Raw genomic sequence first — 72089 nt, forward strand, 5'->3', positions numbered from 1 at the left:
ATTTTTTTCCTCCTATACTTTATATTCACATTTCAGCTGATGTAAAGTGTTTGCACAGGTGTCATCAAATTCATTATATAAGAATTTACCTGAATTTAAGAATGTGTAGAACTGCTGTTTAGAACATGTGCTTTTTTCTGAGAGTATCTTTTTCCATACTATTTCCTCTGTCATGATAGGTGGAGGTCATCACAGCAAGAGGTTCTCTGGTTCAATCCTCGGCTCGGGTGCCTTCTGTGGGGAGTCTGCATGTCCTCCCTGTGGTCGTGTGGGTTTCCTCCGGGTGCTCCGGTTTCCTCCCACATCCCAAAGACATGCTGTAGGTGGATTGGACACTCTAAATTGACCCTAGGCGTGAGTGTGTGCATGTGTGTGTCTTATGTGGAAGGTTGGGCACTGGGCTGGCAACTCGACTCAGTAAAACTCCACTGCCAATCATGTGTGGACAGGTGATCCAGTGTGGTGACCTCTAACCAGGAAAAACAGAAAGAAGAAGAAGAATCATGCACATATTTGAATCTTGCTGAATTAACAGAGAGTCAAAACATAAAAAAAATGTTTTCTTTGTACTCCGTGATAAGCTGCTGGCACGAATGTTAAACATGCTACAATACTGTTTGACAGAGCAAAAATAGAATAAAATGAAAATATTTAAGTAGAAGAAAAAAGGCTGATAATATGAGTCACCTACAAAGACAAGATTCTCCAACAGGCTTTTACTGTTCACTTTTCCAGCAACAACTGTTCTCCGAAAGTCTTAGGAAAAGTCTCTAAGAACTGTGCCAGCCTGTTAGAATATGAAATTCCAAAGGTTATTTCTACCAAAGTAAAAAATATGCTAGTTTACAAACCTTAACCTTTGGATAGTTGAACAAGCTGAATAAACTGACAATCTACCTACTTTGTTGCTCTTGATAGTGTAGTCACCATTTAAACTGGAGTACTACTAGTTTAATTCTTTTTGCAACTTCACTGATTTATTAAATCTGTTTCTGTGCAAAATATGACTTAGTTAATCAGCTATGTGTTGCATTTCTTGTGTTCTGAATATAGAATAGAATAGAAATGAAATCTGCATTTATTTACTCAGAAATTAGTCAGGAAGCAAAACATCTAAATAATGACCTTTTCATTTTCAGCACTCACCGTTTACACAGACCAATAGGAGGGCACTTTTAAACCAGGGCAATCAATAAAGCATGATGATCAATAGAAGATGTGAGAAGAAACTCTATATCATTTGGTTGTTCAGATTTATGACTGGGACATGCAACCTCATTGCGAGAAGAGAGGTTCAGTATCTCAGTCTCTACTGAAACATTCATTTTAACTGAAGAAGCCAGGGTCGACGGCCTCTCAAATTAAACAGATAAGGCAACACAGGGTTCTTGTCAGAAACAAATGTTAAGCCTGTCCCTACTGAAAAGCATAAAGATGTTATCAGCAAAAGCCTAGCTGGGCAAAAAATGAGTCCCTGAGAAGTAAAATTAACCTGGCCCATGGCAGATCATTTATTTATCTCAAGCTAAATTCAATAAAATGGGCTGTATATAAGTGAGGGAAAATAATGCAGCTGCTAGTAATTTATCACTGGATAGAAAGTCATTGTTATCCTTATCTCACCAATGATGTTCTATTTCCAACTAGTAATGAATTATGGCTCTTGTCTTCTCAGCTGTGTGACAGGTCATTTCTACCCCATGGGTACTAGTCAGTATTTATACAATCAATAATAGGCTCACTAAGGAAATATTTCAGCTATTCTATGCAAATAGATTTCTGCTGGCTAGACTCAGTGCAAATGTTGACGGTGGTCAATTGTTAAGAATAAACTGCACCAGTTCTCTAGTAAGATCAGGTGTGTGTGTGTGTGTGTGTGTGTGTGTGTGTGTGTGTGTGTGTGTGTGTGTGTGTGTGTGTGTGTGTGTGTGGGTGGGTGTGTGTGTGTATGTGTGTGTAAAACCTGACATACGTTTAGATTTTTCTTCTGGATGACACATAAAAAGCAACAGAAGATAGTTGTATTACTTTAACAAAGTGTACATATTATAGCACCAATATCATTATTAACAGGTACATTGTTAATACAACAAATATTAATGTCATGATGATATGGTTATCTTCTTTTATATATATATGTGTGTGTGTGTGTAGTTTTGTGTGTGTGTGTGTGTGAGTGTGTGTGTGTGTGTGTGTGCGTGCGCACGCGCTTGCATGTGCATGTGTATTAAATGTGCAGACACATTTCTTCTAGGATGTTTCATGACTGCAGATGACATTAAAGGATGAAACACAAAAACACAGCAACACAGATAATAATTACAGGTGACAACAAATTCCCTTCAGACTGTCAGTGTCACTGTCCTGTTAATTTCTGGAACTCTCTTTTCAGTAAGTCCAGATAGATCAAGGGGTGGACCAGCTTCTCAAGTCAGAAATGTCTCTGTTATAACATGATTAACAAGGAATGAAAGAATGCTGAATCAATTGCAATTGAAAAGCCTCTAGTCTCCCTTCAGCCTTTGTGAAGTTCAATAAATCATTAAATGAGTTAAAAACTTGTTATATTATACATACTCAGCAATCTACTTTGCTGCTTGTTGACCTACAGCTAACACCTTCTCCGTCTGGCAATCCTTGCAAGCACCACATCTTTTTCCATTGTTTAAAAAAAGAGAGTAGGAGTGAGCTTATATGTAGCTTTATATCACAGCCTGTTTCTCAGTTCATGTCATCAAAGACCTTGCGCTTAAGGCACAACATTAAATCATTCATAGAAAAGGTGTGGTGAGTATCAATTTCTCCAGGTTACTTACTCACGTTGCTCTCAGTTCAAGCACCACCCTCTCTCTCTCTCTCTCTCTCCATCTCAACTTCATCATGGCTTATACCAAATGCACAGAGGTTTATTTATAGACTTAGTAAAGTGGTAAGCAATATGGAGAACCTTGCCTTTTTAAATAAACTGTAAACACATTTGCTTTAATTAACCATAAGTTTATGATGATAAGGGTTAATGTCTTGCTATTATTTAAGCTTTGTGTATTTAGGAGCATTTACCTCATAAACCCTTGGCTTCATGGCAGCATGTATTGGTGATACAAGACATACTCCCAGAACCTATAGTTCAGTATGAATTTCTTTACTAAACAGAGTAACCTCATCAATCATGTGACAAAAAGCCAACATAAAAAAACAAAAACAAAAAACAAAAAAACAGATTGCTCAAAACTGCAAGGACACACAAAACATAGTCAGTATCATAATTTATAACATTCCAAAATACCGCCATGTAGGAAACATTTCCTATACTTCCTAAACCTAGCACTGTTTCTAGCCCTGACCAAACCATGTCTAACCCTAAAGTCACTGCCTTCTTCACATATTACAGAAATGTACCAACCCTTTGATTCTTTCATTCAGAGCTCCATTTGATTAAATGAAATCTGACAAACAGTCTTTATGAGAATTCTTATATCATTGTTTTCCTGGGTTTACACAAGGTGTTCCAGTTTCTTCCATATTCTGAAGATATGCATTTACATTAATTATTACTTCTTTAATCTGCATAGGCAGTGTAGGAATAAGTGTGTGAACGGTGTCAATGTGTGTGCCCTGGAGTGAATATAGTGAGTACTACAGAATAAAAAAAGCATCCTTAGTCAGATGTCTTACTATATGACTGTTCGATTATTTCTATTCAGCATGGTCTGCTTGTTTTGTAGATTTTTAATATGAGCACAACAGAGCATCATATAGAAGGCTTGTCACCAGTACAACTTAAACACTTCTCCAGAAAATGCCAAGGAATATCAACTTGTTTTTTGTTTCATAAAGATTTCTGCCACATACATCAGTCATCTTTACCTCATCAAGGTAATCCTGTAGTGATACGGGCAGCCTTTATATCTAAATGCCTGCTGGGTGATTGCTTATCTTTATCCCATTTTTTTTTCACATGCTATTTCCCCCCTTACCTTTTACCTGTTGATTGGTAGACACTAAGGTGCATAAGCCATGCTCTGTATTCTAGTGCTGCCTTTTGTAAAGCATTGGAAGGGGCTACATTGACCTGTTACAGTACAGAAGCTTCTTTTGCAAAACCGTGTGCCGTTATTTCTATTCTCTTCTCTAAGAATCATTGCCCAAGGGAGTCACAAAAAGTCAGAGTCTCCATGTTGATGCATAAAATGCCATGGTCTGGTTTATCCTGACTGTAGTTATCATAACTGCATTATAAAGACATGTGTCTGGAACGTTTTTCTTTGAGCCTCCACTGAAAATTGGCTTGTTCCAAGTCGGACTTTCCCGGTAAACAAATGTTAAATAAATAAATAAATAATGCTTATGCCCCAGTTTACAGTCTAATTGTCCATCTGCTTGCTTGAACTATAACTCTGCCTAACCCTTGAGAGAAAGACACTGACAGCATTGTAGAAGGAAAGCTACAATGTACAGGCAGTATATTTTTCATCAGAGTGCACTGGGCCTGCATTCTCATGGACACTCTCTCCTTATTTTGTGACATCATTTCCAATGTTAGAGTTGATACCGTACATGAAATGATAATGCAGGCTATGACTTGTAATGATGCCCTGTACTTCACCAGTAGCTGAAGAAAATGACCACTAGTACTTCACCTTTTACTTCCAAGAATATCTGATATGAGACACCAGATAATTGCCTGTCTTATATCCTTAATTATCAACCCTGTCATGTGCCAAATACTACTAATAACCACCAGTAATACTCATTCAATTCCAGTAATCTTTAAAACTTTGAAACACTGCCAGAGACCCACACAAACTAGATGATGCAAAAATGCACTTTTTGATGAACTGCAAACTAATCGTTATTACTAATTGTTGGACTTTTTCTCCTGGGGTCATCAGATGACTATGAAACTCTGTGGGCTCATATTCCTTCTGTCTTCAGAACTTACATATTCAATGTTCTACAATTTTTTTTTTTTTTGCTAAATATGGTAGAATAGCTTGCAGTCTGCTATTTGGCGCTACTATGATTTTGTTTACATACCACAATTTTGCTTTCCTGCCACAAATATCAGTAAAACAATTAATCTGCCAATTCTCAGTTTGTTTAACCTTTTTAAATATTTCTGAAATCTGCCATTCTATGTTACAGTACTTAAAATTATTTACAAGTTTAAACAGGCTATCTTAAATATATTACTGTATGCACCTTTTATAATAAAGCTTTTAATACTGCATACCTATATCAGGAAAAATAAGCAATTGTGACAACATTAAGAAAAGACTGACTAGTGGGGGTCTAAGAAAAGTCCTAGTAAGAACCTACAGCTCATACATCAGTTGTCGATCCACATTGCATCAGTTAAGAATAGTATAACTGCAGCTTCTTTAGATAAATGGGAAACAGATCTTCATAGATATTGGAAGCTCAAGATTAATATCTGCAAAGTACACTTATTTATTTATTTATATGTCCTTTGTTGATATGGTTAGTAGCCTCTTTTTTAGCAGAGACCCATGGTGGTATTTATACTACTAAAGGAAATTTGTCCAGGGCATCAAGGGATTTCCTCTGCTCTTTTCGCAAAAAAAAAATCAAAGTTCAATTCAGGACTGAAGTAGATAAAGAGACTTTAAAAGGACATTTATTAAAATTATGTAAAAAATGTACTAGATGTGTCAAAAGTGTATGACAATAGAGGTTTATGAACTGGGGCATGGGATCAGGGTTGTCAACCATCCAGAATTTTTCCGGACTGTCCAGAATTAAGGGACACTGTCCGGAAACCGGAGACTGCACTATATTGTCCGGAAAAAATCTTTTATTTTAATTAAAAAAAAAAAAAAAAAAAACTTTTTTTTTAAAAGGCGTTCTTCTTTAAGAATGCCCTTTGCGTCTGGTCGCACAGACTGTGCTGTGTGACCAGATGCAACAGATGCAGAAGCCCAAGATTGTTTACTTCTTTGTGTTCCGCATGGGTGAATTTGAATTCCAGAAGACGTTTGGACTGCTTAGCGGCTGCAGACCACCAAACAGTCAGACAAGTGAGAGGTATGTGTGTGTCTCTGTTTGGGTGCATGTGTGTGTGTGGTCCTGAATTGGACTGCAGCTATAATTTCTATAATTTCTGAGAAATTATATAAGGGGAAATGGCCCAGTGATTGCTATATGCTGCAAGTTCATCACATAGCCCCAAATTGTGACTTTAACTGGATTGTAGGAAAACGGCAACACTTAGACTACACAAAAATTAAAATTTTGACACTGCAGACTTTTGCTTGAATTTCTAACATTCAAGGTTCAAGTTTCTCTGAAGTCAAGCACAGAACTACTACATTTGGCACAGTCAGTGGCTTTTAAATAAAATTTTTACATGGTCTGCTTTGTGATCAAACTCATCTGAAGTGGCTTATTTCCTTGCCTCCACAAGGAGCCTATTCCAGATAATAGATGCATGGTTCTGAACAAAAATATTTCTTTCATTTGTGTAGTAAAACTTTAGGCTATTAAGTAAATATTATTTCTGATATTTACTAGGTGACTACTGAATAATAATCTGTAAAAGATTAAGTCAAGCATTGTGCAAATATATGAATTTTTTGGTCAGATCACTTTCGATAAAGCTGTGGTAAACAGACAGTATTTAAGCTCTTGTAGTCTGTCAGGGTAACAGGTTTCTGACTGTTAATTTTTTACCGAATGATTTCTGAATCCATTTAAGTTTAAGTATATCCTGATTATTACACCAACATAATAAAGCATAATAACACCTTTTGCTTAATTTATTACCTCAACATTTATTTAAAGGAAAGCTTGTTGTCACTAAAGGCACCAAGAACTCAGAAGTAATAAATGGTTTCCAATTTGTTGTGATCAATGGCATAAGGATGCATTTTAATCCTTGTTCCAAAGTGCATGACACAGCACTTTTAGGTATTAAGAGATAGTAGAGAAGTTTCTCCCTAAATTTTAAGCCGCTCCATCTACATATTTTCTATATCATATATAATAAAGATGCCTTTAAAACACTAACTGACCCTCAATGGATACCTTTCAGAAACATAGTTTTTAATTCTGGATGCCATACTTATATTTGAAGGTCAAAGACTATACACTATGTATAGAATATTCTGCAGTGTTTGTCAATAAAATTATTTGTTCAAAACAGAGGTAGGAGTCCCACACATGGGTTGGGAATGTAGCTGCGGGAGTTCATGTTGAGAGCTTAGCTGCTATCAAGCGGCCTTGCTAGCATTCAAGGGACAGGATCATAAGGAAGGGAGGTTGGACAGATGTAATGTGCTGCGCAATGTCCAACAGGAGTCTGAATGGCCCACTAAGAACACGTTTTACTTTGTTTCAGCATATGGCCAAGCAAGCGGGGGAACAAGGAGTGAATCATATTAGCATGGCTTGGTGGCTAGTGGAAAGGACATGAGGAGTCAGAGGGAGAGCCTAGTGTTCAACTAGGGCCAAAATGGATCCAGGACATGTAAGTGGTCATTCAACATTACAACAAACAACGGGAGGGGAAGGATCTTGAAGGGCAGGCCAGGCACACTGGTGGGCCTCAGTTCTAATGGGGAGGTCAAAGAAGAGGGAAAACGTCATGCATTCGATATGGGTTACAGGATGCCAGCCTAAAGGGGATCTATATAGTAACAGATGAAGTGCATTGATGAGCCAATTGAATTCCCTTCTGGATGAAATGGGAAGGGAGGATGACAGGATGCCAACTCTGTGTATGTGGAATGTACTGGGCTCACTGTTTTTTATGTGACATTTTCCTGGTAGTTTGAGAGATTGGATGGTAGCAGCTGAGCTTCAGACAGTGTGAGGTCTACTTCCAGATTTGACAGTGCGGTTTTCACAGTTTCCAGTAGTGCTCATACTTGTTTTGGTTTATTCACATAAGACAATTTATTTCTGATAAATAAAGATGCATGATGAGAAGTCATGGCAGCTGCAGCATTATCTTTGTCTACTTCTGTGTTTATATGCTTTGCCAAGTGACTAAGGGAGTGTCAACATCATGGCTTAGCATGAAACCCATGATGATAATGGGACTGAAAGTGATTGTGCTCCAGGTAATTTAGAAGCTGTCTATAATTATTTAGTCAGACACCTAGAGAGTGCTGAAACAAGAAAAAAAGATCAGTACATAGAATGTTAGTTGAAAAAAAAATATATATATATATATAGATAGATATAGATAGATATAGATACATGTATACACACAGACATACCACACACACACACACACACACACACACACACACACACACACACACACACACACACACACACACACACACACACACCTGGGTTCCCTGCAGAATGCTGAGTCTGGGTTTCGGCAACAGCTGTTTATTCAACTGTATATGATTGACTAAGTAGCTGGTAGACAGATGTGTGAAATCACAGATGAAGGGCAGATTATCAGTTTACCATTTTTTATTGTAAATAGGCAATTTATTCTTCAAGGGCATCAGGCAATTAATGTGTAGATGAAACACTGAAATATAAAGTTGTTTGCTAACAGCAACCTTTTCATTAGTTACTGAATTCTTTAATGTGAAATTATTCAGATGACTTTTACTTATGCAAAGATTGTGCATATTGACTGATATTGGTGGATTGTAATGACAGAAGTTTGAGTGGCCTTTTATAGTTCAAATTTACCAAACTGGGCAGTTTTGTCATTAATGGTTCATACGTTTTGTTGCGTTGCTTACTAGAAAAATGTTCAAATCTATAAACTTAAAACATGCTTTAATAAGTGGTGCTGTATTATACAAAGCATATCATTTAATTATCATATAATTTAATACAATCAGGAAGGTGAATCAAAGAACTTTTGCATAGTCCTAAAAATATGTGCAATGGGATGTGATATGAAAACAGCCCAAAGGTAAATTTAATCCGCCAGTGACCAGATTCATTTTCTTTGAATATGGGTTTCAATGCTGATTCAGTGAATGTGAGTTTCAAAGGCAGAGAGGACAGAAGTTTTAATGCTAAGTCTGTTTTCATTGGGAGACAGTATGTTGCTTTGTTTAGCAAATGTCTATCAGTGTTTGTGCTATAAAATTTGAAATAAAAGTTTTAAATTAATTCCAAATATTTGTAATCATTGTAGAAGCAAAGCACAAGATAATATGCACACTGAGAGGTTTGAACAGTGTTTATGGTAAATGGGAAGAAATAGAGAAATAGCCATGTAATGGGACACTGGAATGCCTGTGTGTGTGGGGGGTTATCAAAATAACATGCTTTATGCTTTCACGACATGTCCAGAATTTTTGACATGGAAAGTTGGCAACCCTACATGGGATTATAACATATTCTGAAAATTGAAAATGAGAGTGTTGTACATTTACTGAGTGTTATAATTGTTGATGGAAATAGGGGTACTGTAAAATATTGGTGTAAGCCCAAACATGTTTTTTGTGTGTAACAAAGATCATTTAACTGGTAATTATAAAAAAAGATGTTTTTCATGTGGGAAAATTGGACATGATGCAAGAGATTGTGAAGTGAGATGTTACAAATGTAATAAAAAGGGTCATTTACATAGGGAGAAATGTGAAGAAAAGGGGGAAAAGAGAGGTACTGATGTAGTGAAGGTATTAACAGAGGAACAGCAAAAGGCTGTAGATCTGCAAAAAGACATAGACGTAACAGGAATACAAACAGGGACTATGAATAATGAAATAGTCATACAAAAACTGGGTATTCAGGAAGAATGTAATATGGGAAAATGGAAGAGAAAGAATCAGGTTTGAGTGATAGTGACAATATATTAAAGGGCGTATAGTAAAGCAAAAAATAAATTCAATGGTAAAATATTACACAAGAGGAAAAAGGAAAAATATAGAAGGATTTAAACAAGAAAGAAAGAAAAGGAAAGGCTGAAAAGATATTATTTAGAGTTAAATCACATGTTAAGTTTTAGCAGTAAATATAAATATGAATAGTTTTAAAAAGCTGGAGAGGAGAATATGTATTTTAGAGAGGACATTAAATTTCTGTCTCCGACAGAAAGATATCAAACTGAATTGCTGTATGCTGCATCTTTCGGCTTTTCCCGGTTAGGGGTCGCCACAGTGGAATGCCGGTCCGCTAATGATTGGCAATAGATTTTTACGTACCGACTTGCCAGGCCTGACGCACAACCTTCAATGAAGGTACGCCCATTCATGCATGTCTCCACACAGAAGATGCTTTAGCTGAGAATCGAACAGGACAACGTCTTACTGTGAGGCGACAACGCTACCGCAGCACCACCACCACAGTATCAAACTGTATTGTGGTGGAGAAAAAATGTGAAATGGAATTTTGGTAGTGAAACTTGTTTGGGAATACTCATTTATATAAAGACACAATTAAAAGTATTAGATATTATATTGGTTATGACAGGGAGAGTTACTGTTATTGATATAAGATGGATGAACCATGTTATTAGAATTATTGGAATATGTATGCATATGTAAAAAAAGGAGAAAGAAGAGATGTTTAAAAATAGAATTCAATATGTGACAGTTAATATGGAGATTATTGTTGCAGGGGACTTTAATTGTATCTTAAGACTGCAGGAAAAAAAAAGGCTTATGATGTTAGATTGGTATGGGAAATTATAAAATATGGACAGTTAAACAATTTGGAATTCAAAGACTTGGCCATATAGAAGAGGCAATAAAACAACTGAAGTAAACTATTTTTTAGTGTCAGAATGTTTACCAGTAGTAAAAAAGGATTTTCAGATCATAAAACAATTTGGATTATCATAAAAGAAAATGCTGACTGTATAAGAAAAGGAAAAGGTTTAAAAAGAATAAACAAAATGAAGTGGGATATTACAGGGAGAGAAGAGGTTATGAGAATAAGGAAAGAACATGTAGAGATGAGAAAATGTTATAAAGATTGGTCAGAATGGTGGTTAAATTTTAAACTGAAATATAAAAAGTGCTATGTGACATGGGAGAAAATATATATGACCAAAACAAAGTATAAGAAGTTGAGTAAAAACACAATTGATTAGAGAAGAATGATGGACATTTCTTTATCCAGGAACAGGAAATATATGAATTGAATAAAAAGAAAATAGAGCATTTATTGTATAAATAAAGATATTTTCTGCAAGGGAAAAAAAGAAGAAATTGCATCATATTTAAGTAAAATAGTTAAATAAAATAATAGTGTAATGAGAAAAGAAAAATTCATCAGATGTAATGCATAATACACAGGAGAAGATTATGAATATAGCAAAAGAACATATTAGGACATTATTTAAAGAGCAGAGGGTAAAGACACAGAAAGAATGGAAGGTAAGTGCATTGTTGAACAAGGACAATCAGGATTTAGAAAATAAACTAAAATTAGATGAATTAGAACGGGTGTTAAAAGTAATGAATTTAGATTTGGCTGCAGGATTGACTGGATTAGAATATAGGATGTATAAAAAATTGACCATTGAGCAATAATAAAATGGTTTCTAAAGGTATTAAATGAATGGTTAAATAAAGGTTTTATGTAAAATGAGTTATGTAGGGGTATTATTAGATTTATATGGAAAAAATGGTGAGAAATCAGATATAAAGAATGGGAGACCTCCTCTTTTCTTCTTTCATTAGGGGTCCCCAAAGTATATCATCAGTCTGCAGAACAATTGGCAGTGGAAGTTTTATGGTGTTGAGTTGCCAGGCTGGCATCCAACCTTCACAGAAGGCACACACATGCACACACTCACACCTAGGTCCAATTTGAGAAAGTCCAATTCATCTACCACATGTGTTTGGAATGTGGGAGGAAACCAGAGCACCTGTAGGAAGTACATGCTGACTCTGCATAGAAGGTATCCCAGCAGAGATTCGAACCTGAGAACCTCTTGCTGTGAGGTGACAATGCTAACCACTGCACCACCACGGTCACTCATATAAAAAATTGGAGATCAAGTGTGTTAAATAATACAGATTATAAGATTTTTATGAAAATTATAAAAAAAAGAAAGAAAAAGTGGGTAAGGTTGTAAATGAAAATGTGTTTGGTATCAAAGGTAATAGGGTTCAAGATTTATTATTAATAATTAAAAAGTCAGTGGAAGATATACCCTGGGATTCAGCAAACTTCTGTGCAAGAATAGGTTATTCTTGCATGGAAGGGACTTTTCCTGTGCAGCACAGCAGTACGCCATGCATATGTATGAAGGTGCACTGCCGTGCTCTAAAATGGGCATGGTTCTGTGAAAGAGTGCAGGGGGTGTGTCTGAGAGCTCGGGTCTCAAAATACACATACCCCCTGCACTCCAGAATTGCTGTACGGCAATTCAGAAGCAGCGAGAGTTATGTATCTGTGGACACTACTGTTAATCCATGGAGCAAACCTCGCATTTAGTTTTGTAATGTATCAATCCATTTGTTTTCTGGGAAGGTCTACTGGGCTGGATCAAAATTGAATGCAAAAGCATTATTGTATCTACTTTCTAAGTTAGTAAGAACAATATTTAAAATCTGTCCCTATTTGTCACCCCCTCAGTCAAGGCTTTCCCCAGATCATTGCTGCAGAAAGCAATGTGCATACCCCTACAGTAAAAAAATTAAACACATCTATTTAATTTTTTTTTCTGTCTGCAATAAAATTTAAGTGTAGCTGAGTGTGTGTGTGCCTGCTGCACAGCTATGCTTAGCCTAGCTACACATCACAAGAAGCTAAATAGGAATATACTCCAAAAATTAACAATGTGGAAATAACGAAGTGGTTAGAGCATTGACTTTGCAAGTAGTTGTTCCTGGTTCGATCCCCACAGAAGCCAATTTACATTTTACAAATGAAAGCAGTACATATATTTTTTTTATAATTAGGTAGTAAGTAACATATATTTGTCAACCAGAGTAGTGTAGTAGGTCCAGATGTGAGATGTCAGTGTAATAAATCATTGAAACCCTCATATAAACACAAGTGTCCCATACAGTATAGTCACACAAAATATAATGTTATGGAAACACATAGCGGGATGTTTTAGAAGGTCAACATATATTAGATAACCTGACATTAATGAGGAATGAAGTCCACAATCATGATAGTGCATAAAATGAATGGTGAACAATGCTAAGTTGTGCTCAGCTAAGCTGAGCCAGTGTAAGCATTGCTTAAATGTAAATGCTAAGCAAGAATTAGCATGGCTAAGAGAATTTGCACATTGGTAAGCAGTGCTTAGCATCTATCCCTTTAAGCAATGCTCACCTTAGCTTAGCGGGTTTGCCTGTAGCTTGGCTTAGCTTAGCATTTCCAAAATTGTCCAGTCATGGCAAATTGTGGGAAATCTGCCTTATTTGAAACTCATAGGTGGGAATACAGCACATAACCTGTTGTAGCTCATCACTACAGGCACAATGGCTGGAGTAGGAGAGGGATCACGCTTTCGGGTGCAATGCTGGGGCATCCAGGAGTCCAGGGTCATGGTCGGACTCCTTGTGAAAAACTATGAAAGGAGATTGCTGCAGGGCCACTACCAGAGCTCTCAGTACAAAGCGGAGGCCTGGAACTGTCTTGCGCATGACCTCACTAGTGCTACTGGTACTCTTCAGACTGGTGAGCAGGTCTGGCACCATTACACTGACCTGAAGTGTAGGAAGGGGGATACATTGGAACAGTGGATCCAATGATCCCGGCAAGAGGATGTTCCAGATGTGTGTAAGTATCAATATCAATTACTATTTAAGATAGTCTAGTCTGTGTATGTAATGGATAGTTATGCATAAATGTTTCTCTGTTCCCTGTACAGCTGCAGATGAGAGAACTGTGAACATGGAAGCACATGCTAGTAGACTGCAAAGGCTGCATCACGAGGCTGGTGAATACAAATTGAGCCTGCAGTATTCAGGGCTAATAACAGAAAGGAGCAGAATGTCACCTTTCGGTACTGAAATATGTGTATTGTTTATACTGAATAAATGACAATGTAGCAGAGTAATAGTTATGTACTGGGTACATAGAAATAAAAGTGTGATTACCTGTAAATAAAACAATAAACCCCAGACTGTTGTATTTCATTTGCTGTGTTATTAAGATTCTGAATTTGTACAGATTTTGAACAGTAACCATGGCTCTGATAGCAGTAAATAACTGAGGCTCATCTGGCCAAGATTCTGAAGTTGTAAAATGTGTAGAAACAGTCTGGTAGTGTTAACATGCATTCCCTCCACAGGTTTGACAGGTAAGGAAAGCTGTATATTAGCTGTATGACTTCTGTACTTATACACTGTATCCAACACCCACTGCCCAACCCCAAGGCTGCAAATGACAGCAAAATAAGTATGTAAACCAAGTAGTGTCCCCCAAGTGTTTTGCTGTCACTGCTGGAAACATCCATGGTGAGTGATGGAAATTCAGGTGGACTATGACAGTAGTACACACACACGCACTATGAGTGCATGTATATAAAGTTGACTTCTCTGAATATGTGCAGACACAGTCAGGTAGTATTAATAGACATTTCCTCCACAGGTTTGCCAGGTAAGGAAAGCTGTATATTAGCTGTATGAAGTCTGTACTTAGACACTGTTCCAACACCCATTGCCTAACCCCAAGGCCATAGGTAGGTATGTGAGGTCTTATCTACAGAGTAGTGGTTAGACTAATTATCAGAACACTTGTGAGCAATGTACTAATAGATAGTTGTTAATTTATCTCTCTCTCCTCCACCTGATTTTCAACAATAATATAACTGCATCAATGAACTGGTAATCTCCTTCCCATAACTACTGTTGGGACATGTTCCCTATTGTTGTAAAACTAATTAAACATTTGAATGTGAATTTACCCTGATTACATGATGTGATTGGTGGCCTGTTGCTATCAATGTAACCTGCATGTTGTTATAATATCCACTGTTATTATATATCTGCATGTGTTTTGTTTGCTATACAACCGGTTGAAATAGTTTTACGGGGTCTATTTGAAAACCCATGCATGCGGTTATAACTAATCCTGGCATCTGGTTATGCATGACTAACCAACATATGTTGTAAAATATCCACACCATAGCACATTTGGGAAGGCCGATCTCAGCGGATCCACCTCTCCCACCAGATCTGGCCATGACACTGGCCCCCAGCACATCTGGGACCCACCCTGGATCTGCCTTATCCACTGGTCCTACACCATCCTTGGGTGAAACTGCCTCAGGGGATGGGGCTCGTTCCCCATGGGAGCAGGTGCAGACAGGAGCCTGTCAGTCATGCTCAGGTCTGAGGTGTGCTGTGTATCGAGCTCCAAAAGGAGTTTGGAAATCAGCTACACCAGCTTGAGGGCCGTGTGGTGCATCTTGAGGGTCAGCCTGCCCCTCCTGCTCAGCCCCCAGCACAGCCACCTTTGGGGCCGTGAAGGTGCTGTGGTGATTGCCCATGGGTGGAGACTTCAGATCCCACTGTATCCATATGAGGGCTCATGTGCTTCCGATTCCCAATCACCCTCCTCTTCCAAGGTGTTTACCCCCCCACATGTGTCATACACCACCTCTATCTGCTGTCTTGTCTGTCTTCCTACCCAATTTACCTCCCCAAATATACTTACTCTCCTTCCCCAACATCCCACTCTCACCTTAAAAAAAAGGACAATCTGTTCCCCCCAAAAAAATGACTCCCCATACATAGCTGTCCATTTCACACACGTGTCCACTGGACACATGTAATATGGTCCAGTTGGCTTGGCAACACATTACTGTTGTCCTCATCCCTCTCTCAGGGGTTTGAATATCCAGATTTGCAACCAAATCTTGTAAAAGTGCACAGCTGTTGCAGTAGAAGAAATGGACAGTTATGGACCTTCCCAACTCCCGTCCTGCACATCCATAGCCATCTCTCATCTTGTTTTTCCCTCTGCGTGCCCTTTTTTCACCACTTTCCTCTCACCCCTTTTTCTTTTCTTTCAAAGAAATTAGCTCAGGGGTAAGCAGAATAAGCACCGCTAAGCGAAGCAAAAACAGAGAAACCATATTTTAGCAGCCCTTAACTTCACGCATACCTGCGGAAACCCATTTAAAGCCGCTTTAAAGTGCCTTGATCACCCTGTCTCCATCAGCCCTTGTTCTGCCCAGCAACAAAATAAATAGCCATTGCAGGTTTGAACACAGTTCCCTGTACACTGTACTCACAGCACATAACCACTAAGCCATCTGAGCTGTAAGAATATCTGTTGCTTTTTCAAATATATCATTCAGCACATGTACTGAATAGTAGTGAAAAACTGCTTTGAGTACTGCAATTTTTTACTACTTGCTAGTGAAAACACTGTGGAATCAGTCATGTTTCTATATCTAAATATAAACATATCAGATAAATATGGTGCGATACATCTGAGAAGGAATATACAACATTCATATTTACACATAAAAATGATATATATATATATATATATATATATATATATATATATATATATATATTATATATACATATACACACACACACATACATATATGTTTATATATATATATATATATATATATATATATATATATATATATATAAATATATATATATATATATATATATATATATATATATATATAATATGCCCATAACATGTAGTGGAGTCATACCTCAGCACCATAACTCTCAACCTCTTAGTGCAAGGGGACGTAATGTAAGTATTGCAGTTATACATGTAGAATGTTGGTACAGTAACAGGGTTTGTGTCAGCATACATGTTCTGAAGGAAGGCAGTTCTGAAACTGAAATGTATGCCATCAGTTACTGACAGATATCATAAAATCATCATAGTGAAGTACCACACAAATCACAGTAATGATTCTGTGGACTACAGCAGAAATATTAGCAATAAACCTGGACAGTCTGAAACAATCTGGTCAGTTGAGAGGTATACACAGAACTCCTTAGTGCAAGAAATGTGGACCAAGCCTGACAAAGGGGGTGTTTAAAGCCATGAAAATGGGGATATATCCCAAATACTGGAGTAGATAAGCTCACATAGTTGATGCAATCACACCCTCCTGTCTGTCCTAACATATATTAACTGGAGGAGCACAAGTCCCAAGCCCACATACTTCCCACCAGTTAGTGACATACATCTTCACAGCATCCCACGGCTTTGTCAGAAATACACAACACTTATTGTGGCCAGGCAACAGTACATCTGACAAATATCTGGACATAACATCACACTAGGGAAAATACACTGAGCTGCTAGGCATGTCACCAAGCACTGTCTAAACTACAGGCAGATTGCCACAACACTAACCCAATTATCCTATGGGGGAATACACATGTAATTACAAATATAGCAGGCACTACAGGGATGTAACTGCACAGAGTAAAAGACACCAGTGTGAAAGTGCATACCCACAACCAATCTCAGCACAGTCACAGTCACATAATAAGCCTAATTAATAGTACAGTATATAGACTGTGTGAACAAAACCCATTATCATCATGTTTGCCACTCACACACTACCCCAACATATACTGGCCCAATTCACAGTGTAGTCTGATGCCTGACCTGTGGTATGGGACATGTCGCTGTCTGGCCCTACAAACATATAAGCTGATAGGTACCTGAAACTGGAGCAGCATGCAATGTCAGATAGAAAAGGACCGGGAACACTGACATCTACCCCACTCTGAACACAGGCCAAATAACATATTCACAATACACTGCTACACAATGCTGACACTCTGTCAACAATCACCATAATTACACAGACCTCACTACTGTACAGACTACAACAGAATGTCCAGGTTTTGTCCTCATATATAAGGCCTACTATACATAACATGTCTGGCAGTCTGATATATCACTGGGTTGATATCAGGAATGATGTCAGTAAATAATGATATGCCGTACATATCCCTCTTATGCATGACATATGGACAAAGGGTGACAGACTTGGGGACAGAGGTACAAACACACGGTCATTATTGACATATTGCTGTTATAATCGGAGAAAATTGCTGGTGTAACAGGGTTTGTTGTAACATATCTCTTCTGAGGGATATAAAGTTAGAAACACACATGGATGCTACCATTTACTGACTGCAATCCTCAGAGTATGCTACTGAATTTATAAAGACAAAAAATGTGTGAGTAACACACCAAATCTAAGACTCCAAACTTTGGCCAGTCTGCAGATAGCCCTACAGGTGAGAGTTTTCTCAACCACATAACACTGTCATGTCAGACTTTAAATCATGCAGAACAGCCATATCCACACAAACCCTGTTAAACTAACATTGCTTCAATTGTATAACAGCAATTCTTACATTCTGTCCCCATGTCTGGAAACTCCTCCTCCAGTTGGGCTGCCTCCACAGTGTTTGTTGTAAGAGGTATTTCCAACTACCCTATGTGATGCTGTTTGTCAGACACCCACATGAAGTCCTGCTCACAGTGAAGGAAAAGGGCCAACACCCACATGAAGTGCTTAGTTATGGCAATGTGTTTCCATGCAATTGGCTGTAGGAATGATACCACAGCTGTTCTGCATGCAATTAGCAAACAGGGGACTCCAATTCGTGCACAGGCCATCAGCTGGTCATGAACATTACCTACAAAAGTCAAGCTGCTGCCTATGCAAAATAGATGTATTTTTCCACATCTACCAGAGAGAGCGAGAGAAAGAATGAAAACAAACAAACAAAAAGCAAGACCATCACAAGCAGACTCCAAAAAAAATCTGTAAGACACACCTGTCTACCTGTGAAATACAGCAACTGAAACAGGCAAAAAAAAAATGTATGTGAAACAAGTAATCACATAATGGAATGTAGTAGGGGGTATGTAAAAGAGGTAAATAGGAAGTTCAACAAATATTTCTCAACAACACTTGCTGTACTGATACACTGCTGATCAGAACCTATGGACCCATCTGTGTCTGTCTGTAGTGACATAGAACACAGCTCATGCCCCTGAGTCAGTCACATATAGGTTCATAGGTTCATAGGTTCATACTAGGCTATCTGCCCTAGGGCATTTATAAGCCTAGCCAGAATGTGTTTGGCTTTCGCCATCCATTTTAAATTTATTTTGCTATGCCCTTTTTCGAGGTTAGTATACTGTGCCTCTGTCTAACAGTGACACAGAAGTGATACCCGGGGTAAACCTATGATCTCCCATCCACTCATCAAGATTCCTCTTGAAGAGAGTCAATGAGGGACTCTGCCTAACCTGGACTGGGATTTTATTCCAGAGTGGAGGGAGCCTCTGGGTTATGAATCTGTCCCTCCAGCATGTCCTATTTATTTCAGTGCTGAGGTTCAAGTCTCTCGAGCGCGTAGCTCGATGGGATTTGGATTTTCTGAGGTGCAGCATATCCATTAATTCCGGGTTGGACATGGCTTTATACGTCAGGCACAGATCGCCTCTGAACAGGCAGTATGCCACTGAGTAGAGCTGGAGTTTCTTTAACCGGGCAGCATATGGCATCTGTTTGAGCCCTTTGACTACTACTGGAGTGTGGTTTGAACAATACTGACTGTGAGACTCCTAAGCCAGCTACTGGGATGTCGCATATATCCATATGTTAATTGTGAGTACTACTGTGATATACATGTCTGTATCAGAAATGTGAGGGACCTGTACAGGGCATTTGCATAGTGAAATACTGTTGCAGCTGTGTGTGTTGAACTGCATAGGATATAATGAGCTCATACCATTCAACTGTCCAGTCTTATGCACACTGACCATATGTGTGCGTCGTTTGTAGTTATGTACTAAAACAGTTGTGTTATGTCTGGCAAAGAACTGGCAACCTGTGAACACTGACATAACAACATATCCTTACATTTCATTTGGCTGTTCCTGTTAGGGGTCACCACAGCAGATCATCTGACTGCATGTCTTCCAGCCCTCTGCATCTTGCTCTTTCACTCCAACCAGCTGTATGTCTGCTATCAGCATATACATACAACTTATCTCAGGCCTTCCCCTTTTCCTCTTACTCAGCAACCTCATACTTTCACAAATATAATCAGCATACCTATTCATCACATGTCCAAACAAACATAATCCTGCCACTCTCTGCCTTTGGCCACAAGCCATCCAACCTGGGCTGACCACCTAACAAACATGTTCCTACTCCTGTACACCCTCATCACACTCAGTGCAAATCTTAATGTCATTAACTCTGCCACATCCACCTCTGACTCCTGCCTTATTTTTCAGTGCCGCTGTCTACAACCCATATAACACAGCTGGGCTCCCCACCTTCTTGTAGACCTTCACTGTCACTCTTAATGGTACTTGTCTGTCACAAATCACACCTGACACTCCTCTCCACCACCTGCATCCTGCCTGCACTCCCTTCTTTACCTCTCCCCTACACTCCCCATTACTCTGAACTGTTGTTCCCCAGTATTTAAATTTATCCATCTTTGCAAACTGTATGCCCTGCATCCTCACCATTCCTCCATCCTCCCTTCCACTCACACACATATATTCTGTCTTAGTCCTGCTGACCAACATTCCTCCCTTCTCTAGACCATAAGTCAACCTCTCCAGGGTCTCCTAAACCTGTTCCCTACTCTCACTACAGAGCACAATGTCATCTGCAAACAGCATCATCAACAGAGACCCCTGTCTGATCATGTCTGTCAAGCTGTCCATCACCATTGCACATGAAAAAAGACTCACAGCTGCTCACTGATGTAGTTCCACCTTCACCTTAAATGCACCTGTCACTCTAAAACCAGAACTCACTGCTGTCACAGTAGCCTTGTACATATCCTGTAGCATTCTTACAGATTCTTCTGCCACTCCTGACCTCGTCATACAATGCCTCAACTCCCCTCTAGGCATCCTGTCATATGCTGTCTGTAAGTCCACAAAGACACAATGCAGCTACTTCTGACCTCGTCTGTACGTTTCCACAAAACTTTCATAGTAAACATCACATCTGTACAGATCTTTTCTGACATGAAACCATGCTGCTGATCAGTAATCATCACCACACTTCTTAACCTAGCTTCCACCACCCTTTACCAATACCTCATGCTGTGACTGATCAATGTTATCCCTCTGTAGTTACTACAGCTGTGCACACTACCATTATTCTCATTATATATATATATATATATATATATATATATATATATATATATATATATATATACACATACACATCCTCCAGGGTATAACTGTGAATGCAAAGGCTACCCAAATATCAAATGATGTACGTGTGTTACAGCAATGTGAAGACAGTGTCACTAATGTTGATCCATAGCCCACCATTTATTTAAGGCATCCTGCACATGTTTCCCCCTGCCATACTGACATAGAACAGAAATGTATAGCAGCTATTACCTGTGCAGATGTATGCATGTATGGGTAGGTGTACCTGGCTACCTCATAACACCTGACATGGGATGCAAAACAGCATGAAACTGAGCTGTACATGTTGTACACGTGTGTAATGTTAATGCGTGTGCATCCAACAGAGTTACACTTCCACAGCTAATGGTTGTTGCATTGTCCTGACACAGACATGGGTACTGCCATAAGCAGGAGTATCATGTAGGAAATAGAGAGGTGTCCAACTGTGTTATGACCTTGTGTCCATGCCTACTACAAACATTGATATGACTACCCACATAGCTATATGGCCTCAGCAATACCTAATTTGTACAACCTGTCTCAACCAAAGTAGAGTAAACCCTTTTTCTGGACATCAGTAGTGCAAAAAGAACATAATGGGATGCTATACTGGCTGTAGAGGGGACAGTAGGAGCAGGCACCAACTGGCTAGCATGTCATCCTTTGTCTGGACGACCATAGTAGGTCACAGGTGGATTACAGTAAGGCTGACTATGAGTATAAATTGGACACATCCACTGAGGGCAACCTGAAGACCATCTTCACATATGTCTGCAGTCTCATAGGCAAAAACCCAAACCACCCTGTAATGGAGGTCAATCATTGCACTTACACACACACCATCTCTACAGCCAACCTGCTGGAGACACATTTAGGCCAAACATCACCACCCTGGCTCAATATCAGTATAGGTGGATATGCACACCACATGCACCACTACCCTAATCATCATGGATCAGGTGCAAACCACCCACTTAAATGTAAAAATAGCAGGTCACCTTGGGGACTGATAACATTCCAGTCTGCATCCTACACAAACTCAGACATATGCTTCCAGCTCCATTACATATTGTATGCAAGCCAAGCCCGAGCAGCTTTGACAGCCCATCTGCAAGGCACACAGTCAATGTCACCTTTCTACACAAATGTGAATGGTGGTTTATGAAATGTACTGGACCTCATAGGGGGGAATATGACACATCAGGACCAGAGGTACAATGCATATTCATACAGTGCTGTGTCTCATGTGTTTGTATATAGTGTACACTGTTGACAATTATTCATATGCTGTCTCTGCAAAGATGTCTGTGCAAAGTCTCAGGTCCTGTGATGTGTTTTCCTGTTTATGTCTTCCATGTGCTATGCCGTGGCAGCCGGACTACAATGAGCAGGAGACTTTGGCCATAATTGAGGCCATCCTGCAGATCGAAACCATCCTTTTTGGTCGGGTTTGCAAAAACCAGCGGGAACTTACTGCACTGTGGGGTGAAATTGCCCAGACTGTGAACAACTTGGGCCACCATGGCCACACGTACGATCAGGTATGTCATAGAGCAAGTGACCTGATTCAGCCTGCCCGGCAGTGGACTGCTGCTGAAATGAGGGACTGTTCCACTACCAGTGGGGAGCCAGCTACATAGCCCCCTCTTATGGCAGTGGAGGAGCTCCTGGCCAACCTTGGGGTAGCCTCCACAAGAAGATCTACACAAGAACTTTCAGTCATTGAGGTGGGTGGCACCCAGGCAACAGGCAAGGAGCATCCAGGTAAGCCAAAAGTGCACATCAGTGTACTGAGATTGCATTACAACTGTGTTCTATAGAGTCGTGAGATGCATATGTCAAGGAAAAATACTACCACCATAACTGCTATATCACTCCCACTACTAAAATGGTACTGTCTAACACCTTCCTCATTCATTGTTTCTGATATGGTGCCCCATTTCTTACCAACCTTCAATCTTCTCTAAAAATAAAGCTGTCCTCCTGTTATCTGAAAATGTCTAAGTTTGCTACCAGCTATAAATCCAAATACCACCACTGCAATGCCCTACACAAACTAAATTTGCTTGAACTTCCCAACCATCTTGCCTACATTGAACTTACTCATGCCCATAAACTCATCTGTAATCCCTCCATCTACCCTTCCCTTGCATCCTCCTTCAAAATGCAGATACCCAACAGACTTCTAAGATCCAATAACCAGAATTTTCATTAACTGCACAAGCCTGCTCATCCTCCAGGCAGAAACCTGCTATCATTTGGGTGTATATCAGATGATCGAAAGCTTACAAGTCCGAAGCTCACAACTTTTAATTGCAAACCTTGAAAGCTGACAACATCAAACGTACAAAAAAAAATATTAACTACCCCAAAAAAAAAAAACGCTCTATGCAGGGAGGCAAGCCCCCCCCTGCACCACCCACACCCCCGCTACTTAAATATACCAACTCCGAGATTGCACTATAGTGCAGTAAAGGGAAATCTTCCCCTCCCGCACTCTATGATGGTCTTCATTCTGTGGTTGATGTTGTCAGCTTTCGGGGTTTGAAGTTCAAGGTTGTGAACTTCAGACTTAACAGCCTTCGATGTTCCGATATAAAACCCTATCCTTTTCCCTAGCTCACCTCTGGAAATCCCTGCCACCTCTTATTGGTACTACATGCAACCACTCTACCTTTAAGACCTTGCTTCATTCCCATCTCAAAAGCCTCTGAGAATGTTCCTGCTCTGCTCTCATCACACATGACTTACCTGTTTTTTCCCATTTCTCACACTCCTTTACTTCTACCTTCTCTTCATCATAATGAGCTTCTCTGACTGCTACCATCTTCATTTGTCTCATTTACTCGCACTCTTGCTCTACTTTTTTTTCTTTTTTTTATTGTCTCACCATTCTTAGATTCAACAATTTAACCTCTTATCACCCATCCTACTTTAATTATGCTAAGATTTCATGTAAAACTGTAATGTCAACCCTGTGTTATTTAACATTCTAACAAATGTAACAGAAATATGCAGCAATGGGGTTTTCTTACTCTAGTTGAATTATATATTTGTGTAATTTTACCTTTTACATTTGCAACCATATTTTCACTGCAATTGTAGATTTTTAAAATGTTATGTAATACCCTCGTTCTTGAATACTTTTGCATAACAGTAAATGCATTTTCATATTACATTGTTGTTCATGGAGATTTTCTCCACAGGACTCCATTAAAAGCAGGTTCTTCTTGGACCAATGGACTATCTCTGTAAACAAACTGTAAAATAGATAAATTAATAAAATCACTGGGTGGGGTTTAGTTATGCACACAAGTTGCACATCTATGGTGAAGGACAGCAAATTGTATAATATCATAGTTTATACTGTACCTGTGTATAAATGTAGTATTAATTGTGAACCAGTGCATATTGTGAATCAAACAATACCTCTCCCTCCCTACTACCTAGGTCCCTTGACTCTACATGAGGTACAGCAGCCTGAAGCTGGTGAGTGTGAGATTTTACTGTTTTTGTTCACCAGTACCCCAGGCATGATAAGGTGTTACACACAGACATCTGGCAATATCTGCATGATCACTTGTAGTGGGGTTCACTGCCTAATATCACAGTGGAATTCTTCTTCTTTCAGCTTTTCCTAGTTAGGGGTCACCACAGCGGATCACCTGTCCACTCATGAGTGGCAGTGGAGTTTTATGGTGTTGAGTTGCCAGCCCAGTGCCCAACCTTCTACAGAAGGCACACCCATGTACGCACTCACACCTAGGGCCAATTTAGATTATCCATTCCACCTTCAGCATGTCTTTGGAATGTTGGAGGAAACCAGAGCACCCAGAGGAAATCCACATGACCACAGGGAGGACATGCAGACTCCACACAGAAGGCACCCCAGCCGAGGATCGAACCAGAGAACCTCTTGCTGTAAGGTGGCAATGCTAACTGCTGCACCACCACAGCCGCCCATCACAGTGGATATCACAGGGGCCTATTTGTATGTGATGTCATATATCTGTAGCATACCTACCTCACAAACATGTCATTGCAGGATATCTGGATAAAGACTGGCAAAATGTGGGGACAAAAGGCCAGGAGTAAGGACATATTGTAGACATTGCTGTTATATAGTGCATATGAAAAGTGTACACACCTGTTAGAATGCCAGGTATTTCTGATATATGATAATGTGAGCGCAATACAGAAGACCAAACATATATCCAACATTTCCTGTGACCTATAATTTGTACAATGCAATTGACAAACAAACAAATCTGTTAGTGGAACAAGTATGTGACATGGAAATTGTCCAATGTGACAAAATCACAGTAGTACATCATATTGGCTACACACCTGCCATCAATTACGGACTCTTGGATTAACTGCAAATAACAGTCAGCTCACATACTAAGGATATCCCAACATAGACCCACAGTTGCCTGCTACAGCAAAAGCCATGGTTCACATACAGCTTAACATGCTCCAAAGGGATCACATGTTAGAAAGGTATCAGCCTGGAGAAGGCTACAGAAACATACCCACAGCATTGGATATCCCATAGAACACAGTACAGATAACCATCAAAAGGTGTTCCAGATATGGTGCAACAGTGACATTGTGAAGAAGTGGAAATCCCTACATGTATGTGGAGGATACAATACCAACAATGTCCAGGGAGACTGTCAGAAGCCATACAGCAACAACAAAGGAGTGACAAACATCTCTGGCAAATACTGTATGTATACCACATGTGACAACAATCTTATTTGGTCTTCACATGTCTTGGCTATATGGTGTGTTTGGAAGAGGGCAGCTGTTCCTCACAACAAACAATATCCAGTCCTGGGTAACTTCTGGACAACAATACATCAGCCTTTCAAAAAGCATGTGTGCAAATCTGTTAAGTTGTTATGAGACCAATGTTAAACTGTCTGTGTCCACAATTCGATCATGTTATTTTGGCCATATAAAATCACTGCACAACAGCAGACACATACTACCCACACAGTGAAGCAGGTTGATGGCAGTGTCCTGCTTTAGGTTTGCTGTTCACAACTTTGAACTGGGGCTGTAGCCAATTTGTAGTGTATTATGACCAGTTTCAAATACCAGTCCTTGTGGCTATAATCATTCTGGTGTCTGCCACATACCTGTGTATGGGAAGGTATTTCAACATTGCACACAGCAATGACCCACACCTTACATCCACTGGGCAAAAGGATGGCTTCACAAGAACACAATCAACAGTCTGCAGTGGCCAAGACTGAGTCCACACCTAAATACAATACACAATTTGTGTGGTGAAGTGACGAGCGCTGTGCACAGGGCATGGCTTTGCAATCTGACAGATTTGGAGGTGTTCTGCAAGGTAGAGTGTGCAAACATTGCCATGTCAAGATGTGCCATGCTGATATACAGCTTCCCAAGAGTACTGAATGCTGCAATGAGATGAACAGGTGCTTTACCAAAGTATCAGCTTACAGTGTACACCCCTATGCAACCCAGCTATTGTAGTAATTTCATGTCGAATGTGAACCCTACCTGATCTGTATGTTCTTCAATTGGAGTCGACAGGTTATATGTCATAAGAAATGGTGGAAATGTTATGACAATATCACTGGTGTCTCGTGATCTGTCACAAAATCATTGCATGTTAAAAAGGGTTTGTACACTTACTATATCCACTGTAAGCTTGGGAAGTTGTTTCAGTAACTGCCCTTGTTTTCACATACATGTACTGCAGGTTATGCCATCTTCATATCACAGTATGACATAAAGTAGGGTCACCAATCCACTGAACCAACCAGTAATGTATCAGACACACATAGGATGTATGAGCAGCAGACAGAAAAGATGAACCACATATGTAGATATTACTGAAAACTCTATACAGTTGGTAGGTATGTTCTGTAGGTTTGGTCACAGTGCTATACAGAGAAACAGCAGTAATGTTTACATGGGTGCAGTGTGTTGCAGGTGAAGGCTCACCACCAAATAAAAACACTCACATATCTGAGCAGTGTAAATTTGTAGTTATAGTAAGTTGAAAGGTATGCACTGCATGATGTTGAGGACCAGTCCAGAGTGTGTCTGTTTTGGTCTGAGTGTGTGTCATGACTGTCATATGTTGCCTAATGTGAGGTCTGTGGAATGACTCTGGGACACCTCACATGTGTATGCGTGTGTGTGAGTGTGCATCTGTGAGTGACTGAGTGACTGCGTGAGTGAGTGAGTGAGTGAGTGAGTGAGTGAGTGAGTGAGTGAGTGCACCACCAAACTTTATAGTTCCAATAGTAATGTACATATGTTGTCTTTTTCTCACAGGTGGCCATGGTGGTTGCAGTCTCTCCCACTAGGTAAGTGATAATAGTTTGTTTGGTGACTCTGACCATGATGATACCCATAGTGAGGCACAGGAGGGGTTGTCAGAGGCTGCAGATGTGTCATCAGTTGGCATCCCACCTATATCAACCCCATCCCCACACACAGTCACAATGCCCACCCATTCCCCATCACCAGTGGCCATAATAGAAGGACAACTGAATGCTGCCACAAAACATGCAAGTGTGGTGACTATGGCAAGTAAGCGCCCAGGCACTGGCCATAATCAGAGTACTGGCATGGTCCCACACAGGCAGGCAGGCAGGGGTGCTCGGAGAAGAATGTTTGCCTGTCCAGCCCATGCTGGAAGTGCAAATGCTGCAGTAACCAGGTGCATGTTTTGGTCCATAATGGATGCACAGGCACGTAATGAACATAACACCAGACAAGTGCGCAGGCTGCTGTGGAGTATCTGCACTTGAACATATGGCAGATGGAAGGCAGCGGCCATGTAAAGGTAGCTCAGAACCATGATCATCTGAGCATGCATGTGGCCATGCACCATCACGCTCCCATATGGGCAGTAACACCAGCACTAGTGAGGGTGGTGTGATGTCCATGCCAAGACATGGCAGGCCATGGACACATGGTCCTGGATGATCCTAACAGGGTTGTAGATCCAGCAGACATACATCACCATCAGGGAGCAGTGCTATCTCTGGCCTTGTCAGCGGTGGTACCCATGATACCCTTGGCAGATCCAGTTCCCATGTCCATGGCCGGAGGCGGTGAACTGTACACCCTGCCATGTATGGGCCACAGTTGTCCAGAAAACATCAGTGAAGGGCAGCAACATGGCGTGTCTGTGTACACACACACACACACACACACACACACACACACACACACACACACACACACACACACACACACACACACACACACACACACACACACACACACACACACACACACACACACACACACACACACACACACAATAAAACCACCTCCACACACATGCACCACACGTGCACAGGCCATGCCATTCCCATACCCCAAACACACACCAATACTGTCTACTGAATGGCACAGCCTAGGGCTCTGGCAAAACCACACAACACCCTGTGCATATGATGAAATTTGTGCCAGATCCCTGACATCCAAAACATAGATGCAGGGAAATGCAAATATAGGTCTGATGCATAGGGTGAACTTAATAAATTGTATGTAGGTAATGCTGTGTAGGGTGCTGTCATCTGGCATTTGTAAGGGGTACACATCAGAGAGTGTGTACAGTTTAAACCATGATGCATTATTGCTATTCTTAATGCTGAGTGAATGTGTTCTCACATGCTGTATCCTGTTTGTGTTCTAGGCCTCTGTGTGTCACCAAGATGTGGCCCTGCAGCAAGACCAAGGGATATGGCTGTGCGGTAACACATCAACCATGTCATAGGCAAGGTACAGCTGTATCTGCATGAATTTCACAGGTCTGTACAACAGTGATTGCACATGCCTCACAGATTATAGGGCTGAGGGTTGTATATAGGTTTATGGTAATTGGCAACATCTGTTTCAGAGTGGAGAATGGTAAGTGTTGTGGTTTGGACACACCTCCATTTGCCAATAACCACACCCCCAGGGGATATTCGTCAATCAAACACACTGAGATTACTATACACACACACACACACACACACACACACACACACACACACACACACACACACACACACACACACACACACAACACACACACACACATTTGGCAGTACTGAGATCCATTGGTTCATAGCTTCATAGGTGTGTAGTAGGTGAATGGCCACAAAGGCTCTACAAAGCTACCCAAGGAAATACCCTGGCATCAGGCCACATGAAAGCAGTCCCCACTTTGGCTAATGAATATACTCACTGCAGTGATCCCCAGGAGTGGGTATTGTGTTCCACATCCACTCATCCAGATGTGTATTGTGGATGGCCAGTGATGTGAATTACTTCACATGTATGTGATTTATAGTCCATACCATGGACAGTGTCTTGGTTGTGAACCTATCCCACAAGCATGTCCTTTGGAGTGTGGTCATGTGCTTGAGGTATCTGAGGCATGTTGTGTGGACAGATTGGGATCTTCAGATGTAGCATTTCTGACCCAGTTTGGTGAGACATGGCTATGTAACTCAGGCAGTGGTTGCACCTACATAGACAGTATGATACAGGGATTTATTGGAGTTATAGGAGTCTGTCCATACAGGGCATGTCTGTAAGGCCTGGTACTATCTTTGTGGGGTACATTTGCAGTCTACAGTTGTTGCAAGTGTCCAGTGGTGTACATCGCAAAAGGGCCACTTTACATATTGATTGAGCTACTAAGGAGGGTATAGGGTATTCATGTCATTTGACTTGCTGGATAACACACATTGAGTCAGGTGAACTAGTGATATAGGGGTTGATGCCTAGCCTAGTGTGTTTTTGTATGATGCCACTGTACATATTGATTGGGCTACTGAGGAGGGTATAGGGTGACCATGTCCTTTGACTTGTTGGATAACACACATTGAGTCAGGTGATATAACACATAGAAGTAGTTTCTGATCCCAGTGGCACTGTTGTGGGCAACAGACAGCTCACTGTCAACCCATGTTCCCCATTATGTTATAACAACATCACTGTTCAGTGGACTAACAGCAATGTATTACTTCATTTGAGCCATGGTCTTCATAAACGTAATGGTGGCACATCTCCTGGCATTGAGGTAATGTCCAGGGTTCTGACAGCAGTCATATGTTTCATAGTGGCCTTTGTGCATGATGCAAACATCACATGGGGGGGTGATGATAGCACCCACCTTACAGTTGTGTGCAAACATTGTCAGTCATGTTGCCTTTGTGTTGGCCTGCACCTCAGAGGTGTAGATAACAAACATTAGAGGACATGAGTCCATACCCTGTGTGACTCCACTCATGTGTGATCATCATTTTGACATGGAGTCCACTGCATTCACACCATCAGTTCTATCTGAGATACAGTTTGCAAGAGAACTAGTAATATAGGGGTTGATGCCTAGCATAGTGTGGTTGTGTATGATTCCTGAGTGGAGAGTGGTCTCTGAGTATTAGAAGGGCTGCCTATATTGTTCACTGTTCCATACTGTCGCATACAGTCCCCCAATGGATGACGTGATTACACAATCACAACAACAGCCACACAGGATACTGTTGTGAGACACACACACACACACACATACACACACACACACACACACACACACACACACACACACACACACACACACACACACACGCACACACACACGCACACACATACACACACACACGCCCCCTGCACTCGAGAATTGCCATTCAGCAATTCAAAATGTGGAACAAATGTCTGTGGAAAAAATAACAGACAGCCATACCTCTCAACTGTATAGGTTTTCATATAATGTCCAGATGTCTGCTTCATATTTTTGGTGTGTTCCCTCTAAAATCTGCACCTGTCTGGCAAACAGCTGGGAATTGAAGTCATTAAATAATGACAAATATTTGAGCTTAAGACTTTACAGCCATCAGAAATGTCATGCTAATCCAAAGCCTGTCATTTTATCAATGTTCTAAGTGTCTAATAGCAATATTTAAAATATATTCCTTAATTTTTTTTCCTGTGCGCAATAAAGTTTAAGCATAGCTTAGTGGGTGTGCCCATCATGCATTATGCATATCAGAGTGAAAACATCACAAAAAGCTAGATAGAAGTATACACACTCCTAATAAAGAAACTGGAAGAATGTATGGGTTATAGCATTCGCCTAGCAAGCTGCCAGTCATGGTTCAACCCCTACAGCAGTCAATACATTTTCATATGTGAAACACAACTAAAATTTATTTTTCATAAGTAGGCAGTGAATATTATGTATATGCTAACCAGGGGAGTGTAGCAGCCCTAAAAGTGAGGTGTCAATTAAATGTAAAGTTTAAGCAGAATTTATCATAGCAAAGCAGACTTGCACACTGGTAAGCAGGGCTAAGCATCTATCACTTTAAGCAATAGTTACCTTAGCTAAGCAGGTTTGCCTGGTGGTTAACTTAGCTCAGCAGTTTCAAAACTGTCCAATCACAGTTGAGGGTGGGAAATTAGCCCTATTTAAACCATGCAGGTGGGAATACAGCTCATAACCAGTTATAGATCTCCACTGTAAGCACTATGGCAGGTGTAGGTGAAGGTGTGCGCTTCCAGGTGCAGAGCTGGAGCATTCAAGAGTCCATGGTTTTGGTTGGACTCCTCATTAAAGACCATGAAGGGCGGTTGTTGCAGGACCAGTACCAGGGCTCCCAATATAAAGTGGAGGCCTGGGTCCAACCTTCCTGAGATCTCACCACTGCCACTGGCATCCCTCAGGCAGGTGAGCAGGTCCAGCAGCAGTTTGCCGACTTGAAGCAGAGGAAGAGGGACCTTTTGGACTAGTGAGTCCAAGATGCCTGAGTGGGGAATACTCCAGCCATGTGTGAGTATTAGTCAAAATAAGTGTTCTTCAAAATCCAGCCTGTGTATGTGATGGATAAATTTGCATAAATCTTTCTCTTATCTCCTGTACAGCTGCAGATGAGAGGGCTGTGAACTTGGAAGCCTACGCCATCAGGCTGCAAAGGCTGCATCGTGAGGTTGGTGAGTAACAATCTAGCTGGTATTATGTAGGGCAAATAAATAAAATGGAGTAGAATGTCACCTTGCAGTATTTAAAAAATGGGTATGGTTTTTAATGACTGAAGAACCCAGTAGGAAAGTAATAGTGACATACAGGTCATATATCAATAAAAGTGTAATTACCTGTCAATAAAAGTGAAAACCCCAGACTGGTTGTGTTTACTCTGGTATTGTATGACTGGAAGGTTTCATGCACCAAGATCTGATATCAGAATAGTAATCTTGTGTTAACCACTGTTTTCCACACTGTGCTATGTCAAAAGGTATGTATAGGAATGTATATAAAAGAATGTTGTAATCGCAAGGTCAGATTGTACAACCAGGAGACAATTAGAAAGAAAACATTCCAGGAAGTGACAGCAGTTTCTCAATAGCTCATTCTGATGAAACACAAACTTGTTGTAAGTTTAGCAAAAACAGCCACGGTATGAATCTTGGGAGTGGTAGTAAGCTGTATGCATAAATTCAAGTAGGATTTTGTGAATATGTGTAGAAACAGGTAGTAGCAACATAAATTCCCTTCACAGATCTTCCAGGTGAAAGAAGGTATAAAGCAGCTATAAGAAGCCTGTAGTAATACTGTGTCCAACACCCACAGTCCATCCCCAAGGCTGCAAATGACAGCAAGATAAGTACAGACACCAAGTGGTCTCCCCCAAGAAATGCTCAAAAGTGTCATGCCATCACAGCTACTGGTCCCTGCTACCAACAACCAGGGTGACTCGATAGAAATCAAGGCAGAGTATGTCAGTAGCACAGACACACACACACACACACACACACACACACACACACACACACACACACACACACACACACACACACACACACACACTCACACACACTATGAGTGCACATATGTAACCCTGACTATATGAATATGGGTAGAAACAGTCATGTAATATTAACAAACATCCCCTCTACAGGTCTTCCAGGTAAGAGAAAGTATAAAGTAGCTATAAGAAGGCTGTAATTATACTGTGTACAAGCATACCACTGCCCAACCCAACACCTTAGTTGTAATAATACATGGTAAGTAATGAGTAGAGCAATGATCAATAAAGCTGTGACCATTGCAAGAATCTACATTTGTTAACTCACATCTCTCTCTCTCTCCCACCTTATCTTCATCAATAATCTAAACACATAAATGAATGGGTATGTATTCCACCAAACCTACTGTTGGGCAATACCCCAGGCATGTGAAGTACATGCAATTTACCATGTTCTACAAATGTTGAAATGTATTCCAATTAATATTCCCTGTTCAAATACTATCATTGGTGGCCTGTTGCTATCAATGTAACCTGCATGCCGGTGTAATACCCACTGTGGTTCCATATATGCATGTGTTCTGTTTGCTATAGAAATGTTCCAAATCTGTTGTTTTGGGTTAATGGGAATACCCATGCATGCTGTTATAACTAATCCTGGAATATGTTTACCATTACTAACCAACATATGTTCTAAAATTGCAACACCATAGCACATCAGGAAAGGCCGATCCCAGCGTATCTGCCTTTCCTGCCTCATCTGGCCGTGATACCAGGCCCCAGCACGTCTGGGACCCACCCAGGACCTTCTTGTCTGCTGGGCCTGCACCACCTTCAGGGGGAACTGCTTCAGGGGATGGGGCTCGTTTCCCCCCGGGCATGAGCACAGACAGGATCCAGTCACCCGAAGCCAGGTCTGGGGTCTGGTGTGTAGTGAGCTCCGCAAGGAATTTGGAGATCTGCTACACCAGCTTGAGGGCCTCATGGCACAATTAGAGGGTCAGCCTGCCCCTCCTGTTCATCCCCTAGCACAGCCACCTTCGGGGCTGTGAAGGTGCAGTGGTGACTGCCCATGAGTGGGGCCCTCAGTCCCACTGCATCCATTTGGGGGCTCTTGGGCTTCCTATTATCAAACACCATTCCTGTCCAAGGTGTTTACCCCCCACATGTGTCCTATACCATCTCCGTATGCTGTCTTGCCTGGTTTGTCTGTCTTCCTACCCAACCTACCTCCCCAAATATACCTACTATCCTTCCCCAACATCCCACTCTCACCTTAAAAAAAAAAGAAAAGGGCAATCTGTTCCAAAAAAAAATGTTGCCCCATTCATAGCTGTTCATTTCGCATGTGTCCACTGGACGCATGTAATCTTGTCTAATTGGCTTCACAACACATTATTGTTGTCCTCACCCCTCTCTCTCTCTGGGGTTTGAGTGTCCAAATGTACCTCAAATTCAGTATATATGCAGAGCTGTTGCTGTAGAAGAAATGGACAGCTATGAACTTTCTCTACATCCATCCTGCACATCCCTAGCTAGTTTCATATTGTTTCATATTTGTGCCCCCTTTTTCATCACTTTTCTATCACCTCTTTTTCTTTTCATTTAAACAAATTAGTGGAGGCATAAGCAGGAATAAGCAGTAGTAAGCAGAACTAAGCCCGTTTGAGCAATGCTAAGCGACGCCTACACAGATTAAGCACTTTTAAGGCTGTCTGTCAGCATAGTTAATGGGAAGTTAGCATTGCTTACCACCATGCAAATCCACGCAAACCTGCTTACAGCTGCTTAAAAGTGCCTTAATCACTCTGTAGCCAACAGCCCTTGTTCTGCCCTGCAACAAAATAATCAGCCCTAGCAAATCTTGAACCCAGGACCCAGCACACCATAGCCACAGGAAACCACCACTAAGCCACCTGAGCTGTAGTCTGATGTTTATTCAAACATATCATGCAGCACAGTCATTCAGCAGTAGGGAAATGTGTGTGTATATGTACATATATATATATATATATATATATATATATATATATATATATATATATATATATATATATATATATATATATATATATATATATATATATATATATATGTGTGTGTGTGTGTGTGTGTGTGTGTGTGTGTGTATATGTATATATATATATATATATATATATATATCTATATATATATATATATATATATATATATATATATATGTACACACACACACACACACACACACACACACACACACACACACACACACACACACACACACACACACACACACACACACACACACACACGCACACACACATATATATGTAGGTCTGATTGCAGTTGGGGTTTTCTAATGCACAGAGGTGCACACCTAAGATGAGGATGGGACATTGTGTATTATTGCGGTTAGTATTGTAGATGTGTAGACATGCTGAATCCATCCTGTACCAAGGCCACATGTGAGTCTGCTGACAATAACTCCCTCTCACAACTACCTAGGACCCTCTGATCTGCATATAGGACAGCAGCCTGAAACTCGTGAGTATTATATTTTTTGTTGTTGCCTGGCAATACCCCAGGCATGTGAAGTACATGCAATTTACCATGCACACAACCATCAGTAATAGCTAAATTGCTTTATGTAATAGCTATATTGCTTGCTGTTCATGTTCAGTTGTGCTGAGGTTAACTGTATTGCATCACAGTGGTCACCACTGGGGCTTACCTGATGTGAATTCAACATTCCTGTAGCATACTTCACAACTTGCCTGTGCCAAGATGTCTGGACAGAGACCAGCAAAATGGGCTGGACAAACGGCCTAAGGTAGCATCATGCGTGACACATTAATGGTATGAAGTGAATATAAATTGTGTACACACCCATCTTAAGATGCAAGGTGCTCCTGTTACATTCTAATTAAGACCACAATATGACAGTCCACACCTCTTCCAGCCTGTAATGTGACCCATAACAGGAACAGTTCACATGTAAAACCATGCATCTGGACTCTTGTATTGGACCTACAAGCCTGGCCACCTTTGAGGGCTGCAGATGTCATATCAGCATGATGTTTCAGTCAGGTATGATACCTCATGCTGCCATATGTGTCAGTACATGCACTGTGGCCTATTTGGCTATAATATCACATACATGTGCATTGTTAAGGTACACAGACCACTTCTGACCACTTACAGGTTGCAAACATATGACTATGCCAGACACATCTGTACAGAGGACTATACAATGGTTTAACCTGCTGCATGTGAGGTAGATGATGTTACCTTATTTTTATTTTGGCTATTCCCATTAGGGGTCACCACAGCGGATCATCTGTTTCCATTTGTTCCTGTCCTCTGCATTTTGTTCTGTCACACCAACCACCTGCATATCCTCTCTCACCACATCCATAAACCTTATCTTAGGCCTTCCTCTTTTCCTCTTACCAGGCAGCTTCATCTTTAGCATCCTTTTCCCAATATACCCAGCATCCCTCCTTAGCACATGTCCAAACCAACGTAATCTCACCTCTTTGGCTTTGTCTCCAAACTGTCCAACCTGGGCTGACCCTCTAATATGCTGATTCCTAATCCTGTCGACCCTCATCACACCCAGTGCAAATCTTAACATCTTTAACTCTGCCACATCCAGTTCTGAATCCTGCCTTTTTGTCAGTGCCACTGTCTCCAACCCATGTAACATAGCTGGTCTCACTACCCTCTTGCAGACCTTCCCTTTTATTCTTACTGGTACTCGTCTGTCACAAATCACTCCTGACACTCTTCTCCACCCACTCCACTCTGCCTGTACTCTCTTCTTCACCTCTCTTCCACACTCGCCATTACTCTGAACTGTTGAGCCCCAGTATTTAAACTCATCCACCTTCACCAACTTTACTCCCTACATCCTCACCATTCCTCTATCCTCCCTCTCATTCACACACATATATTCTGTCTTAGTCCTGCTGACCTTCATTCCTGTCCTCTCTAGAGCATATCTCCACCTCTCCAGGGTCTCCTCAACCTGTTTCCTACTCTCACTACATATCACAATGTCATCTGCAAACATCATAGTCCACGGGGACTCCTTTCTTATTTCATCTGTCAACCTGTCCATCACCACTGCAAATAAGAATGGGCTCAGAGCTGATCCTTGATGTAATCCCACCTCTACCTTAAATGCATCTGTCACTCCCACTGCAGATCTCATCGCTGTCACACTATAAAGTAATGGCAGCAGGAGGTGGTCACCAGCCGTGTATGGTATACACATCAAAATGGTATAAGTCACACAAGATATGATCCTCACACACACAAACACAAACATTTTCCAGCATTAGGATTAGAACTCCTGCCTACCTAGGTATTCCTACTATAGTGCTACACAGTTATCAGATGCACCACAGATCTTATACATTTCTCCCTCTTCCAAATGTAGATCTAAGGTGGATGGCATCAACAGGGCTACTAAATTGGAGTGAAGGGATGTGTGAAGGGTAGTACACAGGTCAAAAATGGTATAAGCCAGACAGTACATGATACACACGCACACACACACACACACACACACACACACACACACACACACACACACACACACACACACACACACACACACACACACAGACACACACACACACACACACACACACACTTGCCAGTATTGGGATTAGAATTTCTGCCTTTCTAGGTATTCTTATAGTGCTGTGCAGTTATCAGATGCACCACAAAGGGAAGTACACAGGTCAAAAATGGTATAAGCCAGACAGTACATGATTCATACACACATACACACACATACACACACACACACACACACACACACACACACACACACACACACACACACACACACACTTGCCCGTATTGGGATTAGAACTCCTGCCTATCTAAATATGTCTACTATAGTGTTATTTAGTTACTGCACATGCTACCGCACATGCTACAGAGCTTACTGAACTTTCAGATGGTCAGTGCTTCTGGTAATGTATTACAGGTGGCAGACAGTCTACCTTCTATTTCACCCATACATCATGCTAGTTCTTCCCCTCTTGCACTTCAACTAGCACTATGGCTTGGAACTTCACCATGTTATTGTATCAAGAAGTGTGGCACACCTGGGAGCTGTTAGCAGTAATCATTCATCACAGATGTAGCCCCGCTACTTACTAGTTATGTCCACCCCTCCTGGCATGTTTGTAGGGTGGTTATATGTGCTATCACCCATTAACCTGGATTACTTGTCCATTCTGAGGCACTGTTGCAACTGCCTCATGTACACAGACAACCCTCCTCTCTAAACTCCAAACACTCAGACCTGTGAGCATTATCCATATATCACCCAATGTGGACATATGCTCTCTCCAGCAAAGACTTGACTAGCAGGTCATGAGGATATGATCAACACCTGTGCCACACCATGTGGAACACATAGCTCACCATGACACCCACTTTGACAGCCATGGCATACAGTGAAAAGCCACACACCCACCTTTCTGAGGCACTCAATAGACATTTACCAAAACAGCAGAGACCAGCAATATAGACACCCACACAGACACCGTGACATGGCACATGCCAAGGGATGTTTAACCTACATAGTGTGCCCCTCAACCTAAGCTCCTAAGGCTAATTACCTTGCACAATACAGTGATCATGGGCAACTCAATACTGAGGCACACACATATCCCACTAAGTTGAATATGGAACAGGTAACAGCCAAATATCTATCACATGCCAGCATCTGACACATGACAGAGCCAGTCATGGCACTCCACAGCAACTGTGAGTATCACTCTGTATCCATGTGGGTGTGAATGACTTGACAAGAAACATGGTTGAACTCTCTGATTGTGTGGTCCAGGCAGGTGTGACAGTAGCCCTGGGCAGTGTACTACTGTCACCCAGAATGATGCTGCGGTACTATCAACAGATTGACTGCAACATTGGCTTACATGTTATGTGTCATTCTCAGGGGATCCAGTACCGCTCTGCTTGGGATGACATGATTGACAGAACCCAATGACCTGTCACAGATGTCCTACATCTATCACTGCTGGGTTTCCAGGTACTGGCTAAGTGTCTTGCCACCCTATGATACCTTATTAGGCTGTGTTGCTAATGTTATCACCACCATAACAGCTACACATGTATGCATTCTAAGGGTCATGCTGCTCAACAGTAGACATTTAACTGTCAGGATGCAGTCACTCATAGCAGTCGTTGGAGTGGAGGACACATGTCTGCTGTAATGGAGAGGTGGTTCACAGCAGCAGACAGCAGACCTGCAGTATCAGGCTATGATGCATTCCACAGCCGTCATCCCCAAAACATGGACCACACCACACCTAAACAGGTGGTGTTGTCTCCATATTCATTATGGTTAGGAACACCTCCAGACTAGTATCCCATCATAATGCATTGGAGATACTTCTGGTACAATTGCCAAAGGGTAATAGTGCAATCCAGACCATAACCTGCTATGGGTCCACATCAATGTCCCTAGACTGTCAATGCACATTCCTCAACACCCTGCCATCTATGATGGTCCAACACAACACTGACATAGTATGAGTCTTCAACTACCTCTCCATCATCTGAGGAAAGTGGCCAAGCTCCAGTATAGTGGCCCAACACTTCTGGGAGTCATCAGCTCCATGTCCCTAGACCAGCTCATACTGACCCCCGGTAGAGGATGCAACAACCTTGACCTGTGTTGTCTACTTAGATATGGGACTGTTGCTCATCCACAGATGTCAATCCCTGAATGGTGAGATTCACACAGGCTGTAATCAACATGGAACTCAACATGTCAGCCACACCCCCACACAAAGGTAACCACCTTTGCAAACCCTCTCTAAAGCTGAATTTGCAGCCATGAAAACAGGGGTGGATGTCTACACTCCACCCATGACAATGGGAAATAGCTGCATGACTGTGGAATCATATACATAGACACTGTATAAACAGGTACATGAATGCATGGTACTAGCCAGAGCCAACTGAACCCAGACACTGTCCTACAAACACTGGGAGACAATGTGATGGTCCCCTGCCATTACTAAAGTGTACATCAGAAGGAGGACACTGTTGCAAAGAAAGGCGTTGTCCCATGACTGTAGAACTCCCTTATTAGCCTCAAACACAACTTTGGATCCCTCATGGAATCCCCTACAGGCATCTATGATAACAGAGATGCAGCAGACACTGTTGACATTCACAACAGCCTTTGATAGGTACATCAATAATCTCCACAGCATTAAACAGAAGTGCTGCAAGTTACTGCACAATGCTAATATCTATCCTGAGACAACAGATATTGGCCACTGTCTTGGCATCACATTCAGTGGCAGCATTACCCCTCTCTCCCTTACAAATGAAGTGCTGAGTGAATGTGTTCTCACATGCTGTATCCCATTTCCGTTCTAAGGGTCTGTGTGTCACCAGAATGTGGTCCTGCAGCAAGACCACAGGGTATGGCAGTGTGGTAACACATCCACCATGTCATAGGCAGGCTACAGCATGCACACATAAATCTCCGGTCTGTAACACAGTGATTGCATATGCCTCACAGATTATAGGGCTGAGGGTTGTACATAGGTATATGTTGATTTACATCTGTTGTAAAATGGCGAATGGTACGTGTTGTGCTTTGGACACACCTCCAATTGCTAATAACCACAGCCACAGGGGATAGTCATCAACCAAACACACTGAGATTACTATTCACACACACACACACACACACACACACACACACACACACACACACACACACACACACACACATGCACGCACGCACGCACACACACACACACACACACACACACACACACACACACACACACACACACGCACTTGCCAGTACAGAGATCCATAGGTTCATTGCTTCATAGGTGTGTAGTAGGTGAGTGAGCCTGAAGGCTCTACAAGGCTAGCCCAAGGGAATACCCGGGCATCAGGTCACATGAAAATAGTCCCCAGTGTGGCTCAGGAGTATAGTCACTGGAGTGATCCCCAGGGGTGGGTATTGTATTCCCCATCCACTCATCCAGATTTCTATTGTGGGTAGCCAGTGATGTGCACTGCTTCACATGTATGTGATTTATATTCCATAACATGGACAGTGTCTGGGTTGTGCACATTCCACATGCATGTTCTTTGAAGTGTGGAAGTGTGCTTGAGGTCTCTGGTGAATGTTGCATGGACAGAAAGGTATCTTCAGAAGTAGCATTCCTGACCTCGTTTATTGAGACCTGCCTATTTAACTGAGGTAGTGATTGCACCTACATAGGCAGTATGATACGGGGATTCACTGGAGTTATTGGCGTCTGTTCATACAAGGCATGTGTATAAGGCATGGTATTCCCTTTGTGGCGTATGTTTGCAGACTCTACAGTTGTTGCAGGTGTCCAGTGAGAAATTTGGCAAAAGGGCCACTGTACACATTGATTGGGCTACTGAGGGAATGGAACAGGGTGCCACGTCCTTTTACTTGCCAGATAACACACACTCAGTCAGGAGATGTAACGCATCAAAGTATTTCTGATGTCAGTGGCACTATTGTGGTTGAAAGGCATGTAGTCCACTGCAATTACATCATTGGTACTATCTGTGATGCAATTTGCATGAGAACTACCGATATAGAGGTTGCTACCTAGCCAAGTGTGTTTGTGTTTGATCCATGGGTGGAGAGTGGTCTTTGAGTATTAGAAGGGTTGCCTATATTGTTCACTAATCCAAACTGTCACATAGTCAGTGCACATGGCACTAGACATTTAGGGCTGTGGATTGTCTACACCAACCACTATGGTGTTTGACAACTGTTGGCCTTGTATTGTGGACATTGGGACATATACTAGGTCCTCAATATAATACCCCCAATGGATCCTGTTATTACACAATCACACCAACACCCATACAGGATATTGATGACAGATACACACACACACACACACACACACACACACACACACACACACACACACACACACACACACACATTTGCCAGTACTGTATTTCAAACCCCTACCTAGCTATATATTGCTACTACAGTGATACACATTTATCACATGCACCACAGAGCTTAGAAGATGGATGTTGTCCCAAGGTACTTCTAAGGTGAGGAACATCACTAACCCTTGAAAATACTGGCATTGGGTGATGTAGTGGGTGAGAAATTTCACAAAATATTTTACCCTACACACACATTTACATTTGCCAGGAGTGAGGTTTAAACCTCTACCTAGCTATGTTTTCAAACCACTATGTTACACTTTTACCACACACAACACTGACTTTACATGTTTTAGTGTTTCCAACGGGTATTTCTAAGGGAAATGATATCTGCAGGACTGCTAAAGTCAGGCACTGAGAAGTGTACTGGGTGTAAATGGGGCCAAAATATTTAAGGTATGGACATATATATGTAGATATATGTACACACACACACACACACACACACACACACACACACACACACACACACACTTGCCAGGAACGAGATTTAAACTCCTACCTTTGTAGTTATTGCTACTGCATTGTTTTGCATTTATCACATGTGCTACAGCAATTATAGGTAGAGCATTGTCCAACCATACCTCTAAGGTGAGTGTCATCAGCAGCAGTGCTAAAGGAGGGGTAAGGGAAGTGTAGTAAGTGTGAATAACCACAAAATCTGGTGTCTACAAAAGACACACACACACACACACACACACAACTTAACATTTGACAGGGCTGAGATTACAACTGCTACATGGATGCTTATTTGGACTGTAGTGTTACACAGTTATCACAAGCACCGCTGAGACTATAGGGCTGGTGGCTAACCAAAGGTATTTTTATATAAGACCAATGGAATATCCAAAAAACAAGAAACAAACCAACAAACAGTGCTCCAGTCCACCAAGAACACAACCCCAAAAGTTCCTTAACGCGTTTTTTATTATTTGCACAAGCAAAAGCAGCGTTTTCGCCACAAACACAGTGTAGCTTCTTCAATACATTACTATTATATTGCTATTATTGTTTTAGATTATTTACATATGTTTCATTTTGCTTAATGTGCATAGCATATGTTTTGATTTGAAAAGCTTTTGTTTTTTGTATTCTAAATGCTCTTTTAAGGTGTAAATGTAATAGCAGGTGTGGTTACTGAGTCTGTCTTTTCTAATTAAGTAATTAGTAACTCCTATATAAAAAGGGAGGTATTTTTTGTGTTTTTAAAAAATCCTCTGAAGAAGCTACACTGTGTTTGTGGCGAAAACGCTGCTTTTGCTTGTGCAAATAATAAAAAATGCGTTAAGGAACTTTTGGGCTTGTGTTCTTGGTGGACTGGAGCACTGTTCGTTGAAAGGTATTTTTATAGTGAATGACATCAGCACATCATGTTATATAGGCCAGTGGGATGTATACTGGGTGGGAAAGGCCTCATAATGGGATTCTCTCTGTCACTGTCTGTCTCTCTCTTCCCCACATCTCTGTGTGTGTATGTTTGACATATTATATTATGTTGGCCTTAGATATGTGTTAGTATTCCTATCCAATGTGTGTGTATGAAGTATCAATGGTGTACAGTTTGGTGTGTGTGCACAGACAGCTGTGAATAACTGATATCTGTAGTCCACTGTGTTGTGAGAGATGGGCTTCATTTCTCTAAGTATGGGAACATGCCCAGTATGACCTTCTATATTGAGTGTGTGCATCCATTCCAGGGAGGGTTTGATTCCAGTTCAGGGTTTTGTGTGCTACAGCTACACCTAGCAAACAGTTTCTGCAGGATATCTGTAGATAGGTTGCCAATATGGAGACACAATGGACATAACATACGGGGGATACTGTAGCTATTGCTGTCTGTTCTGCTTGTGTGACATGTTTGGTTATAGCATAGAGTTTCTGACATATGTACTGTTTTACACTGTGATGTATCATGTCATGAACTACTGACAATTATCATTCTTTGCTCACAGTTATTTACTAGGGAAATACAGGATAAAGGAAGTTGAGACCAATATTCTGAGGCGTATAGACTACACATTCTGGCACACACCTGCCATTATGGAGGGGTAGCTACAGACAATTGACTGCTGGTTCTGTGTAAATGGTGAAGTACCTTGTTAGTATGCTGGCTGGGGATCCCCTCCTTGTGCTTTTCTCAACTGCATGGAATGGCCCTATCCTGCTGGGGTCATACCTCTCAGCTGTACAGATACACCCAAGTTAATCAGAGGCAAGACTCATATATCTGGTCAGTTTACCTTCACATTGTGGTTTACAAGCAGTTTTGTGGCTATTTATTCATGGGTTTGCAGTCAGGGAGTAGTATGGGCAGACAGAGTTTCAGACTTCACACACTCCATGACATCCTTGCTTCTACATCCCCCCCCTGTTATGCACTCCTCTTCCTAACATTATGTAAGCAATATCTCAGAGTTATCCCTATATTTGAGCCTTTATCCCAGTAGTATTTATGGCCTGGTCCACAGTCCATGCAGTAGGACATGGGGAGGCATGCTACTGGCATTTGTCAACATGGCCTTGCATTTGTTTTCTGTTTACTGTGTTAGATTGTTAGTTGGGACCCCCTGACATTCCATACATTGGCATTATGGGTGAGGGATGGGCCTTTGCAGGAGGACTGTAAGCCATTTGAGAATGCTGCAGGCCATCTGTTACTTGGGATTTTGGGGGGGGTGTGTGCACACCTGCAGACTTTAAACATTTGCAATGACTGTACTGGTATTTTGATTACTCTGTTGGCTTCCATTTCATATTGTATTGTGACCTATCATGCAGAAAGGAGGCATACCAGTAGAGTGCACATGTTAGATTTTAATGGCATACATTTCAGTTTCAGACTTCTTACCCTTCAGAACTAGAATGCAACTGCCAGACCTGTTGTAGTACATCTGTGTAGGTCTGGTGGGGGGCTGTTCACCATTGTCATAATTTTGGGGCTTTAGCCCAGCTTTTCTTTATGGTCATCTACACCTGTCCTGCTGGGTGAGCCTGGTGGTAGGTATGTGACCCTCACTGACATCCATGTGTATGACCTATTGACACCCACAGTTATTTGGGCCATGACATGTACTGCGGTGGGGGTTGTCACCTTCTGTAGTGCTGCCTAGTATGTTGACAGTATTTGTTGTGAATGTCCTGATGTCCCATATAGCTGTCTGCTGCTATCCCATTCATCCACCCAATTCCATTGCATGCTTGCATCCATATCATACATACAACTATGAGAACATACTACTCCATTCAGTAATTGAGAGGAAGGGTGAATGACCTTGTTGCTGGGCCAGTATTGAGGGTGGTGCTGGAGGACTGACTATGTCAGATGAATATAGTACACTCCCTATACATGGTAAAGCACAGGTAGTGTCATGTTTGACATCCCTTTTACTGTATGTGCGAGTCAGAGAGAGGTATCAGTCCATGTGTCCCTACCATGTCAGTGTGTGTGCTATGCATTTCCTCTTTTCCCAAGGTCTGGGCATGCTGGGCACTCCTCCTTCTGCCTACATGGGCAGGCTCAGGATGTTCTGCCTCTGAGTCCCTCTGTGCCTGTGCTGGTCTTGGCAATGGTGGGGGGCTGTGTGGCCCTGCCTCATGCTGTTCCTACTACAGCTGTTTCTACAGGATCATATTGTGTAGCATGGCGCATACTATTAGACCATTTGTGTACATGTAGCTGGAAAGTACTGCAAGGCTCCATCGGGTATGTCAAGGCAGCAGAACCGTGACTTGAGCATCCTAAATGCATGCTCTACAATGATCCTGGTTTGTGTGTGTGCCTCATTATGGTGTTTTTGTTTGTGTGTGTGTGCATTTCTGATGGGTGTCATCAGCTATGGCTCCAGGGCATAGCCAGCATCCCCCACTAGATGGCCATATGGGATGTCCCCACTGGCAAATGCCTGAAACAGCTGTGAGCAATGCCAGATGTGGGAGTTGTGATAGCTTCCAGGGCTGCCAGGAATGTCTGTTCATGATAAAGCCCTGGGCATTGCACATGACTTGGCAGCTGATGGAGGGGAAGCCCTTATGGTTTATGTAGACCCTGCCTCGCTCACCGGATGGTACTTTGATGTGGATGTGCATGGAGTCTATAGCACCAACTACCTCAGGGTATTCTGCTATATGATGGAAGAGACGCATACTTCTGATCAATGCCTCATGGGTGGTGGGAAAATAAATGTGCTCATTGGCATGTGGTGTCATGGCATCCAGGAACTGATGGAGTACCCTGAATGATGATCCCTGTGAGACCCCCATGATATCTCCCAGTTGGCCTTTGGAGGGTATCTGTGGTTAGTATTCTTAAACCTAGACATACCTTGGTATCCACTGTAATGGGTTCCCCTCTATTAGTTATATGTGTGATGCGTGGCTGGCACAGCTCAATGATTTGCTGTAGAATGTCCCTGTCCACCCTATAGCGCTCCACTATCTCCAGCTCATGTAGGCCCTGGTAGGTTACCCTGTGTCGGTACACTCTTCTCCTCCTCCTCACTGTGGGTCGGTTGTCAGCATTCTCCTCCTCACCACCCTCAGTCTCTAGCACATATTGATGGAGTAAAGCAGCAGCAGCCTCTAACATTTTTAGTTAGTTTTGCCAGGTAAAAGTTCCCCATTTTTGTACACCGGTGGTGTAGAGTTTGTGGGAAAAAACAGTCTGAAAGATATTTGCATAGTTTATAGTAGTGTGCTGGGCTGCTGTATGTATATTTGGCTGATTCTGATACATTCCACCTGCCAGCTATGCTAGTTCTCCTGGATTGCCTTCCTACTGCTATTTCCCCTACATCCAGTCTGAAAGGTGGTTGCATAGTTTATAGTAGTGTGCTGGGCTGCTGCATGTGTATTTGGCTGATTCTGATACATTCCACCTGCCAACTATGCTAGTTCTCCTTGATTGCCTTCCTCCTGCTGTTTCCCTTTCCCAGTTCCTCCCTATTTAAGCCCTGAGGCACGCTACGCATACCTAGTGCTCAAATGTCAACAGTGCTACCATTTCTTCTTTTTTTTTTTTCTTTTTTCTTTTGTTTAAATCCCAGTGCGTGGCACTCACACCCATTTAAGCTATGTACATACTGCTCAGGCACATCTGACACACCCCGTTCCTTAGCTGTCCTTGGCTAAGGGCAAATATAGGGGTACAAAGCTCTAATGAGCTTACAGCAAGCATGACACACCCACTTATGAAGTCATTCAGCTCTTACACTTGCACTGTTGTGTTGCTGTACTTACACGGTTAGGTACAAGCTGACACTTTGAAGAAATTTGTGAGTATAACTCCTCTCATTTGCATACCTCAGTATGTAGGTCATTAGTTCCTGCACTACCCTTTCCCCTTGACAACCAGTGCTCCCTGGTATTGTTTACATTCTGCATGCCATTAACTATAATGGCAAAATGCAGAATTAACTTAAAATTGATTTTACTCATTTTTTTTTTTTCGGCACAATTCTGTTTGCACACCACTGCCCTAAGCTTAAACAGCTGAGATCTGAGATCAACCAAAAAAAAAAATCAATTTAACTTTTAAAAAAATAAAACTGTTTTTAATGCCGATGGCCTTATATTTGGCCATTGGCATGTGTATTACACATAATACATGCTTTTACAAGAGCTGTCATGCCTCCATTTTGTCAGATGCAGAAATGTATTTGGTTACTAGCCGAATACATTTCTGCACAGACACTGTTCTAGCACTGAGACCTGGCAGCTTGATGGATCACAAAATCATCTCATTTGCATGGTTTTCACCAGCAAATGAGGTGATTTGCATATTTGCCAGTTTTCCTTGCTAGAACAGTGTAGGGCAGCTCATGCACGTGAAAACGTCACTTTCTGGAGCGCTCAGCAGCCATTTTCTGTGCAGGAGCTCTTACACTGTTCTTGCATGGAAAATCAACCTTTGTGAATCCCGGGGTCAGTATTTAGAAATGTTAAGGCAAAATTGATAGTAGGAGATTTAGGTAAAGCTTTTGATTCGATTCAACATGCAATATTATGGGATATATTTGATGTATATAACATGAGTAAGAAGATTACAAATGTTTACATATCTTATGTGTTTAGTATTGTAAAGGTTATGATAAATTGATGGCTAAGTGAGGACATACAGTTAGAGAAAGGTATTAGACAGGGCTGTCCAATGAGTGGAATATTATTAGTTTTAGTAATGAATGCAATATCCACGTTTGTGAATAGAGAAATAGAAAAAAATGAGTTAATTACAAATGAAGGGATAAAAATAACTATTTTGTTAAATTATGCAGATGATATTATCATTATTAAAGATGGAGGAAGTTTGAATGCAGTGATTAAGCAAATGCAAAAGATTATTCAGGTTATTGAGGTCAAATTAAAGACAAAAGTCAAGATTTGTAATTTAAAGGGAAAATTGATGGAGTTAAATTTAGTATAGAAAAATTAAGATTCTTGGAATAAACTTTGGGAAACAAAAAAATATATAGATTTTATATGGCAAGAAAAAAATAGAGGAAATAAAACAAGTGTGTGTGTTTTGGAAGTCTTTTAGACTTTTCTTTAAAAAGAAAGTTAATTGAATAAATGCTGTAGTTTTGGGCAAGACTATTTATTTAGCTTGTGTCTTTAGAATCCCATTAAACTTACTGAGAGATATACATAATATAATATTTTCTTTTATTTGTGGATCAAAGTTGAACCTTATGAAAAGTGGGGTGCTATATGTGAAAAAACATAAAATGAGGTTTGGGGCTAATAAATCCTATAGTGTGCATTGTGTCATTAAACTTATATAGACTAATGAAATGTTTAAAGGACAATGAGTTTCATTAGTAGCAAAAATATTAATTTGAAATATAAAACAGAGTGATTGACCTTTTCTAGTTCCAAAAAGGAGGAGTTGTAATAAAGAAATGGAAAATTATCAAGCTAAGATTATCTTGTGGAAAATAAGTGTGAAAGAAATTGATAAAAGAAATGATTGGTATGATAAAATTATGAAAAAGTATTATAGGAAATATCCTTGGAAGGAAATAAATACTGAGAAAAGGAATGTGATCACTGCAAGAATGGAAAGATGTAAGGGACACACAGAGTGCCAATATTTTTTATGAAGGTTGACCACACAAAAATTACCAGTAAAGGTAAATATGCCATACAAGAGCATAAATGATAGATTGTGGTGAATTTGAAACTTGAAAACATGTTTTTTTTTAGAATGTAAAAGATCTAAAATGTTATGATAATGATTATAGATATGAACTATGTGGAAGGATTTAAAGGTGTGAAGAACTTAACCAAGGATATGATTGAATTTGAATATTATGGAAACAAAAATAACAAAGAGATTGAAAGACTTGATAAAAATGTTTGTTATATTGTGAGTAATTTTGAAGCAGAGAGTTAAGGAAATCATGTTTAATGAAAAATGGGACTTGGCATTGATGTTGAAAAATAAGGTTTTGGTTATGGAAATTGGAGTGGTGATCTAAAAGCAATAATTATGTGTGTGTATATATATATATATATATATATATATATATATATATATATATATATATATATATATGGGTCTTTTTACATGGTCGGCTTTTCACAAAGTCAACTTTCATATGGCCGAGATCATATGATCGACTTTCTGAAAACCAACCATGTAAAGTAAACACAAAAAACACAACAAACACTTACCTAAAAACTGTTAGCGGGAGGGGCTATCCACCCCTGCACCCCAAACCCCCATAACTTAAATATACCAACTCAGAGATCGCACCACAGTGCAGAAGAAGGAAATGTTCCCATTCCACACTGTACAGAGATAGAGGTTCCCCATGGTCGGTTTTTCAAAAGTCAATCATATGGTCTCGGCCATATGAATTTCAAATTTGTGAAAAGTCGAGCATGTGAAGGGGACCTATATATATATATATATATATATATATATATATATATATATATATATATATATATATGTAAATAATTGAAAAAAATATATGTAATGTAAATAAGAAGGAATGTAAATAGCTTTTGATTGTGTAAATATTTATGGATTTTCGAAATAAAGGACTCCTTCTCTTTTTGATAGGTGCCATGTGATTTTTCACATCCATCTGAACTACCACTGACTCAAGCAGAAGGGGCCTTTGTTTAGTATTTCTTCTGAAGAATGTATGTCTGGTGAACAGTGCAAATGCAACTTTAAACTCCTCCTGTACTCAGTTGATATGTCTTGTTTCTCATGTACCCTTGCACTGAATGCTGTCTTTATGATATCTTGGTAAAAGTTCACTTGTATTTGGAAATTTCTCCTGACTGACTTCCTCTTATGCAAGCCTTCTTTTGTGCTGAGAAAGCATGCTTGTGATCGTATAAAATAATACAACTGTGTATAGTTAGTCTGCTTTTTTCCCAATTAATACAACTATTTACTTCATTTACAATTTCCATATTACTTTTGGCTGTGTATATGTTAGATGCAGAGATCACAGAACTTCATTATATATGAGCAAGTAAGGCAGATCAACAGGCAAAGACCACAGACTTTATGGACACCTACATTATATATAAATGCATACTGCACAAATGGGGGTGCACATTTTGAAGTCCTGTAAAATAAAAAAAAAAAAAACAGTTAGAGAGAACAGTTCTAACAATGTAGCATCTTCTCAAATTAATAATTATCTTTCCAGCGCATCTGCCCACCAAGCCATCCTGAAGTCATAGTACAATCAAATTTTAATTGACTTTTCTTTCAGGTAGAATTTTTGATTTCCAAAGATAGCAACAGAACCAGTTATTAGATACAGAATAGAGCAGCCACATAATTTGTTTAATGCATAATTCATAAAGCTTCACATTTTTATTTTTTTTCTTGATTCATCCCTGACCAACAAAAAAATTGCATTCACTTTGTAGATGGTGATGCACCACAAATTCGCACCTTTGGGGAGAACAGACTTTCAGAACATGTTTGGCAACTGCTAATACATGCTTCATTTTTGCAAATGATTTTCTTTTTTAAATTTAAACTGGGCAGCTTTTCTCCTCTGACCTCCACTGAAAAAGGGCTGCTGCTCAGTTGGACACATAGAAATATATATAACAAAATTAAAAGTGTTTCTGTGTCAGATTTTTTTAGGGGTGGAGGGGTAACATGCTGGCTCTGTAGCAGAAAGGTTATTATTTCATTTGATTAAGAAAAGCGTTATCACTCTGGCTCATCATTCCAGTTACTGTAGTTTTACTTTTGTCCATTTTCAAAATTTACCTTGCAAGTGAAAGTTAAGAGGTGGATCTTGACAAAGTAATCAGTGACCCATCATCATTCTGTGTAGTGTGTAGAATGTCATCTTCTCCACATACATCCAGCTACAGGAAAAAAAATCAGGAATATGAAGTGTTTTATTAGATTTTCAATGCGTTTGAAAATTATTAAAGCACTCAGTGCTCTCAGATAGACAGATGACAGAAACAGTGTTCCTCTCTAGAACTAACCACATTAAAAGCTGTTAGAATGGACTTCTAACAGCTTTTAAAAGCTCTTTTAGCTTTTGCCACTGTTCTTCACTGACTGGTAGTGTCTAGTGTTAGTCAGAGGCCCAAGATCTTAACACCACTTGGGTGTCTTTAAAAAGCTTTTATTAACCATACTTCAGTGCTATTAAGACTGGGTATCATGCTGTCATTGTGCTCAATGACCCCCTCCAAGCACACACACACACACACACACACACACACACACACACACACACACACACACACACACTTACTTCAGAGTGTAATCATGGCACTCAATGCTCTACAATGGAATTCCTAACAATACATTTTGCTAACTTGAAATCATAGATTATATCTGAAACAGTTCACACTTCTTAATCAGAAACTTTATTTCAAAGTTAAGTTACTGCCTGTTTGCCGTGTGTGCCATTCAAAAGATTATTACAGTGTAGGTGTTTTTCTGTAACATTTTTGATATGGTCAAACCAGTAGCAAATATTCATTTGGTAGATAAGACATTCTCTGCAAAGATATGCCCAACTGGAGTCTACTTTTTACTGTATTCTGAGCCAGAATCCTTAGTATTCTTACTGCCGGAGCAAACTTTCTCAAAAGGGGGCCATCATTTGCAGTTTGCACTAGTCTCTCTCTTGTTTCAGAAACTTATGCATCATATTTTAGTATCACACAGCTGTTGCCACTATCTTTCCCTGATCGTAACCATTGTATTTTAATATCCCAGCTCTCCTCACCTTGCCTTTCTGATTTATAGTAAGGAACTTTCAGAGGCATGTAATGCTTCCTCGCTGTAGGATCCCTTTCCGTTTCAGTGTAATGGCTGCCCCTGCTGTTTTTCCATTTTCATTCTGCTCTCATATTGCCCTTCTCACTACGGCATACATCACCTTCTTGACTGTTCAGCAAAGGCCATGATTTTGCCCTCTTCCTAATTCTTCATGAATCTTTGATTCAGTTTAATTACGATTGGTGTCTTCCATCTGTTATATGTTATCATGCACTACCCTCTTCCTCTTAAGTTATTTTCATTTGATCTTTTCATCTGTTCTTATGGTTAAGACCCATCGTATCTCACTATTTGTACTCTTCTACTCTCCTGCTAACTTAACTTCCTGTCCTTTTCATTTCTCCTTCTGTGTTTCATTTCTTTTGCTACTTTCATTTTAATTTGTATTTCCCATTTTTTCTCTTCTCTGTACTTACCATATTGGTATTAATGCAATTAAATCTAATTAACCTGTATCTTCCCCCATATCTTATTTAACCCTTGTCTAAGAAGTGCATTTGCCCTACATCCCTCGTCATGTATTATATTTAAGAACACCAGTTTTGTTTATTAATAATTATTTATGGATTCATTCATTCTGTATTCTGGAGCATCTTGTTCTAGATGGATATTTTCCTCAAATATTCTTGATTACCAATGCACGATTGCATTGTAAGCTGAATGCATAGGATCATAGGAAGTTACTAGACTATTGGCCCTGAGGCCCTTATAAGCCTAGCCAAGAGTTTAGCCCACATTTAGACAAGTCACCACCCGATGTCCTTGTCCAGCAGGGACAAGGGTGGAATTGCAGGGATGTAATTTCTGTTTCCCATCCAGTATGCACTTAAAAAGGGATAATGAGGTACTCTGCTTAACATGGAGAGAGATTCCATTCCACAGATGGAATATCTTGGACACAAATTTGTCCTGCCAAGTCCAGTTGAAGCCGTACATGTGGGTTACACAAGTGGAGCTTGGCTTGTGAATATGGTGCAGTCCTATCAAGGCAGGGTCCAAGATCGCCTTGTATGCCAGACAGAGGTCACTTCTGAGGAATCTGTATGAAACTGAGTAGAGGGATAGGGCTTTTAGCCTATCTATGTATGGTGGATTTTTGAGGCACTGGATTCTCCTGGTGAGGAACCTCTGTAATCTGTCCAGCTGCTGCATGTGCTTTGCGAGATACATAAAGAACAGGGCATTGTACTCAGTAATGAGCCTTATAAGGGAAGAATACAGAGATGTTGTGGCTTCCTTGTCCCTGGATGAGATACCCTTAATTATGAGCCACTCATGACTGATTTCATGCTTAAGACATTGTTATTAATGTGATAATTTGTGGGGACGTCACTCTCCCCAAAGGGGATGATGATGCATTTTTGGTATTCAGCTTGAGGCTGTGTTTCTGTTTGCTGTGTTCTGCTTTCACTAACTTCTTGTTTTCTGCAAAGTTTATCAAGTTATAGTTTATTTAATTGTTTTAATATCTGAAAGTTGCATTATTGTTATTTATTGAGTAGCCTAATTTACATTTCTGTCATATTCTTATATTTTAATGATTGTTATGACTGAAAGGAATCTGTGGTGTATTAGTGAATCTACCCATTCAACATTTTAGTGATTAAATGTTAAAATATTACTTTGTACAATAACTCATGCAAATTCATGAACCACACCAAGAAAGCTGGTGCAACCAGATATATTCAATGACCAAGAGTAAATAGATGTAAAGTGCAACAACTTAGAAATAAATAAGTGCTTAACATACCTTCTTGAAACACAAATGACACCAAATAACACTTACAGAGTCCCATTTAAGGCAGTGTTTAACCACTCAACCAGCTTAAAACAGCATTGCTAAAATAGCCTCTTGCTGTAACAATGAATGCCCGCCTGAGTAGAGTATGGCCACTCACTCCAATTAACTTATAATGTAGGCCATAAGAAAGGGAGAATAGAGGGGCATACTTTACAGACCGCTCTAAATGGCCACCGTCCTGATTTCACAGGCTATTCTCCCTCTCTTCCTTCGCTAGAGAACCAACCACATGCAACAACTTATTCTTAATAAAAACAGAAATATTAACATTGAACATGTTAAGCACAACCTCACTCAAATGAGCCTTATCTAATCTAAACCAAGAAAGGTCCCTAACTGCAGACTACCAATGAGACAAGTCTTAAAACCACGCAGATGGCCTGCCCATGGTTCCCTATGATTAATGCAATGATTGGCTACTTTAACACTTTTATAACAACAAGTCTGTCTCCAAATCAGCCTATGTATGATCTCCGACTAAGCAAACTCTACCTTAGGATATTTTTGTTTTAATAGTACCAAATCTTGAATCTGTGTCACTAACCACCTCTTTGGAATTATTCCCACATAAATGAATTAACAACCTGACATTCCCCTCATACAAATGAAAAGGTGCCATCTTCTTTATCAGTTGTTCCCCTGCATACCTCTAGAGCTACTCCAAATGACTTCCCATTTCTCAGGATCAAGACTTAACATAGTTCCTTGAAGATGAATCTTCACCCACTCTGCTGCACAGTCAATAATGGAATGACCAACAATGACAATATTGCTTCACCCTGCAAAACAATTAAACAAAAACTAACCAAACACCATATTACATATTACACTAAACAAAATAATCTTATCTAACATAAACTAAAAAGGCATCAGATACCCATTTCCCTACCCATTTAATAACTTCAGTTGACAAATTTGCTAAAGTCAAATCTGAGCCCTTCCAATCCACCAGAAATGGCTGGAAAAATGATCAGCTTTTAATTCTTGGCACTCTAATGCCCTCTGATCAGTCCTAATAAAATCCCCTTTTGCAATTGACTTCCTAGCACTGTCCTGAAAAAAAAATTAACATTCCTCTTTTTGACCAAACATTCTTGACCATAGTGAAGCCCATCTGACTATATACAACTCCTCCCTACAAGCATGTAATACCACCCACTGCTCCTGCCCACTCTGATCCACTTCAGATTTTTACAATTAAACTACCATAGCTCTGTTAGTAATGTATACATCTTGCCAATACAAACAATCTACCAACTCACTAATCCTAAAAACCCAACATTAGGACAGCTAACAAGGACCACTAAACACAGTCTCTTAGAGAAGATAGTACCAACTGAAAACCTACTAAAACCACTCTCAGTAATGCTCTACCGAATGGGAATCTCTTATCACATCCTGTGGTCTTATGTCTTTCCTAATCTTTCAGCATCATCAAAACTTCCCAATGCTTTGTCATATCTTGCAAACCCAGCAACCTAGACATTGTACTAATAGCTGTGATATCCCCTCTAGCTGAGCAAATTGCATCCTCCAACTTCCACCTGTGCACCAAATATTGAATACCAAGTTCATAGATCATCTCCTGTGCTACAAGGTGAGATGTTGCCTAAATGCTATGAAAGCAGTAATACCTGTACTCTGCACCCTACTCATAGATCTAGACCAGGGCCAAGATAGTAGGCAATGCTCTACAAATTGCCAGTCTTCCAAACCTCACTTAGAACTACAACTGACTGAAATTTCACATTGGGAGCAATCAAATGAAACCTGTCAAAATTAAAACAAGTCAGAATATCAGCTAGAAAATTATATTTGCCTGACACATACTGCTATGAAAATGACAAATTAATCATTAAAGACAGCAATACTACCTTCTCAACAGTAATTGTACTAAAATAGGTCAAACTGATTTCTTAGCCAATAACTGAACCACTGCGTTGTTGCCCAAATGAAAACACAGTCTCTTGTTCAAAAAATGATGTTACCATCCCACCAAAGCTACCAAAATAGGCATCAGCTCCAAAAAATATCAAATCCTTCTTCTCCCCTCAGGCTAGATGTTTGGTCATTGTGCAACAAAACACTGATCTTTAAAGACTGCTGCTATCACAACACTCTCAGATGCATCAGTCCATAAAAATAAATCCTCTGGTGATAATCAGTCATCCTGCCAGCTTCATAAATCAATGTCCTGCTTAACCACACTTAAGAAACACACCCAATGACGACAGCCTCCTCTCAAAATATTTGCCAAGACCTATTAAATGCCCTACCTGGAGCAACTGCTCAGCATACAAAATTCAATACGCCTACTTCTCTCATTCTCATGTTCCCATTGTCAACAAAACTAACAAGCCATTCCCTCATTTTGCTAACCATATCCTCAGCCAAACAAAACAGACATCCCTCAGCATAAACTTCCAAGCCCAAGAATGTCAACCTTTTAGAAGGGATGCCCACATAATCATGAGCTACCGGCACCCCAACGTCAGAGCACATTGCCATAAAAGCTTGTTTTGGCTCATATGTCTCATACTGCCCTTTCTCAGTCAACAAAAAATCATCAATGTAATGGACTGCTTGCTGGACCAGGGCTCATTGCTGGCACAGAAACTGTAAAGATGTACTAAACCTCTCAAAAGTGGTACAAGCTATGCCACATCCCAACAGCATTACTGTATCAAAATAAAACTTAATTGTAATGAACATACCTATCCACTGCCAGCCATTTTTCTTGATAGATAGCAAGAAAAAGGCTACCTTATTGTCTAACTTAACTATCCACAGGTCTACAAAAGATTTAATGAGATGAACCACATCATCTAACAAACCATATTACACCTTTCCCTCTTTCCAGTTCAAGTGATCATTAACTACCTTTCTCAAAGGGAAACTCAAAACTGAGAAAATGGGAGAGAACCAAATGATCCTAAGCTCTACCTGCCTCCACATCCTTCCAAAGCAAAGCCAATGTTACATCTTGCTTGCTGCATACAGACTTCATATTTTTTTAGAATTACCAAACTACTCTGTGCTTGGGTTCTTAAACTAAAACCAACCGGAAAACCCATTATTAACTCCAGTGCTACTCCCTTGTCTGGAAACCTTCCAACAAGGTTGACAGCACATCTGCCTAAATGGGAAAATGGGCAAGCTCATGTACCTGCTTTCCCATCAAAAGGCAATGGAACTATACTACCACAAGAATTCCCTCTGACCCATCCCACATGTACATCCATTGTTCCATGCCTATTATTCTCAAGCTGACCAGAGCATGCACTGTCCTTTCACCAACATGTTGTGGCAGCATGCAATCCTCCCTGCAAACTACACAAAAATGTACAAAATGGTAATCTGGCCAAGAATATTAACCCCCCAACAAGCACCAACTTCAGCATTATTCACACACAAACCAGATCGAGCTTTACTAATGGGCCTATTCACCATAGTGCCATGCCAAGCATCTGCATACATTGACTCCCATCTCAAAGTCTTATCCACCACTATAAGTTTCCTAAACTTCTGATCATACCTTAACCATGCATTATCACCTCTCAAGCTCTAAGCTTCCCTAATGGTGACAAAATAGGCCAAAAGTAATAAAGTGTATGAAACATCTTTCTCCAAAACTAATGCCATAAAATGGACCAAACCAAGGCCTCAGTTGTCCCACATTCTGGCCCTATACCTACCTATCCTTTCCTTACAAAATGCTGCTAAAGCTCCTGTCAATTCTTTAGCCCCTGAGGCTTTAGCCTCAGCCACCCATTGTGCACCACCTGCATCCAGCAGCTCAAATGAATCTACGTAATCCCTCCACTAAATCTTCTCTTTGACTGCTATGTGGTGTTAAATACAAGCCTGACTCACCAAGCAACAAAGGCTGACCCCTAGAAGATCAGGCTACACTTCTTGCACTGATGTAGGCTTCAGGTTCTCTCCAATATTTTATTTAGCAGTTTCAATGAAATGTGTTTGTGCCTTGATTACACCCTTTTCTAAGTTCTATTATTTATTTTATTTATTTTTATTTATTTTACATTTGTTGACTGGGATAGTCCGACTGGATGCATATCCATTTTCAGTGGAAACCTGGGGAGAAAAGCTCCAAGGTAAACAGAAACAATAAAAACAATAAAAACATGTTAAAATATAATATTGATTAAGATTACATAAGCAAACATGAATAAACAAGTTCCACAGGTTAGAGTTGCTCCCTGGTGAAAGTCAGGGGTAAATTCAATAGTAAACTGATTAGTAGATTTTACACATTCTATATGAGAGTTAGCCAGGCTTGCTTATTAATCTGTTGTGAGAATACCTAATATATTTTGCTGTTATTTACAGACACAGAGACACACACACACACACACACACACACACACACACATATATATATATATATATATATATATATATATATATATATATATATAAAATGTTGACTGAGTCAGCCATAGGTGCTATTGAGTTTTTCTGATCAAGATTTTAGCTTCAGCCTGGGAATGGAAAACATGAAATTGAACATACAGAGTTAGCTCTAATAGAATTAATAGACACAGTGCCATTGTATAATTCCCGTGTTTAACACATGTATTTATGAATTTTATCATATATGTTATTGATTTTAACATTAAATCCCACTGAGCAAACTTTGGCAAGCAATTTCTTTAACTAAAGAACAAATGGTTTATTTGAGAGACAGCATGTTTTCACATTGACGACTTTCACTGTTGTTAAGTAGTATCAGTATCTGGGTAAGCATTGTTATGAACTGTCACTGATGTCCTACCTGTTTTTTTTATGCAACTTGTCATGAAACATAATGTGAAGTGAATGACAGATATATATATATATATCTATATGTATATATATATATATATATATATATATATATATATATATATGGGTCCCTATCAGATCGTCGAAATTTCAATTCACCTAACTGTCATTTCGTTGAAACTTCATTACATCGACAAGCATTTGTCCCCGTCCCCAATGTTGTGCGACCCTGGAGTTGATATATATAGTAAGGGGGGGTGTGGGGGGCACAGCTCCCCCACATTGGGGGGGTGGGGGGCGAAGCCCCCACCTAAAATGCTTGTCGATGTAATGAAGTTTCGACGAAATGACAGTTAGGTGAATTGAAATTTCGACGATCTGATAGGGACCCATATATATATATATATATATATATATATACATATGTATATATATATTTTTTTTGGGGCGGGTAAGGTCATCAGATTGGTCCCATTGAACTAGGGGTTTGCACATCTGCAATGACTATAGGACCAGGAGATGTTGGCTTGGTGTTCTGAACTTGGTTATAATAGCTGTCAGGGTGCATGTGTGTGCATAAACATGCACACTCATACTTTGTAGAACTTAAGATATGACAGCATCAGTTTCCAGGATGGGATTAGAGCTATTTAAAAGAAAACCTCTATGGCTACATTCATTACAGCTTACAAGACTGGCTGTCACCCACAAGGTGGTGGAGTGATTAACAAGGAAGCCTGATCATCAGTAGATAGCAGGAGAAAAAAATGGCTAAAGTGAATTATAATATTGAAATTAAATATCATCATATAATTTTTATTTGGAGACAGAACAATTAATACTATAGGACACACATCACCATATTATATTTTTGAAAATAATGTTCAGGAAATGGAGATCACCTTTCCTGACAGGGAGTTTGCATAGATTTTACTATCTCTATAAAAGGTATTACAAGCTAGTGCGTTAAGGTTTGCATATGTGATGAACTGTTTTGCAAACTTGGTGTGGCTTTTGTGAGATGCTTATTGAAACACAAATCAAACATGACAAGATTTATTAGGACAATGTAGGTAATTCATCAGTTAATCATTATGTTATTAGTAAGAGTGGGAAAAAGTAAGGAACATATTATATTATACCTAATCTAGGTCACAACTGTTGACGAAGAAATAAACGCAGATGGATTGAAAAAATGGTATACAGGTCAACAGATAGAAGTATAAGGGAGAAAGGGTTGTCAAGGACATGTGGAGAAAATGTGTTAAACCACCAGCAGATTGTATAACACAGATTTTTGGAAGCAATAAGCCCAAACCAAAAGTACTAGTTCTTAAAATGAAACAAAATAATGTAATTGCATTCTTAAAAATATACACAGAAGGTTCAGTCTGCATTTTCATAATTTTTCAAAGTATTTTAAGCTTGCACTAATATCATTTACAGCAGAAGTAGTAAAGCAACTTCTTCTTAATAAAAAAAAAAATCAGTGGGTGTATAGACTCGAACCAAACCACTACATAAATCACTTTATAAAATTTAGAGAGCAATATAGTGCCTTTAAGCCTAAATAATTAAGAGGCAATCTACCATTCTAACTTTACTGCATGAGGTGGCATCATAGCTCTCAACTTTCCATCTCTGAAATAGGGAACACTAACCCTCGTAATGTGGAACAAATGGGCAAAACATGAAACATACTAGCAACTTACTAACAGCTTCGACTAAGAAGGTCATAGGATGGTTAAAGTATGTTGGTTTTACTTATAAAACAGATATTTTTATGAATTAATAAATAATAAAAATAATGAATTAATAAGATTATTTTCTATTTACCATGGATACCAGTTAAAAAATTCCTAACACTGAATGTGTGACAGAGCCTTTCAATGTGGAACTTCAAGGAACATGAACATTTTAAGACCACAGATGAGGTACATTCCTTGTAATGATGTACACCTGAGAGATATAGGTTTCATAGCTTTAGTAATGTGGATTCTGGTAAAAGTATTTTTGTGAGTCCCCAAGGTGCCCTTCATTTGTTTCCTCTACTGACATCATACACAAACTGCACATAAAGTAGCTCCCTTCCAAGTTTGCATATGATTGCAAACTGGGAGCAGTCATTGAATCCCCTCAAGATGAGAACACCCGTCATTAAGATCTAATACAGACAAATGTTTGTTACCAAAGCCATGGCTTGAAACTCAACATCAAGAAATACATTATAGTAACTTGTTGGAAGTCAGCTACCCCAAGTAACTACATCATCGTAAAACACCCTTAAAAGTTGATTCATTAGTCAGGGGTCTGGGAACTCATGTAGATAATAACCTAACCTTCAACAAACATGTGTCCAAGGTAGTTTGAAAATCCTTATGTGCTGCTTATATTATATGTAAGGATATGGCGTCTAGGTCCCAGAGAAGTCATTATATCATTATACTCGGCCCTCATCAGGCCCATCATAGACTATAATGCCTCCTTTGGTATGTACCTGACCAGGCGCGTGCAACAACTGGAATGTCTGCAAAGGTTCCTTACAAAAATAATATAGGGAATAAACACAATGCCATATACTGATCACCTCAAAGCTTAGTCTCCTTACTCAGTGGGCACTTAGAGGTGATCTTTGCCTGGCATACAAGGCATCCCTGGACCCTATTTTGATTAATCTTTTGCATATCCTCAAAACAAACTGCATCAGAATTGCTAGTTTAAAAGACCTAAATTTTTCTTGCACCTTAACTAGGACATGGTGGAGAGACAAATATATTTCTCAGAGAATTCCTATTCTTTGGAATACGCTCACCATCTGTTTGAAGCAGAGTTCCTCCCTATCTCTATTTAAGCAGAACATGGACCTATGGATGGGTAATTGCAAATTCACCCTGTGTGCTTCCTATTTCTCTGATAGACAGACGCATTCAGTAAATCACTCTGTATATATTAAATATAAATCAAATTTGGGGGTCACAGTTAGATTGCACGGCTAGGCTTTTAAGTGCCCTAGTGGTCATTAGCCTAGTATACACCTATAAACGCATGAAACATTAATCTGTTTTTTTTTGCATTTTAATTTATGCTTTATGCTTATGGCTATGTTTTGTTCCATAGTACAGTTATTTTACTAGATTAACAGTGTATGATTGCTATTGTCTGTGTAATCCTGGTATCAATATAGTCCTTTTTTGTAACTTCATTTGTTGGATAGGACACTTTTAATATACTGTCTTTCTATAAGTATGTTGGGTAGCGAGTATTAAGTTAGTTGATTAGAAGGTTGAAAAAGGGTGTTTGTGGTGCATATAGCTCTAGAAATATAACCACTTAAGGGCAGCTAGTGATGGGGGCAAGAGGGGAATGAAGCTGGCCACCAGTCAGCTATGCAGTAGCCAAGCTATGTTTGCATGCACACACCAGCAGACATCAGGCAGTTTGATGCCGAGTCAGGTATCAGGGGTGTTTAATTTGTATGAAAGGAAAGACAGTTATATTTTTGTTTAATATTGTAAAAAATGTCTGTCTTTAAGATTATACCAGTGTTGCAAGAATCAGGGCACTCCTATTTAACATTAATCATTCAGAGAATCAGACATAAAGTTTATGTGCCACCTGGGGAAATACACCAGGTACATTTCATAGTACAGAACAGTGCCTCTTGATTGGATTAAATCTCTCCCCTGTAACATTCCAATTAGCACCCTCTGCTGTGATATAAGCAAAACAGCCCTGACCAATTTATGAGTGATCTGAGGCAGTTACAAATGGGCATTTAAGATGACTAGTGGTTAGAAATGGGCATTTAAGATGACTAGCTACCAATATGCAAAACTGAAATGCCTGTAAAGACTGTAGACCTATGGGATGCTTCCCAAGAAATAAGGTTGTGGTAGTTAAACGTAAAGCAGGAAGCAGTGCTTGGAAAACAATTATCAAACTGAGAAGTTTAATGGGTTAATGTCCTAGTTTGTAGAATTCAGCAGCATTGCCTGTTAGACACAGATTTCCTGCAACTAGCTGGTCACATAAAATACATAGAGAAATTTCGCTCATTACTTTATATTTTTATTGTTGAAGGCTAATTGCAGAAATTCCTAGATTTTGCCATGTTATAGTCAGGTATTTTTCAATCAAACACTTTTCCATTAATACTAGTATGTGTTTATTGTAAAGCAGATGGTGCTAATTGGAATGTTACAGGGGAGACATTTAATCCAGTCAAGCGGCACTGTCCTGTACTATGAAATTGGGGATGTTATACTAAAAAGGAGAAAGACACAAATTTTATATGAGGAATGATGATCAATGGAGGCAGTATACAGTGATACTCATTATTCCAGAATCATTTGTAATATGTATGAAATATGTACTTACAAGTATAAGCAACACAATTATGTAGGGAAACAAAAACACTGTTCATAAATAGCATTGTGATATCATTAAAAAAACAAAGTTATTTTGCTGCTAAATTAATTGATAAAGCTTACTACTAAAGCAGTCAGTGACTGATCTGACAGCAGTTTGAATTGCGAGCATGCAAGTTTGTAATTCCAAGTAAACCAGTGCAACAGAATTGTAATAGCAAACAAGCATGCTTGATTTATGAACATAGCGTTGCCACATACAGCCTGTCCAGTACCTCTGAAATATATGGCAATTCAGTAATGATGTAAAACTACCACATTACAAGAAGTGCCAGTGGTTTAATATACGATAATAGAATGAGAGCACGCCATGCAGAACCGCTGCACCAGCTTTGGGGATTGACTGTAGTGAGTGGACATCGGGACTTTATTGTTGGATGCAAGGCAATAAAACTATAAAAAAGTGCACAGACAGATAATGCAACTTTGAAAGGTAAAATATTATAAAGTTTGCACCACTGTAACACTTGCTGTGTAAGTATTGAAGGTAATAGAATTAAAATGCTTTTACTTAGGGCAGGGAAAAGAAAAATACAATTAATAAGAGCCATAAAAGTCACTCTTCTATATCAAGTGGCATAATTATATATAAACTGACTTGATCAAAGTCAGTGGTATTAAGACACAAAATAATGATGTAATTTATCACAACCCCCCCGTTAGTCCCGTCAGTCAGCCAACAAAATGCTGCAGAACTGTCTCTGTCTGCTTGCAGACAGCTAAGATGCTATCTTAGGAGAGCCTAACCCTTTCACCAAGGAATTCAGGATTAGTTCTAACATAGTCTGGTCTTCACAGATGTTGGAAATAAAGAAGCCTTTCTATATTTCGTGTATTCATTTTTCAGTACTTTCTTAACCATCATCAGGACCACAAGGGAGTTGTAATCTCTACCCACTATCAAATGGTGTAAGGTAGCTAAGCTGTCCTGGATGAGACAGTAGTCTAATGTGGGATGTGCACACATTCACAGTATACATACTGTACACCTGTTGACAGTTCTGCAGGATGACCAGTTCAACTGCCTGCATTTCTTGCAGATGTAGCAGTAAACTAGAACATCTGGAGAAAACAGAGGAGGATCTTGCAAACTTCGCAAAGCTGACAGCCAGGAAAGATCTGATGAAGCAAATACTGTAAGTCATCACTACTAATTATTGTCAAATGCTGACATCTTGTTTTCTACTATTATATGAGGGAATTGAGAGGAGCTGATCAAAATTTAAACTTACCATAAACAAGAATGTATACACTCTTCCAAGAGCAAGAAAATATATGTATATATACATACTCAGACAAATGTTGTAACAGCTTCAAAATCCCCAGAGGCATACACATTTACCAGGTTAAATTAAAATATACAGTCCCTTACAAATTATGATTATAACATTAAAACGCTTAAAAGAAAAAAAAGAAAAAATGCTAGCTGTGTGGATCCATACAACATTCCTGCTTTCATTCTACACAAAGTAAAATACATGTTTAAACTTTTGTATATTTTTTTAAATCCACATCTAATAGCAGGGCAAATTCCTGATATCAGAAATCTACAGTTGTCCCTGTACTCATTGGGGACATCACTTCAGATCCTGGCATTTTAGAAATGTTGGCAACAGCTATTAACTTTGTGATGCACTAGTTAGGAAGAAAATGCATCTATAATATTGCAGAAAGACAGCAAAACTACTTCTTTAGTAACTTACCATGTATTTATTCTTGCTTTGCTTCTTTTTTTGTTAAAAGGAATGATGGGCTGATACATTTGGATTCTTCAGTCACAGTCCAGAGCAAAGGACAAAGAAAAGTACAATGTATACAACATACGCAGCTGAAAGCAAACTAGCACAGATACCTACAATAGCACACGAGTAAACCAAAACAGGAAAATGCAAATTGTAAATATGTAAGTATAGAAGAGTTAGCACGGATACCTGCAACAGGATGGATTTCAACAAGTAATGTCTTCTGACTTTTCCCGGTTAGGGGTCGCCAAAGCGGAACTCCGGTTCACTCATGATTGACAGTGGATTTTTACGGTGCCGAGTTGCCAGCCTGACGTCCAGTCTTCAAGGAAGGCATACCCATTCATGCACACACCTACCTGCATGTCTTTACACATCACTCAACCGCTGGGAGGACATGCAGACTGCACACAGAAGGCGGTTCAGCCGAAAATCGAATGGGAGAACCTCTTGCTGTGAGGCGACAACACTAACCGCTGCACCACCATGGCTCACAGGATGGATTTCAACAAGTAGAAAGTAATATCAAACAGAGGAGTGAATTGTGCATTTTTTTCATTGGTAATATACTAAGACATGACAGGTGTTACAGACAGCAAGTGGAAGTCTATAATAATTTAGGAACAATTGCTAAAGTTAAGAATCACACTTCACAGATTAAAGAAACTAGTACAATTAAATTCTGATGAAAGAGGAGTGCAGAGAAATAGATGAGTTTCAGGAAGAATGCTATATGGATTAACTGATATGGTAGTAAACAATACAGTTTGGTAGGGCAGTAGATGGATGGAGCATAGTAGAGCAATACACACATAAAGGAAGGAAAAACACACTCGATAAGAGTTGGCAGAAATGATGATAGGAAGGAGGAAGAGAAGGTATACTTAGTGTTGGCAGACAGCAGGTGACATTGAATGACAAGAACAAAGGTGGTCAAGGTAGTTAAAGTAACAAGAAGAAGTGAGTGAACAACGTATATCATGGGGGTTACAATTAAGCCTGACAGTAGGTGAATTAGCTGTTACCAGATGGACATATCAAGATCATACATGTTACAAAAGCAGCTACATGAAAAGCTGTTTTACATATACTGAGATCTTGTCCCAAAAGAGCTGGACTTTCCACATGTGCCTTATTTATCAGGGACGGAAGTCCAGACAGTATCGCTATTTCCTTGGGCAAAAGAGATTGATTGCTATGTTACTGGTGAACCTTTACTCATGTGAATGAGAAGAAATCCTAGTAAAGGTTTTTGGACATGGCTACAGCTAGGGTGATATCACTTTTCTGTTTCACTGATGACCAGTTAACTCTTATTGGTGCCATATAGTAGTGTGCATTTTCTGGAGATAGTAAAATGTATGATGGCTAATTGAGAATTGCTGCAACAACATCCTGTTTCAACCAAAAATAAACAATCTACCATGAAATTATACAACCTTTGATTAGTTTAGAGCAAAAACTCCTGAATGGGGATGTGAAAATATCATGTAGTGATTTATTTTTCTTTACCTGGCAATGAATCAGGAACTCACTCTTGTGGGTCTTGATTATTTTCATTCATATCAAAAGGGAACAGGATGACAGATATTGTTCACTAATATGTGCAGGATGTGTCTGTTTTAGTGTTTTCTTCTCCGAGTATGTGATAGCAGTGCATGCCTATCTTCAATAAGCTGTAAAAAGCCACATTTCCCAATAGCCATTTGGGCATCTAAGCTTAGTTAATAAGAGGATTAGAATGCTTATTTGACAGTGATAGCTGTTCATTCCTTTTATTATTAAGGAAATGTTACATTGGAACTTTAGATAAGTTATCTGCTGTCTTTTTATTGTTGCTAAGTAGTTTGCTTGTCTGCCTGTCAGTATATCTGTATTTTTACCTACTCACCTCTGTATCTGTCTGTCAGTCTAGCTATCTTTAATATTTATTCACTGGCTTGGTGGGATGGCCCATTGGCCCACATCCTTAAATATGTGAATGACAGTACACTTTCCTGGAACTATTATGTAGGAATAAACGTTAGATGATTAATAACCCAAACGACCAACCAGTCGAAGAACTGCACAGTTTCAATGGGAACACCAGTTAGACCTATTGCACAACATTCTTAAAGTTTACAATTCATCCTTTAGGATATCTACTGCATTTGGTAATGAGCTGCAGTTAATGTGGTATTTATTTTCTTGAAGTCCCGTGTGACTGCTTTTCATTATTTAAGCAGTGTCTAACCTTATATGTTTTAGTGTATATATGTTCTGCTTATGCTTCCAGTTTCCTCTTCCACTTAGCTACTGTTATGCCAAAGCCATCAGCCATTTGAAGTAGTCGACAAAGAGCTTTGTCACAGTGGAGGTAAAACTGAGTGAAATGAAGGTGTACCTCTCAACCTCTCAGCGCAAAAATCTGGAGAAAGTCAGAAATAATAGGGGGACAAAGGTCCAAAAATATGGACAGATTTTAAATATTGCTCCTGTAAACTTAGAAAGTTGCTAAAATGACAGACTTTGCATCATTAAATACTTTCTGAAGGATATGAAGTGTGGAACTCAAATGTCTGCCATTATTTAATATTATTTCTTGACTTCAATCCTTAGTGATTTCCTAGAAAACCACATATTTTATGAGGAACAGTCCAAAAACAAGAGATAAAAAATCTGGCCACTCTGTGAAAATCTGAACAGTTGAGAGCTATGAAAACCTGAACAGTTGAGTGCTATGATTGAAGGCTGTCTTACATCTTGTGCTTGTACTCAGTGAAACTGGTTGTACTCCATTCCTTAAAATGCACCCAAATTCAGAATTTATTTCACTACAGTCCTGTCGCACTCACATGATTTATCTCCACATCTAGCTTACTAACGTTATGAGAAAAAAACTTTGGGACATTTCCTCATTTTTACATTTTGAAATAGTTATGAACACATCAGTAATGATATAGCTGTTGTTTGTAATGGTTTTGTAGTAAAGGCATGTTATTATAACATGTAAAGGGGAATAAAGGGAAGGGACAGGGAATTTGATGGATCTTTGTCATTATTTCAGAAATGTAGTTGGACAGCGGATTGATTTTCAAAACTATCAATGCAATGTACTGAACAGTGGGTGTTTGAGGAAGCTTACATGAACAACAAATCAGGTTGTTTCTACACTGTTCTCATTAGACATGTTTCTTCTGAAGCAGGTAAAATCCACAGATGGAATATACTGGAAAAATCTAGTTGCACTACCACATCCTTTATGTACCTTCCTCCTCAGCCTTCTCCCTGTCACTGACAGTATAACATGATGTGTGGTTGCTATAGTCCATTACTACATTAATGAAGTCTGTAATTTTCAGAGTATCAATATGATTTTCAGGAGACCCAGCATTAGTCCTCTCTGTTACTGGCCTACATGCAAGCCTCCCCTTACATGAAGTTATTGCACGCCTTAATCTGCCCCCCCCCCCACACACACACCTGAGCTAATGAACTGGCATTAAACACTCATTACTACACTCCTGTCCAGCTGTTCCAGTACCCAAGCTTTTACATACTCTCAGTTCATCTGGGTTGTATTCTCAGACTTATCCTTATGAACCCCAATGCTGTGAATCTACACTGTTTCTTCTCTTTTTTTCCTCAAAAAATGTTTTAGTTTCAATTAAAATAACATTTACATAATATTTTTAAATATCATTTTAAACAACTATATGCAATATTTACAATAGCCTGACTTTCAGTTATATACACTGTATGTTATTAAATATAGAATGAACAGATCTGTTTCTTCTTTTCATACCTTTTTATCTTCTTCTATAGTTTTTTTTGTTTTTTTTTTTCTCACAAAGGTTCCTCAGCCAAATAACTCTTGCCAACCTATTGTACAAAGGGCATTGGCAAGCATAGTCTATCTATGCTATAGTATGCAATAATCTGCAAGGCAGTAGCAAAACTATTAAGAAAAAATTAATACAACTTTGTGCATTCTTGAAACGATGATTGCTAGCTAAAGGTAGTCATTAGGTATGTCATTACTTAAGAAAAGACTACTGATATCTGTCACACCTTGTAGATACTCTTAGACCAGCAATCAAAACTTTCATTAAAAAAACATTATGCTGCTACTGAGGCTGCCATAGGTGTTAAATGCCTTCCCAGCACCTTTTTTGTTGTAGTGAGTGCTTTGATCAGTTGGGGAAGAGGGAATAATTAACAGACAATGACTAACTTTACTTAGCTATTGTCTGATGAATCAGTAAAAATCTCCTGGTGATGACCCCCTTCCTTTAGTGTAGGATATCAGATTTACCCTCCCTCCTTTAATGTAAAATATCAGATTTACACCCCTTCTTTAGTGTAGGATATCAGATTTACACCCTCCTTTAGTGTAGGATATCAGATTTAGCCCCTCCTTTAGTGTAAGATATCAGATTTAACCCTCTCCTTTAGTGTAATCGGATTTACCCCCTCCTTTAGTGTAGGATATCAGATTTAGAAAAAAAAAAAAAACGAAAAAAAGCAGAATCCAGACCAAATGTTAACTAATAACCAAAATCCAAAGTCTGGAGGAACGAAGCACGAGATGCCCAATAATTTCAATCCTTTATTAAGACAAAAACGACAAACTAGAACCACACCATTAATGCCTTTAACACATAACAAGTGCGTTTTCGTCAGAAAAACAGTTCGACTTCATCAGATGCCACCAGCCATTTATTACTCCATATTTATGTGATTACTAATTAATTAAAACCTATCAAAATGCTTCTGTTGAATTTAAATCAACCAGTTAAGTTAATGCCATTTAAATTTTCTGTTCTCTTCATTTAAATGTTCATGAATAATTCATTTTGGGCGGATCCTTCCCTTTACCATGTAAAACTTTTTTAAAAAATACATCTGTAAACTGTGATTCCTTAAAAAACGAAGATCCTTCATTTTCAGTATAAAAAGATCTGTTCCTTTTAATGTAAATAACATTAATTTAAAATACGTTGCTAAAATGTTCAATTAAAATAAAAATAAGAATAATAATCATCAATAAATAAATGCGATTCTCACATGTGTTTAATCGTATTTGTCTTTATGGATCAGTGCATTAAGCCTAGGATATCAAATTTACCCCCCTCCTTTAGTGTAGGATATCAGATTTAGCCCCTCCTTTAGTGTAGGATATCAGATTTACAGTTCTGTAATAGTGATATGCTTTTTTGCTTCTGTCCTTTTTAGCAACAAAATGCATACTGGTATTATGGAACTGTAAACTGGATACAGAACACTGTAGGGTTGTGGTACCATGAGTTCTTTATTCCGCTTCTGCTCTTAGCTTGATTTTCTGTTATTTTTATCTATTTCCTACTTTTTTTAAACCTTTTAAATCTGAGTGATTTTGCTTGGCTTGATGCTGAAGGATCACATTATCACCTTCTCATTTTAGCTGCATCTGGAATATCAGCCATCTTTCATCACTAGCACTGGAACTTAGCCTACTTATCTCTTTAGGTAACAGTGTGATACTGCATATACTAGTCTGATCTTTATTCTAGTTATTTGCCTGGATGCAGCGATTATTTGTTCAGTGTATATTATTTTTGGCTTTGACTTTAATGAATGTTGCTGTCAGTTCTTCTTGACCGCTCATCTGGTTGACCCTACAATTTTGGCTTTATTTATAATGAGGATTTACATTGATTTGAACATACAAATCCTGTTGCCATTTGACCTTGTAACCTACAAAATTAAGTAATCCTTTTTTCATTGGCTTTGCTTATGGCTTGCTTTTCCTTCTATAAATGATGTAACCAAACTACTTTTAAGAAGTATTCACTGTGTCTTGATATCAGATATTGTTTGCCTGTTCTACTGTTATACCTAAACCCCTAATTTTATATCTGGCAGGCCACCAAACTACATTGTCCAAGAGAGATGGATGCACTTTGTTGAAATAAAGCTTGTTTTAGTATAGAACTGGTTCTGGTTGCCTGTTTTTCTAAAGTTGAATGTTTTGTAGTTTTGTGAAATATTTAGATACAGTTTAATATTTCAACAACCAATTAACACAAACAGAACTCCTTAGCCCCATATGAAAGCTCTCAGCTAGATGAATAAACTGCTCCTTATAGTATGTGTGTAACTTGAGTGGTTGCTGAGATATTGTAAGTACAAATGTAATAGTTACTGTGTTTACTGTGACTTATAAAATTTAGTTTAAGACCTATAACCTAAGGAATACTAACACTATAAAAATAGTTTGTGCTGAAGAGTTTGCCATTTATACTGCTTTCATAATGCCTACCGTTCCATAGATATGAACATTTGCTTGAAATGTGAGGACATAATTTGATTCTGTCAAAAGGCTTAGGCTCTGCCCATTGTAAGTTACAGCACAAACATCCTGAGCTCCACTGGAGTGAATGAGTTACGGTGTGTGGATTTTCTTTTCATAAGGAAAGAGGACTTAGATAAATAATTGTTTTCCAACTTGATTATGTCTGCGAGTGAGATAAGATGAGTGAGAAAGATCATTAGGGGGTGACTTCAGCTGCTGAATATGTATGTTTTGTTGTGTGAATGAGCAGTAGGTGCTGTTAAGCATGCAGTACTGATGTGGGGGGGGGGGCTAATAAATACCACTAAACGAGAAGGGCTTTAACTATAAGCCAGAAGCTATATTTTTGCTTTTAAAGGGCTACACTCCTTCTTTATGAATCCTTTGGGCTGCATGGGACAATTATACATGGTAAGAAAGTGACCCAAATATGTATGTGCTTCTCCTCTTTCAGATTGTGCCACCATTCATGTTTCCAGTATGACTACACTGTCTACACTACATTTTCACAGACGTACAGATACACTGTTTCTCATATTGTATGTATAACACTGTAAATATAGACTGCTTTTACAGAACTAAAAATAGAAAACAAAAAAGAAGAACCTAGGGTGGGTTAAAAGGAAAGTGAGCGAGACAATGACAGGAAAGTAAACTTTATTCAAAATGTTAAAGATGAAAGAAAACAGTGTTGGTGTGATTATGAGAAGCAAGGAAACAAGTTAACCATTGTAAGGAACACTAAAACAAATTTTAGAAGGAATCAGAAGAAGGAATACATTAAGATTTTATGTATGGGAACAAACAGAAGTAAGAATGGGGGTTAAAAAGCTAAACATAGACGATAAAAATAA

The sequence above is a fragment of the Protopterus annectens genome, chromosome 8.part1, assembly GCF_019279795.1.
Source record: "Protopterus annectens isolate FY-2018-M chromosome 8.part1, PAN1.0, whole genome shotgun sequence".
In the NCBI taxonomy this organism is placed as follows: Eukaryota; Metazoa; Chordata; order Ceratodontiformes; family Protopteridae; genus Protopterus; species Protopterus annectens.